The 72089-nt window shown below is 32.5% G+C and overlaps 6 protein-coding genes across 8 annotated transcripts; 2 read left to right on the top strand and 4 right to left on the bottom strand.

Annotated features, from left to right (window-relative positions):
• Positions 1 to 20490: 20490 nt before the first annotated feature.
• Positions 20491 to 31663, bottom strand: LOC123918956 (pentatricopeptide repeat-containing protein At2g16880-like). 3 transcript variants are annotated; one of them, XM_045971176.1, is made up of 4 exons: positions 28572 to 31663; positions 27800 to 27887; positions 24140 to 24232; positions 20491 to 20808 (listed from the first exon to the last, which is right to left on the bottom strand). In XM_045971176.1, the coding sequence occupies exon 1, from the start codon at positions 30880 to 30882 to the stop codon at positions 28594 to 28596; it is 2289 nt and encodes a 762-aa protein (XP_045827132.1). In that variant the 5' UTR covers positions 30883 to 31663; the 3' UTR covers positions 20491 to 20808; positions 24140 to 24232; positions 27800 to 27887; positions 28572 to 28593. The 3 variants fall into 3 exon arrangements, with proteins under 3 accessions (XP_045827132.1, XP_045827124.1, XP_045827117.1); XM_045971168.1 differs by lacking the exon at positions 20491 to 20808 and adding an exon at positions 23037 to 23866; XM_045971161.1 differs by lacking the exons at positions 20491 to 20808; positions 24140 to 24232 and adding an exon at positions 24824 to 24956 and having other exon boundaries at positions 28572 to 31436.
• Positions 31664 to 33869: 2206 nt separating this feature from the next.
• Positions 33870 to 36315, bottom strand: LOC123918949. The gene is made up of 3 exons (XM_045971152.1): positions 35998 to 36315; positions 34460 to 34793; positions 33870 to 34299 (listed from the first exon to the last, which is right to left on the bottom strand). Exons 1-3 carry the CDS (start codon positions 36240 to 36242, stop codon positions 34234 to 34236), a joined length of 645 nt encoding a protein of 214 aa, XP_045827108.1. The 5' UTR covers positions 36243 to 36315; the 3' UTR covers positions 33870 to 34233.
• Positions 36316 to 40948: 4633 nt separating this feature from the next.
• On the top strand, positions 40949 to 44327 carry LOC123918938. The gene is made up of 3 exons (XM_045971126.1): positions 40949 to 41150; positions 43620 to 43962; positions 44058 to 44327. The coding sequence occupies exons 1-3, from the start codon at positions 41002 to 41004 to the stop codon at positions 44121 to 44123; spliced, it is 558 nt and encodes a 185-aa protein (XP_045827082.1). The 5' UTR covers positions 40949 to 41001; the 3' UTR covers positions 44124 to 44327.
• A 72-nt stretch (positions 44328 to 44399) lies between these two features.
• On the bottom strand, positions 44400 to 49202 carry LOC123918931 (protein GET4). The gene is made up of 12 exons (XM_045971112.1): positions 48991 to 49202; positions 48685 to 48764; positions 47803 to 47881; positions 47507 to 47588; positions 47130 to 47280; positions 46781 to 46871; positions 46559 to 46642; positions 46245 to 46291; positions 45424 to 45552; positions 44971 to 45055; positions 44812 to 44889; positions 44400 to 44683 (listed from the first exon to the last, which is right to left on the bottom strand). Exons 1-12 carry the CDS (start codon positions 49036 to 49038, stop codon positions 44666 to 44668), a joined length of 972 nt encoding a protein of 323 aa, XP_045827068.1. The 5' UTR covers positions 49039 to 49202; the 3' UTR covers positions 44400 to 44665.
• Positions 49203 to 49258: 56 nt separating this feature from the next.
• LOC123918942 (glutamyl-tRNA(Gln) amidotransferase subunit C, chloroplastic/mitochondrial-like) lies at positions 49259 to 51474 on the top strand. Its single transcript, XM_045971139.1, has 5 exons — positions 49259 to 49441; positions 49529 to 49569; positions 49932 to 49987; positions 51155 to 51203; positions 51288 to 51474. The coding sequence occupies exons 1-5, from the start codon at positions 49259 to 49261 to the stop codon at positions 51361 to 51363; spliced, it is 405 nt and encodes a 134-aa protein (XP_045827095.1). The 3' UTR covers positions 51364 to 51474.
• Positions 51475 to 63462: 11988 nt separating this feature from the next.
• On the bottom strand, positions 63463 to 64383 carry LOC123918922 (putative glycine-rich cell wall structural protein 1). Its single transcript, XM_045971100.1, has one exon. It carries the CDS (start codon positions 64198 to 64200, stop codon positions 63667 to 63669), a length of 534 nt encoding a protein of 177 aa, XP_045827056.1. The 5' UTR covers positions 64201 to 64383; the 3' UTR covers positions 63463 to 63666.
• Between the last annotated feature and the right edge of the window lie 7706 nt (positions 64384 to 72089).

The raw sequence follows: 72089 nt of genomic DNA, 5'->3' as shown, positions 1-72089 counted from the left end.
CATTTCACCTATAAAAATTTTCTTGTGAAAAATAAGAGAGGTTATATCGTTTCTTTCTTTTTCTATGATAGTTGCCCCCATAGTATCATCAAAGTTGATTTTGTTCAAACTGCTTTTCCTAGTATTGTTCTATCATATTCGCACATGCATGTTTGTGTATAATTTGAGTTAGTTTGCTTCCACATAGGCATGACAATGGGGCGGGGCGGAGACGATTTTTGCCCTCCTCAAACTCAAACCCATAAAGTTCGGGTTTTCCCAAATTCGAGCGGGGATAAAAAATGATAACCCCAAACCCATACCCAACGGGGATCGGGTATTCCCATCGGGTTTCGGGTATCCCCATTACGCCTCTTTCCAAATGAATTTAGATTATATTTTAGTATTTTTTTATTAAAAAAAAAGTTAAATGTCCAAAATTATTTTTTCTCAACAATATTTTTTTAAATAAAGAAAAAAAAATAGAGAAAATGGTTTGTTTAATACTCAAATTAAAATAAAAAAAAAATATATGAACCTAATTTAAGAGATTGTTTAAGCGTTTCTAATTTAAAAGAGGTTAAATCTAATTTTTAGTATAAACGGGGCGGGTTCGGTATCAATGTACCCATTACCCGCCCCAAACCCATCTTTTGAAATCGGGAAAAACCCGAACCCAAACCCAGTCAACTCGGGTATTCCCCGTCAAAGCGGGTATGGTTTAGGTGGGTACCCGCGTGTATGAGTTTTATTGCCATGCCTACTTCCAGATGGGCAATAGTATAAAGTTTTGTATGAATTTTGGATATGAATTTATTTATTTTTATGAAAGGATATGAATTATAGATAGATGAACATGAGCACATTTTAAAACAAGATATTATATAGATAGATGTACAAAATTAGAATGCTAAGAAAAAATGAATAGGTATGTATAAGATCTTATTTCATTGTTTGAACACCTAAATTAGATATAAGATCTTCTTAATTTCTGTTTCTCCAACTATAGATATTAAGTCTACTTTATAAAATATTTCAAGACATGTGTATTTGAAAAGTAATTTGGAGGATCTCCTCATTCTCCAATTCATTGTGATAATTAATTAATGGTAAATATATTATAGATAGTTAAATTTTCGATCGCAGACCTTACTTATTTTCAAAAGCCATTTTTTTTTTTTGGTAAAGATTTTCAAAAGCCATTTAAAAACATGATATGTGAACTTTTGAAAAGAGACAGGGATTAAAATTAAAAAACTAAAAAGTTAGAGAAACCAAAGTTCGAAGGAAAATTATAAAGAGATTAAAAATAAAATTTGATATATTTAGAAAAACAAAAAAATTCTTGACAAAAAAAAAACGACAAAAAAACATATTTAACTCTAGATGTGTTGTTTAAGTACATTTCCAATATTGTTAACAAAAAGTGAATTCTCTTTTTTTATTTGAATATTCTTCGTATATAAAATATCCAATTCTTTAATCATTTGGTTAATATATCCAAATCTTCACTGGCACAGATTTATTATTAGTCAACTATACACATTCAACTATATAGTGTTCTGCCTTCTTTAATTTAACTCACTTTGCCTATAAATTTTTTTTATCTAATATGTATTATTAATAAAAAAAAATCATTTACTCAATTTGGATGCTTTTTTATTAAGTTAATTTAATTTGGCTTACTACTTTTGACCAAAATGTTCAAGAAATAATGCCTCAGTTTATTGTCATTTTGTGCAGTTGTTTCTAATAATCAAACTTGCTTAGCTAACATGATTTGATCACAGAATTCAATATATTTCTTAAACCCCAAAAGTCTATCCAAATTTATGAAACTTATTTTGTTAAATGGCACCTTCATATAGTTGAAAACATTCTTAGATTTTATGGGATTATATATACTTTGTTATCTTTACCTACTTAATTAAGTCTCTAAAAATGTGTTTGTGCATTTTTCTATCCACCGACAGGGATAACTTGTATATGATCAATAAACATATAAAACTTGGATTAATTAATTTCATCTTATTGTAAATTAGAAGCAAAAGAAACAAAGGACAAGGAAAGAAAAGAACCATTAAAGTACAGAGACCCTGCTACATCAGAAAAATAAAGGGACCAAGGACTTACTACGTACCCCGGTTTGGTATAAAATTTGATATTTTAAATTTATTGAAAAAAAAATGTATCTAAATTATATTGTATTATTGACTAAATACATTATTTTTCAATGAATTTAAAAATTAAATTTTAATTATATATAAAATTGGAGGGAGTATAATTGTGGATAACTTACTTTAAAACGTAAAATAAATAATATTAACAATTAATTAATAAATTAAAGATATATTTTGTTCCGTAAAAACAAAAAAGATATATTTTGTACGAGCATTATAATAAATTATTTGTTATAACAATAATAAATAAATATTTTTTTTATTTTATATCTTACTCACTTTAATGTAGGGGTGCTCGCGGTTCGGTTTGGATCGGTTTTGAGGCAAAAACTCATCCGATCCAAAAATAAATTTATTTGCGGTTTGGTTCGGTTTTGGATGACAAATAAAAAAAATCCGATCCAATCCGATCCAATATTATGCGGTTTAATTTGGATCGGTTTTTGGATATCCAAATTATAAATTGTAATTTTTTTTAATAAATATAAATATTATAAAAAACGTTACAAAATAATAGTTTGACATTTTTGACAAAATAAATATTAAGTTTGATTTTTTTTTTGACATAAAATATTAAGTTTGATGTAAAATATAACATATAATATATTGAAAATTAATATTTTGGAATGACAATTACCAATTATATTCGAAACATATAAAAAGTAAAAAAAAATAGATTAAATTAAACTAACATATAGTATTAACAAAATTTAAAATGAAAAAATAGTTAATGCAATATATATATTTATACTAATAAAAAGATAAATAAATATTAAAATATATGTATGCGGTTTGGTTCGGTTTGAATCGGTTTTAAGAAATCAATCCAAAATCCGATCCGATCCAGCGGTTGTCACAAAAGAACATCCAAACACATCCAAAAAACTTCGGTTTTTTCCGGTTTTCGATTTTTTTGGATCGGTTTTCGATTTTTATTTGGATTGGTTTGGATTTGAGCACCCCTACTTTAATGTTCCAAATTCCTTAATTCAAATGCATACATACCATATTACCATGTGCAAATTAAGAGCTAATGCATGCAATATAATTGCGTGTGATCCATAAACATTCCCTAGTTTCCAACAGCTTACGCAATGAATCAACATAAGACACCTTTTAGTCTCAACAGTAAAATTTCCCTTGTCCACAAAAATTATGTCCAAACAGTTTTTCCCAAATTGAAAAAACTCGCTTATTCTTCTAATAAACCGTAGAACATCAATTTCAAAGTCAAGAAAACATATATACTATGAGCTACGGACATAGACATGGTATACACTGACACATCAATTCAATGTAATTATAAGTGTTAGTGTCATATCGGTGTTCGACACACTGATGCGATGCATGTCCGCAACCATGATACGTCTAATCTGAGAAATGTCGTATTTGATAGCATTAGTAGCATATATAGTACATCCAACGGTTTTAATTTATGTGACATATGCTACATTTTTAGCATAATAACTTGTTCTATGGTTGCTATGATCGAGAATAGGGCACTGTTCATTAATTAGTTCAAAGTCATAAAAAACGTGCATAATGTTTTCGATATGAATATGATTCAAACGTTTATATGTATGCTAGTTCATCTCCCCAACCCATTAAATTATATTGTAATATTGGATAATCTTTAGGTAGCTTTCAATCATGGACTCATGGTTATAATGTAATTCATAATTCAAATGATTAACAAGATTTTGGTCTTGGTCTTTGTCAAAAAAAAAAAAAACACTAGATTTTGGTCTTTACTCCACAACAGTAATGTTCAATTCAAAAACATATGCATGAAGCAGTAATAGTTTTTTTTTTTTATAAGTAAAATTTGAATTATAAGGAGTACATGGGGTACTCAACCCTTACAATTTAAGATTAATTACATTAAATATAATCAAAGCAAGCTAATGGATTATTGCATCATTCTGAGAAAACAACATTAACATCACTACCTCGGCCTATGAACCAAAACCAAGAAATATAAATAATTTGGTCCACTAAAATAGCTATATTAGCATGTTCACCTTTAAACAATATATTATTGCGCATACGCCATATGCTCCATGTCGTCGCTAACCAAATAATAGTGAATTTTGTTTCTTTTATATGGTATGTAATTTCTTAATGTGTAAAGAATCCGTTTCCAACTTAATTTGATAGATACGGTAGCTACTATATATATATTAGAGCTAGATAGGATAATGTTTTAATTAATTTTACAAATAGCCACGTTTGAATTGAACCTTTCATGCATATTAATTGTCATGTATGTTGATTTATAATTTGTGTTTTTTTACTTTGAAATTGATGTTGCAAAACGAACTTTGGGACACGTAACTATATCTTATAGTGGCATGTATGAAGTTAAGCAAGTATAGTCAAGCCTAATATCCTTTAAAAAGTCAAATGTGACTCTTGCCAAAAAGATACCTAAGCTAGTGCACTAAGTCATGTATCGAAAGTAAAGCTGTTAAAATGTGACTCTTGCAGAATAGATTTTGAGTTTTATCGGGTTGGGCTAAAAAGCTCTATTTAAATACGGGATCCAAAAATACTATCCAAGCTCGGCCCTATACGAGCTGCAAACTTGACGAGCCACCCATATTATATTTTGATTTTGTTTAGAAAAATAATGTAAAATAGTTTACCAAAATAAAATTTAAAATTGGTTTATAACACTATGAAGGAAGAAACACATGAGGAATGGTGATTAAAAGAAAATGTGAAAATGTGAAACACGGAAGAGGAGTGGCAGCAGCCACATTTTGGACATGTAAAGTGCAACGTTGACACTAGTTTCTATATGACGCAGCGGGAGTAACAGGTTGGGGATGGTGTGTATGTGATCATATAGGACGTTTTATAGTAGCAAGAAGCCAAGAAACCAACATCATGCAAGCAAGACTCAATACTTTGGAGGGAGAAGTCATGACTATCAAAAAAGTAATCGGTGAAATGTTACAAATAGGCTTTTCTCATGTCATATTTGAGAGTTGTTGATGCTATTTCATTTCATCTATCCAAATAGGAATATCCGAGTTTAGTTTGTTGATTTCTAGCATTGAGTCATTATTATTATTATTATCAAATTCCAACTTTGAGGTCAAGTTTATAAAGCGATAAGCGAATATGGCTGTTCACGCATTAGCACGAGTGACATATTCCACGCCTTAGCGAATATTATTATTATTAACACACTTGGTTCTTTAGCACAAAAAATCTTATCATTCTGAAAGTGCCAAACTTCCCAAACCAATGCATGTCAAACTAGAAGCACACCCTTAAGGCTTTCCCCTTCCGTCACACCATTAGGAAGCTATCAAACAAAGAGGAAATAATAGCCGGACCATCGAAATAATACCAAACCAACGATAAACTAAAGAGTGAGAAGAAATTGTTTGTATCAACTTGTGTAAAAAAAAAAAACAATTTTGTAAAATAAAATGCTTAAACATAGGATGCCTATTTGCCAATCCACAACATGCTACCCCATAAAAGACACTAATATTCTTTAACAACCACCATCCTCAACTACTAGCTTACGTGGAATTGCAATAAAAATTACTCCTGCCTAAAGATCCAGGTTCATGGGGAATATAAACTTAAAATTTTGACGGCAAACCCGGTTCTTTGAGACTCTTTTTAAGAAATTTGATTTTGTCTAATGTGGTTTTTTTTTTTTTTTTTTACTTAAAGGTGCTGATAGCATTTCATTCATAATAATAGATTGAATACATGTAAGAATATCAATAAAAATATGGAAACTAGTTAAAGATGTGACTATCTTTGTAAGAGCATAATAAGCGATCTCATTAGCTTGTTTTCTAGTTTTGTACAAAAATGAATTATTTAATTATATATTTAAATTAGACTGTTTGACTTAATATTAGTAGTTGATGAGATCAATAACTGTGGAAAATTGTGTGATTCTCTTATAATAAAGAATCCTGGTCCGTTTTATACAATGTACAAGTTTGATTTTCGCTATTAGATTAATAAGTTTCATCATATTTTATTTGATTAAATGATACCTTAAGATTTAAAATATTCATTCAAACTATATTGGCACTTCAAAGAAATCACCTAAAAAACACTCTAATGAAATATAAATACAGATGAACCTTGGAGTATTTTACTTTATATTCCTTCCTCCTAAGTTTTTCTCCCCTAAAGTTGGAAAATACACAAATTTGTAACATGGGTTTGTAGGGAGAGTATTTGGAAATTAGCGAGTATTTATATTATTATTCAACTCAACACTCATTATTGTTTTTCCACACTTTGGTCCATCCTCAAACGTAGTTTCTGTTAGATATTAATTATTTATGTTTTTATTATATCTTGTATTGGTAAGGGTAGTTTAGTCTTTTTCTAGTATCTAATATTTATACTCTATTGTAACCTTTACTCTTCAAGTTTTGTTCATTGTATTGAAACCCTAAATCAAATTGTCTTTCTCTTATGTATGGTTATCATTCTTAACATGGTATCATAGAGCATGGTTCTTTCCACTCATCAATTTGAAGAAACACAACAAAGAAAGGGAGAATGATATGGTTAGTTGGTTTTATGAAAAAAGAAAAAAAAAAATCGGTTTTGATTTAGTAAAATTTGGGGTTTCTTGAATCAATTTGGCATTTGAGTTTATTCTTTGGTGTTGCAATCTCATCTATTCAATTCTTTCCATTTGTTCAATTTTAAATTCTTTGAATCCTTGAATTGGCATTGATTTTCTACCCACTTTGAATTTGGGAAATCATATACTTATATACTTTGAAGGAATTAATAGGATTGATATTCCTATTTGTGTGCTGCCGCTGCCACGTGAATGGTGTTTATAGGATCTTATATCATTGGGTTTATTTCTTGCTTGTTGCAAGCATAAAGTTTGTATTTTGGCACATTGTGGTTGTGATTTTTCGGCACATTTTGGCTTGTTATTTTTAACGGCAGTTTGGGGATTATTTGGTACACTTTTGTTTTATTACGAGCTTTGTTGTTGGTGTTCTGTCTATTGATTTGGTGATTGGTGCTTCTGAAATTTGTCTTCCGCTGATAGGCTACCACTTACTTTGTTACTCCGATTGTTTGTTATGGCTAATGTTGTTGCTGCCGCTCCTTCTCCCATTGGCTCTAGTATTGGTCATGTATACCCACATGAGACTACTTCACGAGTGTTTGATCTTGCTGAGCAATTCCAAAAGTTTCTCGCCACTCAGCCTCATGCCACGTCTGTCTCCTCTATTAAAGGTTTGACCCCGTCTAATTTGTCAGGTACATCTTCCATATGGGTTCTTGATTCTGGAGCATCACATCATATGTCATATGATTATAAGTCTTTTTTGTCTTTAAATCCTACATCACCTATGTCAGTCATGACTGCCGATGGCACTCCTATGCCATTAGGAGGAATTGGGTCAGTGTCTACATCTAATTTGTTTCTTTCTGATGTTTATTATATTCCTAATCTCACTTTGAGTCTTGCTTCTGTTAGTCAATTGTGTGATTCTGGTTACTCTGTTATGTTTTCTTCCACTCATTGTCATGTGCAGGATCGGCAATCTGGGAAGTTGATTGGGACAGGACGTAGACATGGGGGACTTTATGTTCTGGATGAGCTGAGAGTTCCTGATACTGCAGCCTCAGTTTCTACTTCTGATATTGATTTATCATCTTTTCGTTTAAATTTATCATCTTCTAACTTTTATTTGTGGCATTCTCGTCTTGGTCATGTTTCTGCATCTAGATTAAAATACTTAGCCTCTACTGGAGCTTTAGGAAAGATGCAAATTAGTGATATTTCTGATTGTTGTGGTTGCAAACTTGCCAAATTTTCTGCTTTGCCCTTTAATAAAAGTGTTTCTATATCCAAAGCACCTTTTGACTTAGTTCACTCTGATGTATGGGGTCCATCGCCGGTTCTTACCAAAGGTGGATCTAGATATTATGTTTCTTTTATTGATGATTGTACTCGTTATTGTTGGGTTTATCTTATGAAAAATCGTTCTGAGTTTTTTGAAATTTATCATATGTTTCGTGCTATGGTTAAGACTCAACACAATGCTGTTATAAAGTGCTTTCGTTGTGATTTAGGTGGTGAATATACTTCTAATAAATTCTCCGAGTTACTTGCTTTTGATGGTACTATTCACCAGACTTCATGTACTGATACTCCTCAACAAAACGGTGTTGCTGAAAGAAAACATCGTCATATTGTGGAGACTGCTCGTTCCCTTTTGTTGTCTGCTTCTGTTCCAAAAGAGTTTTGGGGCGAAGCAATTTTAACTGCCGTTCATGCCATTAATAGAATTCCATCATCTGTCACCTCAGGTTTGTCTCCCTTTGAAAAATTGTATGGTTCTTGTCTTGATTATTCTTCTTTGAAGGTCTTTGGTTCTACTTGCTTTGTTCTTCGTCCACACGTGGAACGTGATAAATTGTCTCCTCGTTCTACAATATGTGTTTTTCTTGGTTATGGGGCTGGTCAGAAGGGTTATCGTTGTTATGACCCCTCAAGTAAAAAATTGTATGTATCTCGTCATGTTGTGTTTCTTGAGCACATACCATTTTTTTCTCTTTCCTCTGATTCACATGATTCTAGTAGGTCTGAACTGACTAAGATTGATCCTTTTGGTCTTGATAATAATGTTTCTAGTGATTGTAATTTTGAGAGTTGCAGGGATGGTACTACTGCTACTCCAGATATTGATATCCCCCTTGTCCCCACGGCTACCCAACAACCTCCTACGACTGATGCTCCGCCGCCTCCTCCTCGTTATCCCTCTCGTGACCGTAAGTCTACTCAGTTACCTGATTTTGTCTATTCCACTTACTCTGCTTCTTTTGCTTCTTTTCTAACCTCTATCCACAGTTTGTCTGAGCCATCTTCTTATGAAGAGGCTATACTTGATCCACTCTGGCAGCAGGCAATGACAGAAGAACTTTCTGCTTTGCACAAGACAGATACTTGGGAATTAGTACCTCTTCCTCTTGGAAAACATGCTATTGGGTCTCGTTGGGTATATAAAATCAAAACTAAGTCTGATGGGTCAGTTGAGCGCTACAAAGCACGCCTTGTTGCTAAGGGATTTTCTCAACAATATGGTATGGATTATGAAGAAACATTTGCTCCAGTAGCCAAGATGACAACTATTCGTACTCTTATTGCAGTTGCATCTGTTCGTCAGTGGCATATTTCTCAAATGGATGTTAAAAATGCATTTCTTAATGGTGATCTTCACGAGGAAGTTTATATGGTACCTCCACCAGGTGTTTCTCATAATCAGGGGGAAGTGTGTAAGTTGAAGAAGGCCCTATATGGTTTGAAACAAGCTCCACGAGCTTGGTTTGAGAAGTTTAGCACTGTGATTACATCTCTTGGCTTCCGCTCTAGTGATTATGATTCGGCTTTGTTTGTTAGAACCACTTCTCATGGTCGTATTTTACTCTCATTATATGTTGATGATATGGTTATTACAGGTGATGATGTTGATGGGATTGTTGATTTGAAATTACAGTTAGCCAAACAGTTTGAGATGAAAGACTTAGGTTCTCTTCGTTACTTCTTGGGTCTTGAAGTTGCCTACTCTCCTAGAGGCTACCTTCTCTCTCAATCCAAGTACATTGCAAACATTCTTGAACAAGCTCATCTTTCGGATACAAGAACAGTAGATAGTCCTCTTGAGTTGAATGTGAAATATGCTCCCTCTGATGGTGTTCCTTTACCAAATCCCACTTTGTATCGTACTTTGGTTGGCAGTCTGGTGTACCTTACAATTACCAGACCTGATATTGCTTATGCTGTTCATGTTGTTAGTCAGTTTGTTGTCTCTCCCACTACAGTTCATTGGGCCGCCGTTCTTCGCATTCTTCGCTATCTTCGAGGGACACAGTTTCAGAGCATTCTATTTCCCTCATCCTCTGCATTGGAGTTACGTGCTTATTCTGACGCTGATTGGGCTGGTGACCCAACTGATCGTAAGTCTACCACCGGTTTTTGTATTTTTCTTGGAGACTCTCTTATTTCTTGGAAGAGTAAGAAACAAGATATTGTCTCTCGCTCCTCTACAGAAGCCGAGTATCGTGCTATGGCATCCACTACTACTGAAATAGTTTGGTTGCGTTGGTTACTTTCTGATATGGGTATTCCTCTTTCTGAACCAACTCCCATGTATTGTGATAATAAGAGTGCCATTCAAATTGCCCACAACTCGGTATTTCATGAACGCACAAAGCATATTGAGATTGATTGCCATTTCACTCGTCATCATCTTCAGCAGAGAACGATTACTCTACCGTTTGTCTCCTCCTCCTTGCAGATTGCTGACTTGTTTACGAAAACGCTTTCCACTAAACGTTTTCGTTTATTGATTGACAAACTCTCGATGCTACCTGTTAATGCATCGTGAGTTTGAGGGGAGATGTTAGATATTAATTATTTATGTTTTTATTATATCTTGTATTGGTAAGGGTAGTTTAGTCTTTTTCTAGTATCTAATATTTATACTCTATTGTAACCTTTACTCTTCAAGTTTTGTTCATTGTATTGAAACCCTAAATCAAATTGTCTTTCACTTATGTATGGTTATCATTCTTAACAGTTTCTACTCTCCATATATAAACTACAGCCACTGGGCCATCAAACCTATATAACTCGTGTTTCAATAAGGATATGTTAACATACATATCGATGTTGATTTTTTTTTTTTTTTTTGAGGGGTCGATGTTGATTTTTTAAAAGTGGTGATATGGATGTTTAATTTGATAAATTGTGTAATCATTTGTTTTTAATTATTATAATTATAATTATTCTTTTTCTAGCCATTATTTTATCTTTTACTACTTTGATAAAGATCTTTTCAAAATTGTTAAGGAGTTTAATTAATACTCCATCCGTCCCAAATTATAAGGAAAAAAAACTCTTTTTTTTTACCAAATTATAAGGGAGAAAATCATTTTCAAAAATATTTTTATCTTATTCTCATAAAATTAAATACAAATTGCATTTTATTTTCTCACTTTTTTCAATAAATAACAACCAATAAAAATTGTTTTTACATCTTCCTATGCAACTTATTTTAAGAAAAACCCACAAAACATATTTCAAATTCTCATATTTTACTTTTTCTTAATAAGTGTGATTTTTTTTATTTTTTTTATAATTCGGGACGGAGGGAGTACTGTATAATATTACAATCTTTTATAATTCGGGACGGAGGGAGTACCGTATAATATTACAATATATAGTTTTGTTTTTTTTTTTTTTACACAAACTTCAATCTTGTCTTATTATTTAGATGTGTCATTAATATTGGTGTAAAACTTATACTCACAATTTACTAATTGAATTTAGAGATTTACAATCAAACACATTGAACTCAATTGGTTAATGAGCTCCCGCTAAAGCTCAAGTGGTTGATGAGCTCCCCATAGGATGAATCGTTAAGAAGAATCCGAGTTCGATTCCTGGTGGGAACAATTCTTAGCCGGACTTTACTTATCTCGCGGTCAAACTCGATTATCGGGGTTCCTTCCTGTGAGAACGGGTCAAACAATTGTGAAACAAGTGTGAGATTAGATGTCTCACATTGTTTGTACAAGTGGAGGTTAATCACTTTATAAATGAGATTGATGATTCATAAATTTAATGCCTTAAAATTTTGGATATATATATATATATATATATATATATATATATATATATATATATATATTGTTCAATTCATTTGTATGATTGCTCTTAAGCTTAATGTGAATGGTCCCCAAAATCCACTCATGAGACCCAACACAAACCAACTTAATCAACAAACTAGTTAGTTCCCGATTCAATTAGTTAAATTGGTCGTTCAATATGATGTTTTAAGACATTTGTTTTAATATACATTCATAGATATGTTAATTTGAAAATGTAATTAGTTGGATCTTTGCGGGTGCGTTTGATCTGCTAAAAAATAAGGGACTGAACAGTATAACTTCTGTTGTACGTACTGTGTTTGATTTTAAAATTGTTCTTGGTATTGGACAAATTGGGGGCCAAGAGACAGGACAAAAACTGAAATTTTTGTCCCCCACAAAACTACGGGACAACTTTTTGTCCTCAGCACAAGTTGTCTAAAATACAAAAATAACATTTTGTCCACAAAACATCGTACAACACAAAGTATGTTCAATACCTTAAACGTTTGTCCTGTGTTGTTCTGTCTTGTACTGTTCTGTCAAGTATTTATATTTTGCAAATCAAACGAACCCTGCGGGAATTGCCTCATTTGGCATTCCGTCGGTGGAGTTTTTTTTTTTTTTAATTCCATGAGGATTGGAGAGAAAGTTCTCCCAAGGGTAAAAAGTAAGAAAAGACTGCACAATAATATGATATAGTGTTTATACTTGTTTTATAATTCAATTTTTTTTTTACTCTCCATTTGATTGAAAGTAATAAATATTTGTTTATTTTTTTAGGATGATGATGGATCTCCGCGGAAACGTTGGGAGATCCACATGAACGAGGAAAAAAAACTCTTTGAGGCAGGAAAACAAGAGTGAAGATGGGGATATTTTGAATTGCGGAGACTATGAGATAGTGAGCACTTATGACCCTCTTCTCTACTCTATTGACATCCTAAATAAATTAAACAAGAAGTAATCAAAAGAATGTTCATAATGATACTAATCCATGTGCGATCTTATTTAGGGTAAGTATTTTGATGAGTTTTCAATATTGAACTAGTAATTTTATTGCTATTAGTGACAGGGTTTTAAGTTGTAGCTTTCGAAAGCATATCTATGGCATTATGAAGGACAAAAGAATGAACTAAACAAGTGAATGTGGTGGTCATTCTCATATGGACCTCAACCCCTTTCTAAAGTTCAAATAATTTGAAAAAAGTGAGAAAGTTGTGAGCACATTTTAAATGGGGCCAATTCACCAATCTAACTAACTAGATTACTATATTGATTAATTTTAATCAATTTCTAAATAACTGGACAAGAAACTGTCTCCTGTTAGACAAACACTACCTAAGTTTCATTAAAAAATTGTTTTAAAGAAGAAAAAAAAACAAGTGGAACTATTTTAGTCATCATCATTAGTTTATTTTCCAATATAATCATCAATTTTGCTTTCTTATATATATATATATATTCTTTCTAAAACGTTAATTTGGTTCATCTAAAAGAGTTAGGTTTCTGCTCTATAAACGCTTTCCTACAATGAAGACGTGAAAAAACTCGATCTCATTTAACTCAGTTGATAGATATATTATATTATATTATATTATACATACAAAGATTATAGTTTGAACTCAAGAATTTTTACTTATTCATTTTAAAAGTAAATTTTTAGTCATTAGACTACTTAAATAAAAAAAGTAGCACTCGTGTTGGCGGACTAGTGTATAAGAGTTAAGCTTAAAACTTTATTTTACGGAAAAGTCTATTATTTATTTATGCACTCGTGTTCACATGACATTATTGATTCGTATATGCTTAATAATCACTATGGCAATATAAATATGGACTATAAATATTGCTATGGAAAATCGTCAACGATTCTTAATCTACCATGGAAGCTTAATTTGTTTTATGAGGAATTTTATCACTACATAAAACTTTTAAATACGTTATCTAGATTATATATTTTTTTTATCCCTACAACTCGATTAGACACCCCAAAACTAAAACCAAGACTGGAAAATAAAATAGAGACAAGCCAGGTGGTGTGCAGTGCACGTTTTTAGAGGGGTATAGTGTGAATTAAAGACATTAGCAAAATGCACTCTCGTCCCTGAGATTTTATAGGTCCTGGATAAAACGTGAAAAAATAATTCATTTTATTTAATATAATACATTTTAATAACACATAATTCAAACAAATAAATCAAGCAAAAATAATAATATTAAACTTTGGTGAATAGAAAAGAAATAATAAACTATAAAAGTACAATAACACCTAAATCTGATAGTTTTACCGAACAAAAGTTGACCGTTTTGCAAAATATAAATGGAAGAAAGAGAATGTTCTACGATAGAAGTTGCAAAACTTCTAATAATTAATTTGTTATTTGCTAGTCAATCGGACTGACCGAAGTTAGTATAATTTATTTTATAATCCAATAGATATATATAAAAAATAAAAATAAAATGAGCTCCTGCATGGTTTGGGCTATTGGCCCCAATATTTATGCTGAGGTTTGACCTCGGCAAAATTTCTTACTGAATCAATCTCGACCTCATTGTTAAGTATTCATTTAACGTCTCAACTCATATTGATGGATTACACATTCTAGAACATTTATGGTGCGAATGGATCCTCTCAATTTTCACATCTCAACATTTAATTAATTTTTCTCTACTTCTTTTAAATTTAAGTATTATTCTATATTTATAATTCAATGGTCTCGTTATCCACATTATTTTCTCATGTTTTTTTCCGGTTGAGAGGATCATTTCTCATATGTAGATATTATCGATCTATAAGATGGAAGATTTATCATTTAAAAAAATGGAAAAGTTGTCTGAAAGTTGGAAGAATTTATATACTTCCCTAGCTTCCCAACGAGTCAATTAAAGCCTAGCTAGTTAGGAAAATAAATTGAACAAATCTTGTTAGAAAATTATATGCCCCAAATGTCAAATACTACATGCTAAATCTTCTACAACAACACCTCAATAGGATTAAGAAAATAGAAAACATGACAAAAAAATTCTAGAAAAAGAGTGTTGTTTAGCAAAAAAAAAACTGATTATTATAATAAAGAAATTAAATCAATACCACTTAATGTAGCATTTCAACATCATGTGTACCATGCAGAATGACTTAACATTAAATTAAGACAAACTAACACAAATATTCCTATCATTGATCATTGCTGAAAATGATACAAATTCAACAAATTAAATAATTATTAAATCAGCAAGATCATACGCGTATTTAATTAACAACAATAATAAGCAGCTCATGATCCTTAAGTGTTATTCAACTATTGGTGGAACCATAACTGATTTAGTCGCCTTCATAAGAAACAATGTGAGATTATTCCATTTTTCCATTGAAATTTTGGATTGAAGAAACATTTTCATTGGACTAACAATAATATTGCAAGAAAACTGGATTCCAATATTTGTGGGTTTAGGAGAAAAAAGGTCCACACGTTGTTGCTTAGTTGGACTTATTTCTTGACTTATTCACAAAATAATCACACTGTTTTTTTCCTTCATCTTTTCATAGATAGTTACACTTTAATTAGTAAATGATCATGTTTCTAAATATGAAGAATAGTACAAAATTTCTACAAATAAAAGGCAAAGTTACTAGGGAACAAATCAAAGATTTTTTAAATTAATAAAGGATATATATGGTTGTAAAGTTTGGAGTAAATTTGAATCAAATTAGCCTAGAGACATGGCCCAAATCAGATGAGAAATTATTGATTAGAGATCTTTATATGCCTGATCAGGATATAATTAATCAAATTATTTTCACAAACCATTATCCATTAATGGATGCAGCTCCTTTTTTCTTTTTCGTAGACAATGTGATAATAACCGCACCGAAACTCACACACAATTGCGAGATCCCATATTTAAATTCGGGTAAAAGTGTTTGACCTAACAATTTTGGTATTTTTCAGTTAAATTGTGACTAATGAACAATAGGTATATCTCTTTATATTTCGGAAAATTTCGGTATTTTCCAGTTAAACTATCAATAATGAACAATAGGTATAACTCTTTATATTTCGTATAAATTTAAAACAGATTGAGCAATTCCAAGAAAAAACATTGCTACTTATTTAGGGCAAGACGGTAAGAGTCCGAGCATAAGGCAATCTAACCTCTTAATTTAGAATCACATGCAAAAACTTATTTTTTATTAGTAACATATATACAGCTTTTAATATTAGTTGGCTCAACTGGTTTCCATCAAAGTTAAAAAAAGTTAGATATGATCAAGGTTCGATTTATTTGTTGTTGATATAACTCTGGTTTAAAATCTAGTAAAGAAGAAAATATTATCGTAAAGATTGGACGGACGTGGATTAGAAGAATGCAAGACCAAGCCACGGGACTGAGGCTACACCGGCACGGTTTTAGAGTGAAGAACTGAGTTGGGGAGACCTATCAAGCTTTAGGATAGCTCTTTTCAAAATATTTTATTGTAGTAGAAGCGAAGCTTTTATACCGGATTGGGTTTGTTGATGGAATCATAGTCGGGCTTGTCTATTTATTTTTTGTCATTGATTTGATCGAGATCGAACAATAATTAACCATGTTACATATAGGTACTTTTTAAAAAATGAATTCATATTTTTGGGATAAAAGATGTCCAAAATGGAATTTAATTAGTTCGCTTAAATCTATAAATGCGTTGGGCGTCATTTTTCATTGACAGTCCAACACACATGAAGATTTAAGCAAACTATGTCACTCTCTCATTTATCATAACATGATAGCATACAAACATAAACAAAACAAAAATTGTATGCAACTGTAGATTTCTCAAGCAAATTGCACACAATTTCCACTGAAATTACTATAAATGATAATTACAAAGTCATGCAACTATAATGGTATTCATTCCATATACCTTGTTACTTCATAATAAACTCTCCTAAACTAAACTAAACTAAATCATTTATGTTCTATTTCACAAATTTCCTAGATTGTGAAAAAACTTAATTATAGTTGTGATATTATATGTGGAAAATGCTTGGAACTATATATATGTACTATGTAGCATGTGTCAGCCAGAATATGGTTGGATAGCACTTATGTAAACATCATAGTACCATGTCCTGCCCCATTTCAACCGATCAACTACCATAGTTGTTCATATGAGGATGACATCTCATGTTGCCATTATCTCTTTCTCTTTTCATACCAGATGTTTCTTTTAGTGGCATATTGCATGTTTCTTCTAAAATGTAAGAAGAAAGTTCCATCTTTATCACTCTTTTATAGAACAAGGACAAACTACAATAAAGTATTAAGCACATAAAAAGGACAATACATAATAAGGATAATTAAATTGCAGCTTGTGACCACTTCATGGCAGCTTTTAAATAACTTGCAGTAATTAAAATCACTTCTTTCTTCTTTTTTTCCATTATTTCCACCCACATTTTCTTTTTAATCACTGGTATCCGGCCTACTGAACCACTTAATCTGGTTCGGGGATCAGTTTTGGGTTCAAGTGGTTTCAGTCCCCTCCCGATCGTAATTACGGAGGATCCAACCGTGGTCATTCCTACCGAGTCAGCGTCAATCACCACTAGACCAACTAACGATCGGTTTTTATTTCTACCCACATGATTAATCATTATCATTATTTGTTTTTTTCTTACTATAATGATTAATGTAGAACTCTTGATAAAAAGATTCATCTTGTTTAAAGTAGAAAAATGATTGCAATTTTCATGTTTTTCAGCACTAGGTCAAATAATAAGACATTGTACCTTAAAATGAATGTTAAAATAAAAAATAAAAAATAGATGGCTGAAGGAAGAATATTAACTAGTGATGTTTTACAAGCAAAGGAATTGGAATTGGATATATGGACTGAAAGGTAGGGCTTAAATGTTAGAGCATATTGGAGACACTAATGAACACTTTAAAATAATTTAAAAGCTTTGTGAGAAAGGGCTTGAAAGTGGGAGTAATTTGGCAACTAAAACAAATAAAGGTTGGTGTTGGTGTCCCTAGTTTGACAAACTCTTAGATTCTCTTGGTTGAGTTAGTGCATGTTGTTCTGATTGACAATCTCTCCCTGACCACATGAAAAATGATAAGATCAAAATATCATGGTAATAAAGCTTGCTGTGGGGTAGAAGGCAGAATCTAACATAATGTCATTGTGCAAGTAATAATCAAAGACATGATTCATATTATTATATTTATTAGGATTTTATATTTTAAAATTAAATTATTAATTAAAGTAGCAGTAAAGATTATTTTTAGATTATAATGTTAAACTCTTATCATTAGTCTGGCACTATTTTTAGGGTTCGTCTGGGATGGTATAACGAGTTTTTGATTTTTGAATTCTGTTCGGATAAAATAGGGTTGAGTTGATTTTTAACTTAATTTCGAAATAGTTTTCAACTAAAACTCAAAAAGAAAAAAAGAATTAAATTTTTAATTTCTATTTTTGTTTTAACACTAACATATCACTCATAGTGTTCGTCCACTAATTCAATCACCACTCTAACGATCAGTCAGACTATTGTCAATCATCACTCCGACCACCGCTAACCCTAATATATGATCACATTCAATGTCCACTTTATCCACATTTGATTTCCAATATGACCACCTTTGATCACTGTCATCCACCACTTTCAACCATCATCAACCATCACTCTGACCACTGTTGATCACCACTCCATCCACCTTTGATCACCAATCTGACCACCATCGACTACCACTTCGACCAACACCGGTCACCATTTCAACCACCGACAACACCAATCCACCACCAATCACGACTGCAACTCTGACCACTCTCCAACCACCACTAGTCACCAGTCACCACCACTGACTACAACTTTGACAACCGCCAGCCACTATCAACTACCACTCTGACCATTGCTCCTGCCACCATCAACCACCGCTTTGAGCATCACTGATCACCACACCGACAAACATGTTCCGAGAATTACCACTTTCAACCACTATTATTAAAATTACAACTGAATAAATACATTATGTAATTGTAATATTTTAATTATTTTTGCAAATCTAATGCTATAAATTGTTTAGATTAACATATCTTTACGATGAATAGAGATTAGTCACTAGGCACATTTTTTACCTATGATATGATTATAAAAAAGTTATATCAAAAGAATAAAAAACAGATAATATTCTTAAGATAATTGAAATAAAGCAAGGCACATACATTATATTGTTAGTCATGATCATTTCCCAATTAGGCAAATTTCATATATAAGATAACGTGAAGCATGAGATTCCCAAATTATATTTTGTCCTCAAACTTTAGTGTCCCTTCCCTATATAGTACAAAAGATAGTATGGTACGTATAAACAAAGTGTGTCTCAAGGTTTATTTGATCATAATAAACCATAGACATATAGATAAGAAAGAGAGACAGATGTTTAATTTCAACCACATTTTTACAAAATGATTGCCGACATTTCATTAAGCACTTTTTTTTTCTTCCAAAGGAAGTGAACCTAAATCATTGATGGTTATAAAAAGAGGGTTAAAGTTTATATAAATTTACTATAGCTAGAAAGCCCAATATTCTGGGTTTGTGATTGCTTCGAGAATCAAAATGATTCAAGATTTGTGTTAGATTTCTGGGTCCAAAAATAATATTCTAAAGGAATCAAAAAATAGTAATTTGAACCTACAAAAGAGGCATCGTACATAAATATTAACCACTTTTTGAATTAAAGCTTACCAAACATCATCAAGAACCAAATTAATTCACCTTTTCTCTGTAATAAAAATCATTAAGATAAATAATTTTTTTTTAAAAAAAATAAACAAAGTCTAGCTTTTTAGATGCCAATGGACTTTAACAATTAAGTTGTATTATGGAGATGCTAGCTCTTAATAACTAATTATTGTCACATCAAATTATAAAAAAAAAAAACACTTAGGTATACTATCATAAAGGGCAAGAAAGTTAAGATTCCAAATGCAGCGTCCTTGCATAAATAAGGGAAATTTTAGAGTTATAAAGAATCAAAAAAGCATAAAAGGTTCTATGGTCGTGTAGCAAAGTATGGCATAACTTGGCTGTGAAATCAAATCATATGCCCAATCTGTTATTTGAAAATCAGTACATCTTAATATTCCGCATATCGTATGAGAGTCGAAGTTAAGAGTAGTTTATATATAATATTCACACTTTTTAATTCAACGAGACAGTTTTTACATAAGATAAAGCTATGAGGACGAACAACGTCCAAAGTAGTGGACAATATCTTGGAAACACAGTGTTGATCCGAGAGTTTAATTAGTTTTTCTTTTTGAAAATAATAAACCTAACTCTTTTTTTTAAAAGAATAATCAAATAATAAAGATAGGAACTAGTCTTAGAATAGGCCGTAACTAGAGTGTAAGCAATCATATTTGTTTGACGCTTAATAAACTTCACCTCGAATTTGAGAGTTTAACAATATCAAAGACTTAATATTAGAAAATTCACCTGCACATATACTACTATATTAGTAGTAGCACTTTATACATACATGCAACAATATAACGTCTTATACCAGCCACGTAATTAATACTATATGTTTTGGAAGAACAAAACCCCGAATTGACCAATTTTTTTACAAAATATGCTTATATCATTTCACTCATAATAACTGATCAAATACATGTTTGAATATTAATAAAAATATGGAAATTAGTAAGACATGTGGTTGCTCGTACAATTTACAATAAGAGCATCAATAATCTTGTTAGTTTGTCTCGTAACAAATTCAATATGAGAGTTTCTAAAGTATGTATAAAAAAACGTCTACGATCATTAATAATGTCACCAAATTCATAGACATTTATCTTTTTTCTCTTCAAACTATCAACAATCTACTTTTGAGTCCATCTCAACGCAAGGAGAATAATTGAGTTTTGGCGAGAACAAAGTGCTCCGAAGCATCTCTAATACACTTTCCAATACACACCCTGTTAAGATTCGAGGAAAATGTTGTGTGAATATTGCACCCAGGTGACCATTGATCGACAATTGAATTCCAAAATTGAAAAACATAGTAATAGTTGAAGAAATAACACAATATTTTAAATTAGTATTGTTAATTACTATTAATGGCAGACGGACACATTAGTGTCTTTGTCCCTTTTCTTTGATAAAAATAATTCAAGTTGCAAAGTTATTACAAGGACAAAAATTATTAATGGCATGTTGTTTCGCTGAATAAATAAGGATAAACTTACAAATTAAATAGTTTAAATAAATGCTTTTACTAGAAGAAAAAATGTTAGACCAAATTTGATATAAACTTTTTTTTTATATCAATTTATATATGTGCATAGATATTTTATTGGATAAAGAATGATAAAATTATAAATATAATAGTTTAAATAAAGAGTAAAAGCTTATCTAAAAAACATAGAGTAAAATTGAAAGATAAAACTACACAAAAAAAATAGAGTAAATTGATATAAATTTATGGGCTTCTATAGATCTTTTTGTAAATTTTTAAATTTAGGGGGTAAACCGTAAATGACCCATTCATCATGAGCATTGAGCACTTTTCCTATTTTTTAAAGGATTTTCTTTTGTCAATCTACTCATTTTCTCGCGTGCCCTACAAATTTAGAAAACAGGTGCCCTACGAATTTACAAAAATACTCATATCCGCTACTCGGGTAGTGGAACACCCTACGAGCTTTGTTTTTTTTATAATGTCCTTTATTGAAGTAACGGACGACATTTTTAAAAAATAGAAACACGTAGGACGCACGAGAAATAGGTAGGGTGACAGAAGAATGTCTCATTTTTTTATTCACCAAAAGAGAAGGGGAAAATTAATTAAAAGAAAAACAACTTGGGCTATTCTACTAGGGGCCATGGATCCCATCTCTATCTTTTGACAACAGCACCCCCTTTTCCCTTAAAATAGTAAGTTATTATTATATAAAGCACCCAATATGCACATATACCCTCCATCCCTTTCCCCCTTAAAATAGTAGGTATTATATAAAGTATCTTTAACCCCCACCCAATATGCACACACACCCTCCATTCAAAATATCCCTATCACCTCCCCTATCATTTGGAGACTACTCATTGTCACAACTGTTTCCTCGACGAAGAATTCTTCTTTAAGGGTATGTTTGAGAGTTTAGGAGATGAGAGCTTTAAAAAATGGATAAAGTAGAAGGAATTAAGGCTTTTGGGAGGGAAGGGCTTTCAGGATTCATTTTTCTTGGTAATACAAAATTCTCCTAATTTAGGGAGCTAAAAATTGTATTAGAGTAGGATTTTTATTTTATAATACTCTCAATATTAAAAATATATTAATTATAAACATTTATGCATTACTCCCTACAAAAAATACTCTAAAAAAAGTTGAAAAATTTCTCTAAAGAAAAGAAAAGAACACTTGCCTCTATATTCTTTTCAAACTACTCTCTAGAATGAAGTATAATCAAAATAAAACTCATACTTTTGGAATAAGATATTAACAAATATGAATCACTTCTCTCATTTTTAAAAATAATATCTCTAAATTACCATTTATTTAATTTAACTCTTTGTATTTCCAATGAATCAATCTATTAGTTATAGATGTAACTTATTATATTTAAATTCATAACATCCAAAAGAGGCGCTAGATTAGGGTTAAAATCTAGTGGGATTGTTTTTGTAAAAGATCAGAGGCTAGGGAACTATGGTCAAAATCTGGAGGTGGAGAAAACAACTGCTTTACCTGTAAATATTTATGAAGTGTGGCAAACATATTTTGGCCTAACCTAAAATCACTTAGGCTTCTTCAAATCATAATCCAATACAAAATGATCTATTACGTCATTTGTACGGTTCTAAAACTAACCACATAACTCCACCAAGTCACCCCTTCCCGCCTTCTGTGCCTATGAGTCATACTCAACATCTATATTTTTACTGAAGTGTTATATCTAAATATTTACTATTCTTTTGTCAAAAAAAAAAACTTGTAACAATAGCGACAAAGCTATTCAACCTTAATGTAACAATCATTTATACCACTTGTACCAAAACAATTTTAATGTAACAAAGAAATGGAAACCAACTTAAACCAAACATTCCACAAAGAGACTATGAAAGATGTGATTATAGCCAATGTAAAATTCTTATAGGGTATCCATTTGAGAGTTGTTGAGTTTGAGGAGTTTGAGGGTGACCTTAACGATCATAAAATCTTTATTTAAGTATTAAAATTAAAAACATATGAAATATTCGTAAACTCACATCACAAACATTCCTACTCAAGCTATAATCACACAGCAAATCAAGAACCAGTATATAGATCTCCAACCCTATCAACTAAAACAGCAGAACAATCAAACATTTAACAAAGACATATATATATATATATATGAGTGTTTGCATGGGTGGAATGTAAAAAATAATTTATTCATTCTAATTCTTTCAAGTTTCAAAAAAGTACACATTACACACACTATTCAACTATTCTTATTCTATGTAAGAGATTCAACAAAATTAGTGATAAGAGGACCATGTTCAATAAAAGTTCAAACTCCTATAGGCAGACAATCAAGTTCTACAACTACAACAAAGTTATCAATAGAGGTACAGTGCTATAGCGGTACTGCAACTACTATTTGACAACACTTTGAACTAAATAGCGTATACATGAACATTAGCGATTTGTTCAAATTCCGCCATGTTGTAGGTTATACTGCCACTAGTATAGCCGCTATTTGACAAAACTAGTACTAACTACAAATTAGTATTGTAAGAAAATTTAAGAGAACCACAATCTTTTGTCATTGACAGGTGACTTTTACCCCGGTGTTGTCATCCTTTAACACTCTGATTCTATTAAGGCATAGAATAATATTAACCTTACTTCTTATTTATCTTTTTGACATTTATTTTTCAGAAGACCAAGTCCCAGTTAAGTTGCAGTACTTTCCTGATTAAAATATACAAGCAATGCAAAATTATCCTCGGCATCAAAACGACTTAGTCTTAGTTTAGGCTCCAATTAAATTTCTGCAAGACAGTATTAAAGAATTTTTTAATAGAGTTCATGTAGTGAATCTAATCACACTGCATTCTTACAAAACTTAAGGCATCACAACCATAAAAAAGAAAAAAATATCAACATCTGTTGCACACACTAAAATTAAGACAGAAAGCTAACTTTGTTATCTTCAACTAGTATTAGAATAGAAAATTAAACATTTAATAATTTAAATTAAATTTTCTAACCATCAATCCAATATACAATCTACAAATAAGATTGGAAAAAAATACAGCACTAACCTCGTATTTTGCAACTACTTATGGATGAAGAGAAAGTGTACTAAAGAAAAAACAAGATGATTGACTACATTGGAAAAATGGAGAGCACCGAACCTGTCAAACAAAATAAGGAGATGAGCACCGAATCTTCAGAATTTATTTTAAGCAAACTATTTCAAGATGGAGCTCATGTAGGGTGTACACGTCATCAAAATATGACATGGCAATGACATACTGGCATAAAAAATATTAAAATCATTAAAAAGGCGTTACAAAATAACTATGACCCAGAATTCATTGGTTTATTTGTTATGCCAGTATGTCATGAATAAGGAACCTTTCCAAAATGACAAATTTCAACTGTCAAGGAGGGGACTACACAAAGTGCAAGCGAACTATGACCCTGATCAAACAAATAAATAAGATTAAGGCCTTATCTATGAAATATTATAAAATAGTCCTTTGTGTGACTAAAAGAAAATGTTACCGTAGCACATTATATGCAATATCAAAGACAAACTGATATCCATGCAAAACACAGAAAAGAAATGAAGCAAACTCTATCCATGTACACGAGAACATAATCTAACTCTCTTTCCAAAATTTCATGCTCAAACTCTATCCATCAATTAATTGCGTACCTATCTTCCAAACAAGTGATTTGAAAGGGTAAATTTATTTTAGGAAAAGGAAATCAACTTCAATCAGTAAATGAAGCAAGCTCTCCAACATAAAAGGAAACTAACTATGTAATTTGCTGTGATATTTTTATACAGTTTCCGTTACTTAATAGTTTGTTCTTGAAGTTGTATCTTGTTCTATAGGCATCGACTGCAAACTGAATAGTGCACTGCTTCTCAGTCTCATTGATTGATATGTTTAGTTCTTAGTCGTAGAAAAGTGTTTTATAAGGCTTTGAGGAGTAACAATAACAGTATAATCCTCTTTTCTAAAGCATTTCTGCGTTGAGATGCAATACTACTTGGCTTGGTAACTTCTTTTAAATTTTCCCGATTACAGAAAACTTCAAAATAGAGCACTTTAGCGATGTTAATAACTACAACTAACCCCCACCACTAGCATTGTGTCCCTTATATTTCTTCGCCAGTTTTCACTCTTACTCATCAATCAAAAACTAGGTATGATCAAACACCTGATTCTTTTACTTTATTTCCATTATTCCTTTTATTCTTGGTTACATATTTCCCATCCCCTCAAAAACACAAGAAAAATGAATCTAGCATTTGACACACATGACACATCAGTTCGAACATTATAAAATCAATCAGCTAAGCGAAAAAATTCACATCAGAAGGTTAAAAGTTAAAAACCAGTTTTCCTACCTTCTCAGAGGAGCAAACCTCAAAAAACAAAAAAATTGAGTGTTGAGAAGCACAACTATACAAAGCAAAACACAACATTTACGGAAACACAAAAACCAAAAGCCAAGTTCTATAAGACACTGCATATGTATGTCAAAGTATACTAGTATAAATCAGAGAAAACCAAAACCAGGAAGCAGCCTTAGCTCTACATGTACAACAAGCCTTGGAAGCTTCGTCGCCATTTAAGTGGCTTTGCAATTCAATTTTGAGGTATTAAATGGTGAATTGACCTGCTTTTGGTTAGATACTTGGTCGGGGCTGTCACCGTTTTGTGAGAGATTTCCTACTTTTTTCTTTCTCAAATAAAAAAGATGGAACGGTGAGGGAGATGGGGGAGTGGATTGAAAATGAGTGGAGGTGGTCATTTGATTGGCGTAGAAGATTATTTGTGTGGGAGGAAGGATTGTTTGAAGAGTTGTTGGCGGAACTGATGCTGGTCATTCCTAGGGTGGGAGAAGATTGTTGGGTCAGGACACCAGATGACAAGGAGACTTTTTCAGTCTGTTCTGCTTATACTTTGACCGTAAAGGTGCTGCTCGGTGAGGTAACCATACACCCTCGGTCATTTCTGTATATCAAAACCTGTGGAGGAGCTTGGCGTCGTCTAAGGTGGCAGCATTTCTTGGAAGCTGCTGCTAAATCACATTCCGATGAGGACAGCTTTAGCGAGTAGAGGAGTGACAGCAGCTGATGGTCGAGTGGATTGTGCTCTGTGTTGTGGGGAGGAGGAAACAACACTTCACTTATTCTTACGTAGTGATTTTGCAACTAAGGTTTGGTATGGTGTTTTCCGGTGGCTTGATTTGGTGATCGTTACACCACCAAACCTTTTTGTTCTTTTTGAGTGCCTTAGTGATACAGCAATTGGAAATAAATTGAGAAAGATTTATTGGTTTATTTGGCATGCTATGGTCTCTTTGGAAAGCAAGGAATGAAGCCATCTTCTCAAATAATCATAAGGTTGTGGCACAGGTAGTTGACGAAATAAAAACAGTGTCTTGGAAGTGGCCGATGAATAGAATGAAGTTGGCAACAGTGTCTTGGAAGTGGGCGATGAGTAAAATGAAGTTGGCCCCTTGCATTTTGTAGGAATGGATTTGGGACCCCGGTGATTGTTTGAGAAGATAAAAACTGCTGTCTTAAAGTTGTTGCTGCTGGTGCTATAAAGGAAGACCGCAGATTGCTTGTGTTTTGTACCTGGGAATGCCTAATAATCTGACAAAGAGTGTGTAATGCTTTAGTTGTGAAAATAAGGTTATTTAGGTGTTCTTTACAGTGTGTTAGGTTTGTGTGTGTGCTGGACAGGTGTTTGCTTCTATTACCTTGTCCTTAGTTTTTTCTGGTTATTAGCTCTTGGGTTATGTACTGGTGTAGCAGGCTTAGGCGCAGCACCTAGCCTGGGATTTTGGAATTTCCTTGTTGATTGGAAGGATTTTAATTGTATGGGTGTTGCCTTTTGTCTTTAGTTTCTATACCCACTAGCTAGTGCAGGAGGTGTAATGTTCTCTTCCTCACCGAGTCACCGGGGTATGTCTTGTGCTCGGATAGAATTATATATATTGATTTGCCGATTAAAAAAAAAATACAGTTGAAACTTTAACCATAGAACCCATATATTCTCTTAAACTATAAGTTTAACAAACATATAAACATAATAAGAAGCAGCTGGCCTACAATCCATAGCTCACTTTAAGTTTATCAAACATGTAAAAAACTGATAAGAAGCAATCGGGCATCAATAGAGTTTGATTCAACATTCTAGTAGTGAGACAAGCCCTTGCAAATGCATTCTTTCTCATATATACACAGTATGAGGAAGCTACTGGAACCTTAGGATCATAAAATATGAGGAAAAATCAAATGGTAAAGAAACATGGTAAATGTTTGACTAAAGAATTCTATAACAATTGGAGCCATGACTTAATAATAAGCAGAAACATCAAGCATAATAAGAACAATAGGATAGGGAAAAGCAATAACACCGACAATAGTGACAAAAAACATATTTCAAACCATTCTCAACAATATTGACTACTAGGAATTCCAACATGAAGAATGGGAAAAAAAAAAAACTCAATTCAAACAAAAGAAGAATGAAAGAACTTCAACAATTAATTAAGCTCAATCGATACCACAATAACAATACATGCATACATCGATTAATCAGGTAAGTTCACCTATAGCCAAGAAAAATGTGTATAAAGCTCAATCGTTACCACAGTAAATAACAACCTATGCAGAAAAGACGCTTCACTAAATTAGAAAGAACTTGCTCATAAAGAAGGATGAAGAATACCTGAGCTGAAGATCCACACAGGAGAGGACGAGGCAAGAGTTGTGAGCGTTCAGATCGAGTGCTTTGGAATGAGAGTTGTGAGTGAGAGCTGAAATAACAAGCCAAAAGATTCTGAACACCAAATTTCTACAAAATCCCTAATCTATCATCAATAACAAGCAAAAATCACACATGGAGAAGCAAATGGAAGAATGAGAACGAATGATGAGAAGCCCGAAATCAAATAAAGAATGATAATGAAAATAACAGATAAATAGTAATATTTTATTGATAACTCATATTGGGTCCTACTCCTAACAACGAAGAACACAAACACGTTGCAGTATGATTTACTTCAGTGTTTTGAACAACCCTAAAATGTCCAGCTATGTTTGATCAGCCAGTCAAGCTTATGTACACTCCATTAAAGTTCAGTACTTAGTCTTATTAGTACAAATAAAACTAGGAACTAAATCAACAAATTTCAATTTCAAGTGAATGCTGGTGAGATAACCATTAGAATCTCTATTTATACAAAGTTTTAAACTCCGAACATGCACAAGAAGTCCTAATAAATAATAATGATAGTTAATTTTAGAAACCAACAAAATATCACAAATGCATATGGAGGCAAAAGACTATATAGTCAACATAGCTGAGAAAAAAAAGCTAACTATATATTATATTGGAAAAGGAAAACTTGCATGACATCATTAGTCCTGTCACAACATTGTCTTTACATCACGACGATACAACATTATGGACAGCATAAATCCAAATGCCCAATACATACCGAGAAAATTATTGCGTCAATCTTATCTGGCAGCCTTTGATATGCTTTTTCGCCTCTTTAAAAGTCCATCCATTAGCTTTATATATGTATATTTACTTAAACTGACTCCTTTCTGCTCTGCCTGTTGAAACAGTTTCATTGCTTCTTTGTACTTCCTCTGAGTACACAAACTACTTATTTGCTCTGAGTACATCATATCACTTGTACCAACCTCTGGAGAAATGTCTGGAGTTTTCACATCTTTACCTTTCTCTGCAAGTTCCGACACCCATTTCTCTGCTTCCTCGGTTCTACCAGCATTAATAAGCCCACTCACAATAGCATTGTAGGTATACCGGTCAGGCTCTAAATTTTTCCCCTCCATTTCAGTCGCAAGGTCAAAAGCATCGTCAAGTCTGCCTTCTTTGCAATACGAGGATATTATAATGTTATAGGTAACAGTGTCAAGGGGCTTCCCTTTAGAGACCCATGCGTTAAATAGGGTAAGACCTTTCTCCAACATACCCTCTCTGCAAAGTCCTCGGAGAAGAATATTACATGTGAAAATATCTGGTTTCAAAGAGTGTTCTACCATTTTGTTATGGAACTGAAATGCTTTCTCTACCACTCCCTCCCAGCAGTAACCATGAATAATTATGTTACTAGTAGCTTCATCGGGGACCAAACCCTTCTCTAAAAGCTCGTTCAATTTATCTACAGCTTGATCAGTTTTCCCAGACAGACACAGCCCTCTGATTACAGTGTTATAAGTGACAATAGTGGGAAGAATCCCTTTTTCCTTCATCTCACCCCAAAGCTTCATTGCCCTATCTGCTTGTTCATCCTTGAAATACCCCATGATTAGAGTTCCGTAAGTTACCTCATCAAGAATATAACCTCGCCTCCTTGCATTTAGGATCAGATCGTATGCATCATCTAGCTTCTTCTCCAAGCACAAAGTGTGCAATATGGTGTTAAGAGTAAAAGTATCTGTTTTCAAACCCTTCCTTCCCATCTCATCCATCATCTTAAAAGCATCTCCCATTTTTCCAGCTTTACAATAACCATTAATCATCGTGTTATAAGTAAAACAATCCGGAGGAAACCCACTTTCCGCCATCTTCACCATTGCATTGCTTGCCTCATTAATCTTACCTTCCTTACAATACCACTTAACCATTATATTATGAGTCACAGCATTCTCCTTGACTCCCCTCAACTTCATTTCATCTACCAACTTAAACGCCGCATCACAACCCCGATGCTCAAAACACCCATCAATCAAAGTATTATAAGTAACAACATCAGGAACCAATCCCAAATTCTCCATCTCAATTCTAAGCTTAACAGCCTCATCAATCTTACCCTCATCACACAAACCTCTAACCATAGTATTATAAGTCCAAACATCAGGTAACATATCACTCGCAGTCATCAATTCAATAACCTCAGCAGCTTCTTTCAACCATTTCATCTTACAATACCCATGAACCAAAATATTAAAAGTATTCCTATTAGGAACAAGACCACTACTCTTCATTTGATGCAACAAATCCCTAACTTTACTCAACTGACTTCTCTTACACAAAACATTCAAAACAGTATTATAAGTAACATTATCAGGACAACAACCATATTCCCCCATTTGATCAATCAACCGAAAGGCTTCATCAAATTTATTATCACAACAATAACCATAAATCAAAATATTAAAAGTATTAATGTTAGGTTGAACACCAAGCTTAACAGAATCCTTAAAAACCTGTCTTGACAAATTAACAGAGTGAGAAGAATTAGACCTAACAAGAGCATTGAGCAGAGTATTACAAGTAAGCAAATTCGGTCGAAAACGAAGGCGTTTCATTTTGTTGAAAATCTGATAAGCAAGTTCAGGCTGTTGAGAGTGAACATAAGCAGATACTGAAGTATCAAGAAGTGGTTTCGGGACAGAATGATCGGCGCGAATGAGATGGTGATGGAGAGTATGACGAGGGTGATCGGAAGTGATGAAATCAAGGAGGAGGGATTTAGCGGCTGCAAATTGACGGCGAGAGAGAAGTGGAGGGAGGATAGTGAGAAGTGGTTTAGGGGAATGAGAGAGAGATGAAGGTGCGTTTGATTGGAACCATTTGAAGAATGGAATTAGGGTTTTGGGATGAGAATGAAGTGGTTTGAATGAAAGGATTGAGATTATGATTGGGAGAGTGAAGTGAGGGATGAAAGGTTGAAGATTAGGTTGTTGTGGATTATTGTGATTGGTTAATAGCATTGTTGTTATGATTTGGATTAGTTTCTGTTCTTTACCATCGGTGCCGATGTTTGGGTTCATCATCTTCTTCCACTTTCAACTGTCTTATTCGCCGTCAACAGTCGTTTGAGGGAAACAGAGAAATATAGTGAGGAACGTTAATGATGAATAACTATGGTAAACCAGAGGAGCAACACTGAATCAGGGAAAAGAGAAAGTGAATTGAAAGAGGTGGAGCGATTTAGAAGACGACGGTGAGACAGCAAGGCGGCGTGTAAAAGGAAGAAGAACGCCGCTGTGTAGCAGAAGAGAGTAAGAACACCGCTTTTAGGACGGGCGACGTGGGCGGTGGTGGAGACGGCAGCAACGGCGGAAAGAGGAAGACGGAGAAGATGAACTGTATTGTTTCAGTCTTTCAGAGAAAGAAGACGAAGACAAGCCCTTTTTTTCATTATTATTAATTAAAAACAATGTAACGATTTAATCTCAGCCGTTTGATTTACTTTTTCCACGTGTCACTCAAATGTGCAATCGACAGGAATAAAAGGAAGTGAAAAGCCTAACAAAACAGGGTCATAATCAGAAGCAAAAAACCTAAAAGAAGGGAATTTCAAAAGCTGTTTTCAATTGCGGCGCTTTAGCGCGCAATCACGGTGCAGAGTGGAAGGAAGCTCGAGAAGAAGAAGAAATAAAACCTGGATTTTCTCACCGTTTTTGGCGGCCGGTGACCAACTTCGGCTGTGTTTTCCGGCTTCTGCTTTTTTACGGCCAAACTTGAGTCGTTGCACCTTCAACTTGTTTTCTCGATTTTATTATGGAACTGCTGTGCTGATATTATTTTTTTAGGGTTTTTTAAATTTTAATATTTCTATGTACCAAAAAAAATTAATGTTTCTTTAGAGTTGTTTTTTTTTTTTTTATTGCTTTCTTTGGTAAATGCAGGGAACCTGCCCTCGTGTTTACCCTGGACTAGTTTTACATGTCTAACTAGAACATCGACCCGTGCGGTGCACGGGTCTGATTAGCCGTAAGATATATAATGATTAAATAATATATGATAATTCTAATAATGTAATGTATATGAAAAAATTTGAGTAACATTAAACGATAGTTCAACAATAATTTTGGATAAATATTCATACAAAGAAAATTATGTTATATTACGAAAGACTTCCTTATAGACCACATTCGAAGTCTTAGACGTATCTTCACCGTCGTCATCGATGATCAATATTTTTAATCCTTTTCTAGAAGTAACTCTTAAAATTGCAACATACAACTGACCATGTGAAAACACCAGCGACGGAAGATATATCTCAACATGCTTTAAAGATTGTCCCTGACTCTTATTAATAGTTATCGCAAAATAAATCATTATAGGAAATTGTCTCCGTTGAAATTTAAAAGGAATTCTCACGTCAGATGGTGTCAGAGAAAATCTTGGTATGAAAACCTGATCACCAATATTACTTCTTGAAATAAATTTTCCTTCAAGAGCACATTTTCTCAATCTCGTAATAATAAGTCTTGTTCCATTGCATAATCCTAATTTTTTATTCAAATTCCTTAATAGCATAACTGGAACTCAAACTTTAAGTCTCAACTTGTGATTTGGAAGTCCCGACGTAGAAATCGTGTTCAAAAATTCGGGAGTATGAACATCATCAACTGTTTGACCGTCTACATTTTGTGTGAGTGGAGTATCATAACTCAAATATGTTTTTTCTTCACCAGGAATTCAATCCAACATATAATCATTTATTGTGTCGACTATTGAATTTTTAGGAGCTAGTATAGCTCTATTTTGGAAATACATTATATCGTTCATGTTTTGTAGAAGTTGGGGATAGATGCTTTCAACGATAGAAGCAAGAGGATCACCTGAATTTGGAATCAATAAATTTGATGGAATGTCAAGTTCTAAATCATCGTTGTTGTCATCTCCAATTTCTCCGTCGCCAACACCCAAAACCCATTCAAAAAACAATCTTCTTTGTTCAACGTCTGCACTTGAAGCACCACCGAGAAGCCTCATGTTTTTACTCAATGTTAAAACTTGACAAAAATTCCAAAGAACCAAAGAATTAATAGTAGCATGAACAACTTATGGCCTTGAACCTTTGGGTATTATTGGTAGAATTTGTCTAAAATCTATGCAAAAACCAACAATTTTTCCACCGCAGGGAATATGTTTATTTTTTTCATCAACAGACTTGAGAATATCTTTTAAAGTTCGATCAATAGCTTCGAAATAGTGTTTGTGCATCATTGGTGTTTCATTCCATATAATGAGCTTTGCTTTTTTGTATTAATATCGCCAAAGGGTTTTTAGAAACTATGGTACATGTTGAAAAGTCATCAACATTTAGAGGAATACAAAACCTTGAATGTGTTGTTCTACCGCCAGATATAAGCAATGCAGCGAACCCACTTGAGGCAACTGTTAAAACTATCTCACCTTTTGAGCGTAATGCGACTGACATGGCCCTTCAGATAAATTAACTCCCGAGATTATGAAAACAAAAACATAAATTCAATTCAAATTTGTACAATTTCATTGGCGAATTAGTGGCCGACACAATTACTATAAATAAACAAAACTAAAAGCACCATAAGAAAATTCCTGTAAGAGGCCTAATATCACGAATATAGTGTATACAGTGGCAATTTTATGTCTTGGAGAAGTTCCAACACATTCGTGAAAGAAAAGATGTGTTGTATTTTTGTCCAACTTTTTTGTGTTTATATAACACACCTGTTCGTAAAAAAGAACGGCAATCTCATGCAACATGAGAAGTGGGTGCAACAGTACCACGTGAGCTACTTTAATTTATTTTTAAATCTCATTCTCACTAGCATTCACTCACTTCAGTACTCTACTAATGAAGGAGGAAATCGTCTTTTACATAGAAGGTAATTCTTTGAACTCACTTTTCCCTCTGAGACTGACATTAAGTTATGAAAAGTTGTGTTTTATCGGTATTTTTGGCAGCAACGGTCTTTCTGCTCGTCCCTTTTTCAATTTCAACTAACTCCACCATAACCGATTGATAACTAGCAACAAAAATATATTAAAGTTAGAATAACATTGATTGATTTGTTAATATGAGATTACATTGAAATTATTACAATTTTGTTCAAGGTCATATGGAAATTGCTCGTGCAGTAGGCTAGGAAGGTAAAGTTTAATGTAGGAACTCATGTAGTCCTCATGCTTGGTACATAATGCAGTAAATGGCATTGCCTGAAAACTCTTGATGATTTGGATCCGATTATCTTTCATCTTTCACAAGTTGTAAGTATGATTAACTAATCTTTGATCAACCTAGGAGCTGTGTCCAATTGCTTCAACTTTTGTATATACAATAATCTGTCATTTGATGACACATAATAAGCAGAATCATTCGAAACGCTGGAAACTACATAAAGCTCAAATTACTCATTGATCGAAAAAACCACTCCGTTTTCTTTGTCAAAGTTGTGTGTGGTATGATCAACCTCCTGTACGAATAACAAACCGTATATAAATACATACAACATGCACTAAGCTATAAAAAAAAGATGAGTATAATTCCCATGTCCTATTATAAAGAGCATTGCAAATGAATTCAGGTGCATGTAAGTTGTAAAACTTCATTGAAAGGGAAAAGGAAAAACTTACATTTGTATTGCTCAGCTCAAGATTGTAAAAGTCCATTGTATCAGACTTAAATAGAGGACCAGCATGCCATGTCCCTCGATTAAGCTTGAGATATTTAGAACCTGCAATCTTGAAAACTTGGACATCCTCAATGGCAGGAGGTGCATAAAAATGACCGCTGCGTGACTGCACCACTGTCTCGTCCTTGATTCCGTTTGAATCAACAATGGATGGCTTAGCCACTCCAAGATACCAAACATTACCACCAATGGACCCAAGGCACTGAGTCACACTTGCATGATGTGTGATATTAGAAAACTTAAGTGGGCGATTTTCAAGATGCATAATATAGAACCTACCAAACACACATTAATACCAATAAGTTGGAGGACTTAGAGCTCAATGTCAAACTGAATTAAAGAATCTAATACCAGCTAAATTAAAGAATATGCAGAGAAAACACATTTTGAAGTGTCTTTTGCAAATTTCTTTCTTCGACGGATTCCAATATTTCGCTTCTCAAATTTGATATATAGTTGTTTGCTGGGTTAATGCCAGGATAATATCATAGGATACAAATACTATATAACTCAAATGTATCCATAACAACAATAGGAAACCAAAAAAGATGCAACTTTGCGCACTTAATCTCAAGATAATACAACCCAGACAACAACGATTCATCTCTGTGAATTAAACCAATGATTGCAACTAAAAGTGGAACTGAAAATTTGACCCCAAATTCAAGCTTTACATTTTACTTACAATAATTAATGGTGATTTTGCATTTGGAATTTTGAATTCATATTTTACTAGTGTGTTTGGATTAGCTTCAAGACCCATTCTTGCATACCAATATAACGTTTGCTGTGATATTTCAAAGCCACAAACTGCAGCTTCATACAATGTGAAGTATTTCCAATGGAAATGAGAAATTTCCAAACATACACCTACTGCATAATATTGTGATCATTAGATTCTACTAATTGGAATTATGTGCAGATTCATCATTTTTGTGATATGAATTCTTAAGGATTAACACAGAAATTCAGAGATATGCACATGATAAGCATTAAACTTTATTATCTTCATAATCAATTACATAATCAGTTGCATATAGAAAATATAAGTAGTAGACACAACAATACATGACAAAACAACACAACACAAAATTTAAGGTATTAAACAAATTTTGTATGTTTGGTTATTTTGGTATTTTACACAAATTGTACAAGGACAAAAAATTATTTCGTGATTCAGTGGAGTCCAAGAATTTTAGTTTCTGTCCAGTCCCTTGACCCCAGTTTGTCCAATCCTAAGAACACAATACAACGTTGTCTTTTCTAGTTCCTTAACTTTTATCATATCAAACGAACACAACTGAAGTGAACACAAATGACCAATCCAAAAAACAGAAAGTGAAAAATCTCTGAAAATTAGCATATAGAATTTAGAAAGATACATGTGGAGTTGACAAGAAGCAAAAGGGTGTTTGATAAAAAAGCTGAAAACATTGATAAGATGATAAAAATTGAAGCTTGAAAATAAAAGCACCTCACCTGGGAATTCCTTGAGTGAGGTCAAGTTGATCATCATGGGGACCAAACCTCTGATCGTCTGGTGAAGGCTCGATGACCTGACCGTAGTCTTTGAAGGTAGACGGAGTTGCTTCGATTGGCTTCACCGTCACCACCTTCACGCTCTCCATTTGCGATCGGATTATTGTTCTATCACAGTTGTGTCGGAGCTTGAATGAAAATTTAGGGACGCTACAAAATTGCAATGTAGAAACAAGTTTAATCATAACAATTCAATGATCAAGAGAATTATCCTCTTCCTTTATCTCAACCACACCACAGGGAAGAAAATATAGCGATCGGGCACCCTGCCTGTCAATTTACCTCAACACCGTATCAATCCTATGTTTCATAAGACACCACGTGTTATGATTAACCTAAACTATAAAATCGTTTTTATGATTTTAATCTTTCTTCAAAGTGGAGGTCTTTTATTAGGGCTCGTTTGGTGCGCAGGATAGCATAGTGACATGATAGGATATAAAATAAGATAATGATAGGATATGATAACAGCAGGATAACAGTTATACTCAGTTATCATATCTATGTTTGGTGCACACAGGATAACAAACATGATAACTATTATATTTTGTTTTTAATACATACTTGCTCATAATAATATGATAAAATATATATATAACATATTTAATTGACAAAATTACTCTTGTAAAACAATTATTATTTTTTTTAAAATTATTTTGTAATACTTTGAATTTTATATATAAAAAATATAAATAAGTAATCAAATAATTTTATATAATTTAAAATAAAAATCATGAGAAAATAATCAAGTTAAATTTTTTATATGAATCATGATCAAATAAATAACTCAATAATATATACATGTTAGATAAGCCTAATAAATATATGATATATCTCATATGTAAATAATAAAACTACTATTGCAAAAGAATTATATTTAACTTTTTATAAAATTTAAATTAATATCCCTATTTGTCAATTTTTTAATAACCATTTTACTTTAAAATATTGTAATTTTAGTAAAATTTTGATTTTTTAGAATATATAAATTACAAAATTACCCCTGTGAGAAAATCACATATATATTTAAAAATGAATTATTTTATTATTTATATCTTATTAATTTTATTTTATGTATTTTAAAATATATTTTATAAAATAAATCAGTAATTTTTTTTTCTTATTCTATCCTGCTGGTAACCCAGCTCAAATTCAGGATAAGAATTATAACTAGAGAGACAGGATAGGATAAGATTCAGGATTAACTTATCGTATCCTGCTGTATCACCAAACACTGGATTGCAGCAGGATATGATACAGTTATCATATCCTGTCTCTTATCTTGTGCACCAAACGGGCCCTTAAAGATTGATAGGTTAAGTCGATTTTATCTTTACTTTATTAAGAAAGAGAAAAATCATTTAATAAATATTTTAGTTTTTGTATGGGTATAAATGGTAAGATATTATTAATTATGTCTTGGTTTCTTAAACTGATCAAAGTTTTGGGACAAAATTAAAAAGCTAAAATGACCAAATATCTGGGACGGAGGGAGTAAAAAAAAAACTCGTTTCTCTAAAAAACTCTATCACAATTTCGACCACCGTCAACAACAGTAAAAGAGTGTCGTAAAAATGTAGACAAATCAATCATGCTAATGTTTACTAGGTCGTCCTAGTTTGAGTTTGAACATTACAAAATACACCCTCCGTGATAATATATAAGCAAAAGTTACATTTTTAGGTTCATTCCATAATTAATGTATCTGGTCTATAATATAGACCAAATACATTAAATACGTAATGAACCTAAAAAGATTTTTTTTTCCATATATTGTCACGGAAAGGGTATTGGCTAAGACATTGGCAAGTAAATTGAAAAAAATTCTGGATAAACGCAATTCTGGCAAATAGAGTTCAGAGAGGTGAAGCAGACAGCACGTAAAATTGATATTAGCAAAGGTCATGATAGTATCATTGGAATTATTTGTTAAAAATTATGGAGAAAATGGATATTGATGTAGAATGGATAAAGTGGATTCGCATACGTGTTACTACTATCAGATACTATATTTTCATTAATGATGAACGTGTGAGCGCAGTCACCTCTAAAAGAGGATTAAGACAACTAGACAAGGAGATTATTTATCCCCTTATCTTTTTATCCTTTGTGTTGAAGGAATGTTTGCGCTTATCAAGCAAGCGAAAAGAATTGGTATTATTCATGACATTAAAAAATGATTGACTTCAAGATGGAAATGCTAGGATATCACCAAGTAATTTTTTAGATGGATTGCAAGATGATGATAGATGACTTGCAAAATAAAAAAAACAAATGTTTCTCGGTATGACTTATTTATTGATGACCGTAGAACCTTGCTCTCAAATCATAGCGATTTTATAGTTGCTTTCATTAGGCGTCAAACAAACTATAATGATCATACTCTTGCATGTGCAGCTTTATCCTATGCTTCTCGTATTACTTTTGATGATATTCCAAGTTATATTATCACTATTATTATGAATGAAATGCGTTAAGTTTACTTGTGTAAAAAAACAAAAAAAACTATTCTTCAAACCCAAAAGTGAAAAAATCAAATTTGAAACTCATAAACGCATAATTCACAACCCAAAGAGAGGTTCAACAAAAACTTAGTTGGAGAAATCAAAAACAGCAGTGGAAGAAGATAATAAACCCAAAAATTTATTAATTCAATAATGAAAAGTAAAAACAATGGTTATTTTTTTTTTGAAACAATAAAAACAATAGTTATAAATATTTGGTCATAGAAAATTTTGATTTTAGTTCCGAGATGATGTTTTTGTCCTCCAAAAATTATTCATTTTATTTTTAGTCTCTAATGAACAATTTATATTCATGATAATGTCAAAATTATAATACTTTTATGTTCAAAATATGTTCATCTTCTATATTCATAATATTCCTTTTTTTTTTTGAGTTAATAGGTGTTTATCCCCTATAATGTGAGCGAGTTTTTGTTTATCCTATATGATTTTTTTTTTTTCGATTGCCACTGTGAAGATTCTTTCGTATACCCCTCATGAAATATGTTGACTTAAAATTTTGTTATTTTGCTCGATAATGTTAGCAAATTTTGGTTTACCCCTCATCAACCATTTTTATCAAATCTTAAGTTAACATATTTGATTCTTGAATGGGATTTGAACCCACAACCCTTCAATGTAAGACAATATTTTCAACCACTATGGCAAGTATACCAATTGTGATTAAAATTATGTGCAATAATTGAAAAGCACCATCAATTTTAAAAGTATATCATATCAAAATTATTGTTGACTATATTATTCATGACAAAATATTTTTATGTCTTTCCTGATCAATGATTTTTTTTCTACCAGATCATAAATTTAGAGAATAATTATCATGTTAGATTTGGAAAGTTATTATCACGTGTGATTTGGAAAGTTATATATATATATATTCTCATACTATAACACCTTCAACAATATTGAAATCTATTTAAAAAAAAATCTTTCATATTTCAATGTCTCACGTAACTTGCTTATATCTCTTTTTAAATTATCTATTATGCAGTTTTTTAAAATTGGAAAAAGAATTTTGTAAAAAAAATAATGGAAAAAGAATTGATATTTTTTATAAATACCCTTTATTTTTACGTTAATGTATCCAAACATAAATCAATTCTGTTTAACTCACTTTTAACCAAAATCAAATCTATCAAACTCAATTCTGTTAAATCATTTTTTTTTGCAATATAACCAAACACAACTATAGTCATGTCACTAATCACATTCATTATTTTGATTTTAACATTGCAGATTTAATATTAACCGATGATCAATTGATACAATATGCACTAGCAGATATTGAGATGATGTTACGTAGTTGTGGGAAGAGTTTAAAAGATTATCCTTCAATGCCTAGAGCAGACACATCATTAGTTCATAATATACAAAATAATTTAATACACGACGAATTGAATTATAACAAACAATCATTAGCTGAGGAACATGTTAGATTGATGTCAACTATGACTTCAGAGCAACGTAAAGTATATGACACAATTATGACAAGAGTTAACGAAAACAAATCTGGTGCGTTTTTCTCTCTACCAATTATATTATGTGTTGTTTTTTTTTTTTAAGACAAACTGAAGTTAATATAAAATCAAATAATTATTAATTATTATTCTCTGTTTGAGGAATATGGATGACAATTGATAGGGTATGAGTAGGGTATTATAGTACCCATCCCCATACCCGCGGATTGGAAAAATACTCGTACCCATCTCCATACACGCGTGGGTAACAACTTTTCCTCCCGTCCCCATACTCTATGGATACCTAGGTAACCATACCCGTACCCGTTACCCACATTTTTACTAAAAATAAATTGATTAATTATAAAATATCATATAATTTTAATAGAATTAAAAAAATTTCAAAGATTTTATTATTGACTCATGAAAATTATAAACAAAATTATTACTAACCTTATGTTAAAGTTCATATTTATGTTAAATATTCATATTATTTTTGTATTATGTTATAAATAAATTTTTTTATTAGAAATATATAATAGTTGCCAATTTGGATGGGCTAATTTAACTTTTTCAAAAAAAAAAAAGAAATATATAATAGTTTAATAGAGTTGTATTGTTTAAAATTGATTTACAAATATTATTATATAATAATATAAATAAAATAAATAAATATATATATATATATATTATGTGGGTATGTGGCGGGGTGGGTACTAAGGTACCCGTACCCGCACCCATACCCGTTCATTTTTGCGGATAATTACTCATACTCGTGCCCGTACCCAAAATACGAACTTTTACTCTACCCATTGTGGGTAATTTTTGCGGGTATCCTCTGGGTATTGGTGAAATTACCATCCCAATTGAAGAATAACATATTTTAATGGCAATAATGTAAAGGAAAAAATAAAATAAGAAAGAAAGCAACAAAGTATGATATAGCATTATCTGAATCGGAAATGGAGAGCCTGAAAGTGGTGACTTTGAAGCCAATCGAAGCAACTCCGTCATCTTTCAAAGACTATGGTCAGGTCATCGAGCCTTCACCAGACGATCAGAGGTTTGGTCCCCATGATGCTCAACTTGACCTCACTCAAGGAATTCCCAGGTGCCTTCATTTTCTGTTTTTGGAATTGGCCATTTGTATCTTACTTTATGCAGCTCACTTAACTGTTAATCGTACAGTACACTATCTGGGTTGTATTATCTTGATATTAAGTGCACAAAGTTAGGCTCTTTTTGGTAAAAAAAATAGCGGATAGTTGATAAGCTAGCTTGTAGCGGATAGATAATAGCTTATAAGCTAGGTTTTTTTAGCTTATAGCGAATAAACTAACTGATTGAATTTGTAGTGTTTTGTAAAATTAGCGGTTGAACTAGCTTATAGGTATGAAATGACATAAAAAAAATATGTTTAATTAATATTTAATTTATTTCAAGTAAGATGATAGTGGTAAAATTGGAAGAAAAAATAATAAGCTATAAGCTACTTGAAATAGCGTTTGAAAAATAAGCTATAATCTAGTAAAATAAGCTATAAGCTCTTTCTGAAAAACGTTTACCTTTGACAAAATACATAATTCCATCAACACAATTTAGAAGGAAGAGAGATAAGCTTGTTAGTTGTTAGAATGTCAGGATATAGAGAAACTAAAGAAGAAGGATTTTGATTATGTGATTGATCAAGTTAATGCTAAGCTTATGCATTGGAAAGCCAATCAATTATCCTTTGCTGGGAGGGTGACATTAGCTAAGAGCGTTTTGGAAGCTATTCTGGTTTATCCTATGATGACAAACCTTATTCCTAAGGCTTGTATTGATGAAATCCATCGAATTCAACGCATGTTTATATGGGGAGACACAGCCCAAAATAAAAGATAACATGCTGTCGGATGGGATATGGTAACAAGGCCAAAAAGCATTGGAGGGTTAGGACTGAGAAGATTGAATGTGATGAACAAAGCTTGTTTACTGAAGCTGGGTCAAATGATTTTTGGTGTGAAGTTTTGCGGAGAAAATATAAGCGTGACGTTGCTAATGGTGAGGTTGTTGCTAAATCATCTGATTCACATTTATGGAAGAATATTGTCAATCTTTGGCCTTATCTTCAAGCGCATAGCTGGTGGATCGTTGTTGGAAATGGTCGAAGCATTGAGTTTTGCAACGATGCGTGGATAGAGGAAGGGCTGCGTCTAGTGGACTGTAATCTCCAAATCCCGACTCAGTTGAGAGATGAGAAATTAATTGATATTGTGGATGATGATGGGCTGTGGAATTGGCAGTTACTTGATACATGGTTGCCAAATGATATCATGGAAAAAATTGCAGCATTACTACTACCTCCTCATGATAGTAATGGTGCTGATACACAAATTTGCAAAGAGAATGCTATGGGGATATTTTCTATCTCGGACATGTATCATGCAATATGTGGTTTTGGCGATGAGACTGATGGTGTTTGGGCAACGATTTGGAGATTGAAGGTGCCGGAGCGTGTGCGAGCATTTGTATGGCTTGTTAAACATGGTAGATTGTTGACAAATGAACGGAAGCATCGCATGGGGCTGGGATCTGATCGCTGCGACTATTGCAGCGACTGTCTGGACTCTGGAGACAATTCTACATGTTTTGCGTGACTGCACTCTTATTCGACCTTTGTGGATAAGCGCTGTAGATACTGCTATGCGACATCAATTTTTCACTAGCAACTTAGAAGATTGGATTACTATTAATATTTCTTGCAAAGGAGGAACAAGTTCACATGGAGGGTGGAGTAATTTTTGGGCAATGGCTTGTCATCTTGCTTGGAGTTAGAGGAATAAGGAAAAACATGATGAAGATTTTATGCGCCCTATGAAGCAAACTGAATTTGTTAGGCAGAAGCTTCCTTGTTATACTCTAGCTGGTAAGGCTATGCAGCCTGGGAAACAAACACAGGAACAATTCATGTAAGTTGGAAACCACCTAGTGTAGGATGGGTATGCTTGAACATTGATGGAGCTTGTAGAGATGGAGTTATTGGATGTGGTGGAGTCATTAGGGGGAGTGAAGGAGAATGGTTAATAGGTTTCTCAAAACTTACTGGTAGAGGGGATGCATATATTGCAGAGTTACGGGGCTTGCCTGAAGGTCTCGAGTTGGCTAAACGGATGAATTTTAATAAAGTTGAGGTGCATGTGGATTCTATCGGAGTTGTTAATGATATTACCCACAAAAAGAATAAAATACTATGTGGGAAGGCTCTTGTTGATAAAATTTGTAGAATGATGGAGCTTGATTGGGAAGTGATTGTGAAACACACTTACCGGGAATCTAATCAATTGGCGGATGCGTTAGCTAGACATAGTTATTCTTTAAGTGATGCTTGCTGTTATTTTGAAGAATTTTAACCACCTTTTTGTTGATGATGAGAAGGGGATTGTCACCCTTAGAAATGTATTTTTGTAGTTTTCTTTCTTCCGGGCTTTAGCCTTCTTTGTAATAAAAAAAAAAATTCTTCATTCAATTCAGTTTGGCATTGAGCTCCAAATCCTCCAACATATGCCATAACTTATTGAAATTAATTTGTGTTTTGTAGTTTATATATTATGCATCTTCAAAATTGTCCACTTAAGTTTTCTAGTATCGCACATCATGCAAATGTGACTCAGTGCCTCGGCGCCGTTGGTGGTAATGTTTGGTATCTTGGAGTGGCTAAGCCATCTGTTGTTGATTCAAATGAAATCAAGGATGACTCAGGCAAGACGATTGTGAAGTCGCGAAGTGGTCATTTATATGTGCCTCCTGCCATTGAGGATGTCCAAGTTTTTAAGGTTTCAGGTCCCAAGTTTCTGAAGCTTAACCGTGGGACATGGCATGCCGGTCCTCTATTTACAACCGACGCGATGGACTTTTACAATCTAGAACTCACCAATACACATGTAAGTTTTGCACCTGAATCATTTGCATTGCTATTTATATTGAGACCTGAATTTTTGTTGTGGTTTATATATGGTTTTTTTTATTCTGTGTACAGGCAATTGATTTTACCGCACACAACTTTAAGAAGAACAATGGAGTGGCTTTTTCAATTGAGGAGTAATTTGAGCTTTATGTAGTTTCCAGCATTTCAACTGAATCTGCACATTGTGTACAATAAATGACAGAATATATAATTACTGGAAATTTACTCATGTGCTTCGTTTGATGCCGTTAGTCAAAGATTTGATGTAATGTCTTCATGTGACAGTGTTATGTTAACATTTCTTGGTAAAAAGAGAGCTAAATATATCACTTTTTATTTACATTTTTCTAGATGTTCAAAACGAAATCTTGAATGAGATACATAACACATACATGAATGTCAACACTTGGAAAATAAGTTAAATGATTTGTTGGCATTATGAACCTCATTTGTCAGTAACATTCATAATCTAGTAATTTTGAGACAGTAGACATTTTCAAAATTGTGAAACTAGCATTTACAAATCATTACATATTCATCAAAATAAACATTATCAATAAATTACAGAGATTTTGTTCGCGACATGAATACGCTCTATATATGAAAAAAGGTGCTATAATTATTGGAATCTTCTGTAGAAGTTGATGATCAAGCAGTAGAGTCTCTGATCATGAATGTCACTACTCAGCCCCCATCATCTGCATAATAACAGTAACAAAGAATCTTAATTATGAGTTTTTGTGCATTCAAAAGCATATGTTTTTGCAAGAGCCAAGATGTGGCTAAAATTAAACAATTGAGAAGTATCAATACTGAATAGCCTTACCTTGAATATATCTCCAAACATCCCCATAGGATTCCTTCGCTGTACGCCATAAAACTTCTCCGCAATATCGTCTAGCAACTAAATCACAGTTTACATGTCAAATATCGTCTAACAACGAGGAAAATAAAGCATACAACTTGGAATGGTAAGGTAGCTGACCTCATTGAAGGCAGGTTCCCTCTCGATACATGGCTTGAAATTTGATCTCAACATATTAAAAAGGGGAAAAGCGTCTCTCTCCATCCTGCATCAAAGAAAAAATATAATTAAAAAGGTGTTGAGTGCACGATGGGGCGTTATATATTGAGCTGCTCTCACTCTTGCTCATTCTCGGTAACAAACTATGATGAGCACTTAGCTTTTTAATTTGTATTGAGTGGTTTATTAATGGTTTATGTCTCCGTTCCTTATGACAGATTTTGATTATTTTCTTGCACTCTAAGGAACAGAGTCATATATTTCTAACACAATTGAAGCACTTCCCTATATCAGTGAAGGAAAGTTCTTGTATTGTATCCGGTAATAGATGAAATACAGGAGAAAAATGTCCGTTTCCTATTCATTAGAACACGGGTTAATCAATTTAACGATTGAGAAATATAGTCAACTCACGTTTGCAAAAGATAATTGATGAACTGCATCAAGTCTGTCTTTGGAAAGTCAACATCACCAGTTTGAGTTTGCGCCTTTATCTCGTCCACTAGTATGTTTGCATCCCTCAAATTACCTAAAGATAAATACCTATCATGCAAGAAATGAGCAATTGCTTAGTTTGAAACCTTGTAACATGCACAGAATTACAGGTCAAAGACATCAAATTAATAAAAAACAAGGATTTCAATATCCAGTGAAAATAGAGGATGAATGCCCTTTATTCACCAACTGTCACCTAGGATGCCCGCTAAAGGGAACTAGGAGACAGCTCTTCCTGGTAATACTAATGCACGCATCCAAGATAAATAGTAAGACATCTAAAGTGAACATTCTCCTTGTTTATCGCATATTTGCGAGAAACAATACCAATCTAGCTTTCGGTGATCCAAATAGGAAGCATTTATTTTGTCAAAGAACACTTGGATGCCAACACATAGTACAATATAGAAAATGAAATTAAGCCGAGTAAAAAAGCATCAAGAAACGTAAAAAGTTTATTCTGAGAATATCTATGAACTAGTTGTAATCCAATAAGCAAAAAATAAATAAATTAAATTTCAACTTTGTATAAATGGTTATTTAGGTATCATAAGCACAAAGCACCATTGGTATCCAATAGCGAGATAATATGTATAATAAAGCCAGTGGACGGTGGGATTGGTCCCCTCGAATTAGTCGGTCATAAGGCTGGATACCGAGTTTTCACAAAAAAAAAAAAAAAAAAAAGCCAGGGAATTCAAAAGTGAAAATTATGCTCTCAAATGCTTTTACACTTTTACCTTAAAACAGCCCGAGCAATGGCCAAATCATCTTCACCGGGATAACACTACAACATTTGAAAAGCATATCAGTGAACCATCTTTAAACCAAGTCAAAAATACAAAATGAATGCAACAGTTAATTCCAGAATTTAGTTTAAGAAACACCCAGTAACATAACATACGAATCATAGTATAATAAACGTTAAAAACATAATGTATATGTTGAACAAAGTTTTAGCATAAAAAGTAAGATCAACATTTTTTTGGTATGCCTCCACAGAATTTTGTAAAGTTGAACCAAATAACAAGGATAAGAAAGTTAGCAGGCTGACCTTTCCCAAAAAGTTCACTAGTGTAGTAGCGAACTTCTTCGGATTATCTCCTCTCACAAAATGATATGTCACTCTATTCATGTCCTGCATGTAAAAAGCACATTGTCAGTCGTTTACAGAAACAAAGGTTATAATAGGTTTAAGGTTTTTCAATCTATACATATTATGAATTCAAGAGAAGCAACAATGAAGATTCCGTAGAAGCAATATTATGAAACGTACCACCTCAGGACTTTCAGAAAATATGTATTCAGCCAGCAAAATGTGCAGTTCTGGAGATCCAGTTTTACATGTTCCAAATTCAGCAGACCACCTGAATAAATAGAAGCAAAGCCAAAAATATTGAGTTATGCATATTACATGTCCCTGCATATTACATGCAATGTCCCTACCAAGTACCAACTGAGTTATGCTCACAGGGAGAATCCACTCTATAGCCAAAATAACATTAAACGTTTTTTATACTCTTATTTGAACTGAACACTGTATTTAACATTCACTTGCATGAAAAAGAGGAGATCAGTAAAAGAAAAGTATAATCTATAATATATGAAATTTCGCAAAGTCTTACTTGATAGCAGCCTTTAAGAATGACGAGCATCCCTCAACATGCGTCTTTGCACTTCCAATGTTTTCTGAAAGTTTTTGCATGTCATCGACATCCCACAGGTGTTGTGGGAGAGGAACCCGAGGAAATCCTTCATATATTTTTTTGAGACGATCTGCCATTGAAATTTATTAGTAATTAGTAACAGGAATTGACGTTTTGTGGTTAAATACTATACATGTTTAAAAATTCCATGGAATTGAGTTACGGAGTAAGAACGAGATCGAATAAAAACAAGTGTTTCAAACTGATTATAGGACAAACCAAAAGATTCGGTGAGAATAAGTTTTTTTCCTCCGGCTCAAAAAAAATTGAAGGGTAAAGGAAGGATAAGAACGCACCAAAAGTTTCATCGTCATATGGAATTTTCCCTTTGCCTAATGTCTCCACAAACAATAACGCAAGCTCTGATCCACATGTAACCTTAGATAAAGAGAAGATACAACTTAAACTTTGATGTTTGTCAACTGCTAAAACTATTTGCATATATTCTTATCATAAAGATCTAGTATATGTGAGTAGCATTGTTCAGCTAAGTCAAATGGCAACAATGAAAAATCTAGTAATTTCTCAACCACAGGAAATAAAGATGATTAAAGTATATCTCGAAAGACAACAAAATAGAAAAATGTAGAACCTGCCCATTAGCCAATTGAAGGCATGCTCCTGAATGTAAGAGATCTAATGCTTCAGAGTACCTCTCAGCAGCTACATATCTGCATGTCAACATAGTGTCCGAGGTTAATAGAACTTCAACAAGCACGCTCTAATTAAATAGTACTCTCCAATTAACACCAAATAACAACATATGTTGTATTCCCGCGAAGAACCCTGCATTCTTCACTCCTCCTAAAACACTAAACTGGTTCATAAGAAAAATACTCCAAAGTCCTAACCCCGTTCATAGGAAAATACCTCATAAAACTCGGCATTCACCAACCTTTACAATACCTAAAATTTCACTGTCCAGCACCAAAAACAATATAAATATTATGAAAAATCTTAGGGTATATCTATTCTCTACATTTAATCCTTTGCATTGATCTTGAACTTGTCTTTCCGAGTGACTGCCAATATAAACTACTATTGTGTCACATTATACTAATCTGCCACACACGTCACACCCCCAATTGGTAACTTTTCCGATTTAGGGCCTGTTTGGATTAGCTTATTTTTGAGTTTATGCGAAACAACTTATGCAAATAAATAAGCTTTTATGTATTATTATAAGCTATTTAAGATATTTTACAGAAAAACAGCTTATAAAAACACAATTTTTGTTAATGAAGTAACATAAAAGTTTATTTATTTGCATAAACTATTTTCATAAGCTTAAAAATAAGCCGAATCCAAACGGCCCTTAATCTAATAAACTATGGAAAACATAATTATTTACAATTTTAAAATTCTCACAATGAAGATAATATGAAGAGTACATAACATAATATACATTTTTGTTGAATTATAAAAGCACATAACATAAGCTTGATAATAAGTAACATCAAGAAATTGTTTGAACCTTGCACTAAGAGATTTATACATCTGTTGAGCTCCATAATAATTTCCATCTTTCACAACTTGCTCCAATTTTTCAATATTCTGCAATTCAAACCATATTTCATAAAAAACCTCACCCAAAAAAACCCAGAAACAAAAACATGCAATGCCTCAAAAAAAGTCAATACAACATTAAATGTCACAAAGAAAAAACCATTACAACCAAAACAAAAATTAAAAATCAAATTTTTAATTAAAAAAGAGTAATTTTTATTTATGATTATGAATTAAGAAGAAACAAAATTGATGAATCGTAGATTTTAGGTACCACTAGAGCGGGAGGAAGGTCGAATCTTTTGGATCTCTGCCGCGACATGATGATGAAGTTTCTCTGCGTGCTTTTGCAAAAACAGGAAGTAAAAAAGATTTTTTAAAAAAAAAAAGAAAAGAAAATTATTCTATTTATAGAAGGATATGTACGAGAATTATGAAATTGTTGAGGGACTAAATTGAAAATTTAAATTTTTTGCCAATAAAGGATTAATTTTTTGCCAATAAAGGACTAAATTGTTGAGTGAGATAAGGGTTTTGTAAAGATGAGTAGCAAAGTATTGTACTTTAGAGGAACACCATTAACAACATTGTGGAATCCAAAAATCCAACACAAGTTGTTACAGTTTCGAAGGTTGTCTTCAAAAACGATAAATTGTTGTTCTCTTCAACCTCCAAATGTTTCTCATTTGGCAAAAACTGCTCATATCTCTCTTACCCCAACTGAGGTTATTCTTTCTTTTTCTTTTTCTTTTCATTATAAATATCCTTTTGTTTTAAAATTCAAATAATGATTGTGATTTATCTTATTTCAGGTTGAAGAATTTGGTCCTAAAATTCAGCAGGTGATAGGATGGTAAGTTTGAATAAAACCCCCTTTTATTTTATTTGGCTATTTTAATAATTTATTCTTATGAGGTTTCATAAACTTGGGGACAGTTTGGATTGATTTATTTTTGAGTTTATGCAGTTTTTATGTATTATTATAAGGTTTTCAAGATATTTATGATAAAACAGCTTATAAAAATACAATTTTTGTAAATAAAAACTTGTGAATTAACACAAAAATTTATTTATTTTCATAAGCTATTTTCATAAGCTCAAAAATAAGTCAAATCCAAACGGGCCCTTGGTTATTTGATTGATTGATATTATGAAGATTAATATTTTGTTTCTAAAGGAATGGAAACTTGAAATTTAGATTGACTTGTGCGACAGGTTTGGACAGTTGCAGGGTGTTGATCTGCAAAGCATTGAGCCCTCCATAAGAGCAGGTGCTCTCAAAACCAATATCATAATAATTTTCATTTATTAATTATTTCATATCCTTGCTTTGGATTTTCTCTAATGTTTGTTTGCATAAACTTCGACGCGAGCCATACTTTTGAAATACAAAAAAAAAGGGGCTTACCTTGCCACTGATCATACTGTGTTATCATTAAGCTTGTGGTAGTAATGAACTATTCTGCATACTAGGATAGTGTCTTTGTTTGACATGTTATGTATGAAATTCAGATGCTGTAGTTGTTTTGTTTGTAGTAGCAGCTGAACTCTACAGTGTTGCTATGATTTAGGATTGGAGTTTATTGAACTCTACAGTTTATTAAAAAAAAAACACTACGACTATTGAAATATGAAGGGGTGACAGAAGTTAGTCAGGGTTATTGTAGGTATAATATGCATATCCTGAGTATTAAGGTACATGTGTAAAGCATAAGCGTTCAATTGACATCCTTAATAAGGTATATCACCTACATGTGAGAGCAACCAAGACTCTTGGCCAAGTGATTTTAAGGCCAACCTTAGGATACTCTGAAGTCGACCTCGTGCTCCTAAATTCAGTTCATGGCAATGTTAAAAAAATGTCTGGCCAGCGGCAGCCACACACTGCCACAGACCTACAGTGATTAGTCATTCACTGAAAGCTTTGAGATGCACTAGATTTTGAAATACCCGAATATGAGTGTGTTGGATTGGGTAGAAGTCCAAATAATTAGGTTTCAACCCAAACCCAAACTAGAAATAACTGAACGGATCTGCAAGTTACCGAAAAAGTTCTGTCATGTTTTCATGATGATGGTCTTCATATGTTGTCCAATTCTATTGTAAGTTGTGATTGTGTAACCTTCATTCATGAATTGAAAATGTATGGTTAGTATCTTAGTCAGTATTCACAGAGAAACGTTGATGTTATTGTTGTTCTTATTGTTTTGTTGACCTCTCGGTTTGGGCCCGGCTTTTGTATCTGCTTCATTGGTGTAGTTATGCCTTAATCGAGTGTGCTAGGAATCTTATGTATTGGTGTGGCGGCTAGTTTAGCTAGTTTCCTGCATAATTCTACGGGGTTTCTTTTTAATTGTGATATGAACTCTAGCATGTCTTATGCTTGGGGGCGCTTGTTTAATTCATGAAAAATCATTGTTGCTTCATGTTATCTGCAGATACTGAAAACAATTTGCGTGACAATACTCCTGAAGCATTTGATCAACGGTGAGTTGTTTATTCATTATTTGTAACTTGGGCATATTTGATAACCAACTAACAGTGCCTCACTGAGTGGTATATTCGTGACAGGGATGCCATCATCGCTTCTGTTCCAAGCTATGAGGAGCCTTACATTAAAGTTCCAAAGGTCCTAAATGTGGACTAAAGTTGCTTAGATGAGTTATTTTGCTAAAAAGAAATTATGAAGACTACTATACTACCGTCTTGTACTCTGAACTTCTTGATTCTTTTTATATGAACCAGCTCTTATTCTGAATTCTAATGATGGACAAATTTTGAAATCTGCATCATCATAATTTGGCTATTATGTGTTTGATAATGTATTTGTATATATAGATACAAGATTTATCACAAAAATTCAATTTTTTGCTGATTCTTTCTTCATAGGTAATATTATGTTTGTTTGTCATGATTGGAGATGGCCAGTATTTAAGTTGTTTCTGTGGATTAGAACATGAAAATCTCATAAGCAGGTAGAGGATAGGATTTGTCTCTTAATATGCCTTTCATTATCTTCATGGACGGTCTCATTGCTCAAATTCAACCTTACCAATGCTCATGAGTTCTGGGATGGGCGATTTCTAATCTGTTGTAGCTAAATTACACAATGAAAGTGCAGATTAAAATTCCTTTTGCTCCTTTTGGTTCTTTTTTGGTACATTGGCTAAAAAGAAAAAGACAAAAAGAAAACTAAGCTCTAGGGTGGAGTACCCTTAAAGCATCAGACAGAAGAATGCTCTTTAAAGCTTCAGGAGGGGACTCCCAAATTTTTATCTTGGTATCATTTGCCGAACCCAACTTAGCAAGCCAATCAGCACTGAAGTTTCCTTCCCTGAGAGAATGAGATAAAGTAATGTCCCAATTCAACTTCAACATATCCTGGATGTTAGTAATAACAACAGCGTAGCAATGATAGATGCTATGTCCCTTCAAAATAAGATCCAAGACTGTTTGGGAATCCGAATAACACAAGATGCTCGAAAAACCCAAGTCTCTCGCAATCTTCAAGCCATGGTAAATTGCCATAAGTTCCGCAAAAGTATTGTCTTTTAAGCCCAAGTAGCCACTGAAACCAATGATCCAGCTACCATCGCTTCTACGGATTAAACCTCCAAAACCGGTTCTGCCTGAGGTGCCCAAACAACTACCATCCACATTTAAAACATATCCCTCCTGTCGAGAAGGATGCCATGAAATCCATCTCATGGAATCATTAGTCTGAATTGAACCAGGAAAGCAAGAATGAATAATATCAGCAAGTTTGTGCACTTCCAACACAATTTTGTACAAACTGATGTTTTCTTTACCAACACAGACAATATTCCTCGCTCTCCAATTCCACCACAACGCTGCTACAAATAACTGAGCACCTGAACCTTTCACATTGTTATTCAGCCAAAGATCAAGATTCATTTGACTATAGAATTCACCATTTCGAAAGCCAATAGCATCCCAAATACGAGCAGCATCTGGACAATCTCTAAGGCAATGCAGAGTAGTTTCTACATTTGCTAAACATCTGGAACAAATATTACTTTGGGCAAGATGTCGATGATGCAACATATCAAGAGTTGGAATGGAATTATGACAAATACACCATATAAAAAATTTAATTTTTTCCGGTGCTCGAAGATTCCAAATCCATTTCCAAGACTTATTGTTAGGATTTTCTTGCTTCTTTTTCAACAACTAGCTATAACCAGAAGATGCAGTATAAACACCATCCAGACTACCATTCCAAGTAAAACAATCGGGTACACCAACGTTCAACATAGGATGAAAATTTGAGATGAGATTCTTTATGTCAATCGTCAAAGGAGTGTAAAGCTGATTTAAGTGCCAAGAATCATTAAAAAATACATCCTTAAGGCGTAACTGACTATCCTGAATTGCCACATAATCTAATGATTTGCAGAGAGGATCCTTAGAAATCCAAGGAGTGTACCAAAAAGATGAGTTTCCATCACCAATCCTGTAATAAAACCCGTCAAGGAGGGCTAATTTAGCCTTAGAAATTGAATTCCAAATAGGGGAGCCAAATTTCCTTTTGCTATTGAGAAGAGGCCTATTGTGTAGATACTTGTCTTGAAGCATGTGAACCCAAGGCTTATCAGATTGTTGTTGCAACCCCCAAACCAATTTACCCAACATTGCTGTGTTTGCTTCTCTTGCAAGACGTACACCAAGGCCGCCATCTTCCTTAGATTTAGTGACCACATTCCACCCAACTAAATGAATCCCTTTGTTGGAGTTGCCCTTCCATATGAATTTTCTAGTCATCATGTCAATTTGAGAGCAAATAGATGAAGGGAGCCAACTAATTTGCATATAGTAAGTAGGAATCGAATTCATCACCGACTTCGCTAATGTGACCCGACCAGGCTTAGAGAGCAGCTTATTTTTCCAAGAAGCCAACCTACTATTTAATTTATCGATGATAAAGGCAAAGTCAGCTTTCTTGACTCTTCCGGTAACCATAGGGAAACCAAGATAATTACCTAAAGAATTTGTACTGCGGATGGAGGAGAGAATAGTTATCTTGTCCCTTTTGCTGCAGGGCACACCTTTGGAAAAAAGAACTCTAGACTTTACACAATTAATCTTCAGCCCAGAAGCAATGTTGAAGCTATTAAATAAATTGGCGATGGTTCTCCCTTGAGCACAAGTGGCTTTTGAAAAAAGAAGGACATCATCTGCAAAAAATAAATGAGAAAATCTAGGTCCATTCTTAGAAATCTGAACGGGGCTCCAAGAATTCTTCTGCACAGCTTCAGAGATAGCAAGAGAAAGCTTCTCCATACAAATCACAAAAAGATAAGGGGAGAGAGGATCCCCTTGTCTCAAGCCTCTAGTCGGAGTGAAATTCGGTAGTCTTTTCCCATTCCAAATCAAGGATAAAGATGAAGAGCTCACACAATGCATAATAAGTTTGATAATTATCGGAGGAAACGTATATGGCTTGCATATATTTAAATTCCATTTTAAGTGCATAGCAAGTTTCACTCCTTCAGCTCCATTCCAATGGGTAAAGGTAAAAAGGGTGTGTATTTTTTTTTGCTGTTGTGTTTTTTGTCATCCTTTTGACATTCTATTTTGTAGTGTTTGTGTTGTCTTAGTGTGTGTTTGGTTTGGCGGTGATTAAAATTGAGTTTGGTAGAATTGAGTTTGACAGAATTGATTTTGGTTAAAAGTGAGTTGATTGTAAATTGGTTTATGTTTGGATGTAAAAGTAATTCTTGTCAATTCATATTGTTTGGATATCTTGAATTAGAATTACTTTTAATTGTATAATTACCAAAATGGGTATTAATATTTTATGTGTATAGTATATCTAAAACTAGTTTTCATTTATAATTTGATTTATGGGTTTTATTCAAGACAATTTTTAAGATAAAATATTCCTTCTATTTAGTAATTTTAACGTGACCCATCTCATGAATTAAAATAATTATAAAAAAAAAAGGAATTCTCTAGAACTGGTAATTACATTTAGTAATTAACAAAAAAAATAAATATATAAGTCTCTTTGATTGACATTCATTTTCAATGAAACGATGAAGAACACTCTAGTACCATATTCCCTTAACAAAATTTCATCTCTCCCATTCTTGTTTAATTCTTCTTCAATGTTCCCATCTCCCATTCTTCTTCAACATTATGGATGACATCATCCTTTATTCCCTTATTTTAGTTTTTCTTTTTTGACAGGACCCTTTTTTTCTATTTTTAGATTGCCAAAATTTCTAAAATTTTCATTTGTGTTCTCATTGCTATTTGGTTGGAGCTTCTGTGAAGATTGGGTGTTTTCCTTGCTCTTCCTCTTCCACTTTAATTTTTTTTTTCACCCAGATCTGGAACAGCTTGCAGTGATGAAGAAGAAGAAAGTTGTTTATGTGTAGAAAATTTGTAGAAGCTATGGGTATTTGGGTAAGTATACATGTCACTGAAAATTGATAGTCTAGAATCGATTTTGCTTTAACTCATAAGCTCCAATTTGTAGCTTTTAGTTAACTCGCGTTTGGGGCTGCAGAAGCAGGTTTAGGGATTCACTTTTACAGTTATCCAAACATCACAGGAAAAGGTTGAAAGCACGTTTGAGCATCAGACTCACGTTTGGGATAAAAAAACGCATAACCAAACATACACTTAGTATGCCCCAAGGCATCCTCATTTTCACCATTGACAGATAGAGTTTAGTTTAGGCTCAATTATTTTAGATTTCATTAGGCACGATCAAGTGATTTATTATTATAACACAACCAACAGGGCCGATTCCGACATTCTAGAGGTCCAGGGCAAATAATTAAAAGCACCCCTAATATTAAATTAAAATTAACTATATTTATTATGAATTGATCTCTTAAAATAAAAGTGGGAATCGAACTCACCACGCTCAACAGTGGCAGTTAACACTCATGCGCACCACTAGACCACTGAAAACTTAATGAAAATTATTCACCAAAACAGATACTAACCAATATTTACGATGATGGACTTGAAAAAAAAAATGAGGCCCCAATATTTTGGAGGCCCTGGGCTGGGGGCCTGGTTGCCCTGGCCAAAAACTGGCCCTGACGACCAAATATTATAACTTATATAAGTAGCAAAGAAATATTTGTTGAGCAAACTTGAATTAAAATTATACTTTTGTATTAATGTTTTAAAGAATTGACATCTACTTGGTTGATTGGAGTTAAAGTTAGATAAACTACCACCTGGTAAGGATGGATACCCATAGCATAGTGGAAAAGTCACCGGTCATCTCCTTAAAAATGGAATAGATTAATAGAAGCCTTAGAAAACTTGAAGTTTCTGTTTTGGAGGTTAAGAAAGAAAGTTTTATATTTTTGTTCAATAGAGGGAGCAAAAAACGGGCTTTGCTCTCCTTTACAATATGAAGAAAGAAATAAGGGTCGAAGTTTAGACCGCTTTCAGTAGTTCTACCTATAGAAAAGACTCGGATTGTCGGGGGAGGGGAATTGCACATTTGGTTTGAAACTCTCATTCTAAGAGTCTTAGGTTCTAGAAAACCTTCTAGTAAGATGCAAGCTTAGTTGAGTTCAATTTTCTAGGATGCTAAAGAAATGAGATGGCTAAGGGGCGGGAAATCAAGCAGGAAAGTCATCGGTGACGGCGTATTCTCTACCTAACAAGAGCTATGTTGATGCCCCTACCACATGTAGGGGTAACTTTTATGGCATATATATACATGTTTTCCTGAAGTAGTAGTTTTGTATTTAGCAATTCTATGACCAATATAATAATACTTGTGAAGTTTTTTGCAAATGTCAATGGAGATGAACTGTTGGCCATCAGGGTCTTTGTAGTTTTGGCAAATTGATTATGTGATAACCATTTCAAAGATCCCTAGTCAGTCCTTTAAAACAAGTTGAGATCCCTTTCTGTTAAGGTTAATTATTCACATTAAAGAAAATATCAAGACATTAAAGAAGATCAAAGCTTCAGCAAAGGCCAGGCGTGGAAATATGTTCTATGTTGAATTCTGTCTTCAGGGCAAAAAATATATTTTGGAGCATGTGTTCTTTTTTAGGAGTACATTGTTGTAATTTGTAAACTGATGGTATAAATTTTTTTAATGTATACATACATAAAGTAGGCCAAGAGTATAAAAAGGTACATGAAAATAGTTTTTCATTTAAAATTATATTTGACCCAATTGAAAAATATAATTTAATTCCTTTTAGATTATAGTTTGAGATAAAATTTAGGGAAAAATACACTAACCTCCCATGAGGTCTCTTTAAATGACACAAACACCCCCTCCTCTATTTTTATATTAGACACACCTCCCATGAGATCTCTTAAATAGATAAAAATCTCCTTTATCAACTTAACACCGTTAATTAATCTGTTAACCACTCATTATAGACACTAACCTCCCTTAAGATGTCTTAAAATGGATAAAAATCTTCGTTGCTTATCAACTTAACACTACTTGTCTAGTACATCAACACTACTAACTAGTACATCAACAAACTTGCTCAGCAGCTAGGTACTCTATTTTCTTTTGTGTATTTAAAGTTTCTTTGGTTTCTTTGATTCCTACTACTAATACATCAACAAGCAACTAACATCAGCAGACAATGGGGTTGGATCCTCTCCAATTTTCCCTTATGTTTTCTCTCCTTTTTCTTAATCCAAAGGTTGATTTTCTCTCCTTTTTATTCTTTGTAATTTCTCAACCCTTAGATTAAAAAAAAAAAAAGAGAAAACATGAAAAAAATTAGAGAGGATCCAAATCTGCAGAGAATATAGCAACCATGCATGCAACACAATAATTACTTAGAAACTCTCCTACTATAGCTTCTCTTTTGGTTGGCTTAGTTAACATATGATGACAATATTGTTTTAATAAGAATAGGCAAAAGTAATTAACAATTAATAGTATTCAAGTCAAATCTGTCTTTCCATGTCAATCTATATATATAACTGATAACCAACTATTAAAGATCATTGAAAAAATAAGCGTGCTTGTTTCTATTTTGTAGTTTGACAGCGTTTAACATTAAGTAACGGTAAGGGAGGTTTGTGTTATCTAAGAAAACAGAGGGGATGTTAGTTACATAGAGAGTTCAGGGGAGGTTAGTGTATTTTTTCCTAAAATTTAATATACTATCTATAAATCATAATTTACACTTGTAAAAAAATTACGCTATCTCATAAGTGTAGCTCAAATGATAGCTACCAGAGACATTATTGGAGTGGTCGGGGTTCGAACCCCGAATTTCACATTTCTCCACATTTAAATGTGTGAGTCTAGCCACCAGACTATACTTAAAAAAAAAATAATTACACTAATAACAAAGAATTAAATATATTTTTGGTTCTACAAAATTACTAACTTTCCAACACACAATTTTAATCTTATAAAATTCAAATTAAGTGCGTAGATTAATTCTTGCAATATTTGAATGAGAAAATTAGATAGTTATCTTTCAGACATGAGTTATAGTCTTTAGCTTCAAAGAAACATAAATAGGTGTTCATGATAACATGGATAAGAGATAATTTAGTAAACACTAATGTTATTTAAACACATATTTCTAACAAAAATACAACAAAAGCATACTTTTAACTTTTTTTTTAATATTTTTTGTATGTTTTGATAATCGTGCTATGAGTAAAGATAATACGATGTCGTATTTTTGTCTAGCTTTTTGATGTTGATAACATTGCTCTTTTAGTAAATTAGATATTTCAAGTTAGCACATTGTGTGAGCTATAGAATTTTGGACCATCACTAGTTAATGGTGCTATTCACTGTCACTCCACAATCATGTAGAGACTGTACTACAAATAAAATAAAATCTCTCATACATGGTGAAAGTCCTCTTAATCAAATAAAATAAATATTTTTTATAAAGTCATTAAAATAAATACGGTAATTTAACCCTCTATATATGATTATATTTAAATGGGACAAATTAAAGAGAAGAAAAAGACAATGGCGATGTGCAAATGCACGTGTATCAAAAATTTATATCCCACATCATGTTTATTCCCTCTTTTCGTTTTTAACTAACATTTGAGAATCATGCGCATTATTTATATAATTTACTTTGATCATATATTTTTATTGATATAAAAATAAATATTAGTACATGAGATATTGTTCAATTTGTCTCGATGAGTATTTTCAAAATATAAATTTTTTATAATTTTTATAATATATAATAAAAAATATTAGTGATTAAAGTTGTGCATTTACATGTGTGTCGTGATCTAAAACGACATTTAAAAAGAAACTGAAAGAGTAATATTTTAATTTTACTACTTTTGTCGTTTACTTTTATTCACCACACATTAAATATTTCGATATGAAATCAGATTAAGTGAAATCGTAACTACATACAGTCAACGACTTTAAACTGTCTGATTAAGATCAAACGATTTAAATCTATTCCAATGTGTATAAGTGTTTCGATTTTATAAAAGTTGCGAAACACTTTTACAATAACGGAAGGGAACATTATGTGAAGTGAACAAAATTAAATGATAAAAGGGTAAAATTGAAATATTGTATCATTTATAAGGGTGATAGTATAAATATATATAGGGGTGGAAGGAAAAAAATTCCACGTGTATATAAATCTAGTGCATGTCATAGATTTGTTTTGGCTCAATAACTTAGTGGGGGGTGAAAGTGGAATTATAAGGCTAAAATTTATCGATAGCATTAGTAATTAACGATTATTTAAAACTGCTTTCTTGACTTAACCATCTTTTGAAAAGATCGTCACTAACATATGTAGAAGATTTTTTGCAAAAATAATGATGGTTTGATTTTGAACCAAATCAATTTGTCTTTTACATTATTGGGAAAATGTCAAATGCCAAGGTGCTTTATTTTCTCATGATCATGTAAGATAGCGTGGCTTCATAAAAGCACTTAGGTAAACCAAAAAAAGACAACATCTATGCATAATTTTTTCATGAGGGAATACAACAAATATAGAAAATTTATGGAAAATATTTGACAACATATATAGAGATTTATCTTCATATAGTAAAATTAAACATAGTGGGAGAATGTCAAATTCAAACTCACAATTTTATCCCAATGCCTAAAAGCAATATATTACCTTTGAGGTGACTTTCCTTCATGCCAAAGTTTATCACTATATATACTAGCTACATATGGAGAAGCATTCACCACGTTTCTTGGTAGCAACTTCAAAGTTTTACCTATATAGTTTGCTACCTTATCTATTGACTATTGTTAGCTAGCATGCATGCACACTAAATATTTATTTATATATAGAGTACAATCATATTGCTATTTCTTTTCAATTTCAATGTCGTACTATATAGAGTATACAGGAGCCGACCCAACATTGGAAGGTTTAGAGTGAATTTTGTGATGAGGCTTTTTAATGTCCATAAAGGTATTTTAGTAAAAATTACTAAATTTTGGTTTGAATTTTATATAAATACATATTAGGATATAAAACTGTTTATTAAAATATTAATTAATTTTGTCAAAAATAAATAAAATTAATTGGTAATAAAATCAATCAATTAAATAACTGTTGAGACGATATCATTTTATAAAATAATTTATTTTATATTTTTGGAGGTGTAAGGTTGTTATATATATATATATGGGGGCTGCTAATTTAGACCCAGTTGGGTCTAAATTAGCAAGGTGCACCTTTTGAGTTGGACAAAAATACCCATTTTTTAATTTTTTGGAAGAATAGAGCAACAGGGGCATTTCTGTAATTTTATGCAACAGTACGCGCGCCCCCACTTCTTTTTCCCCCCCCCAGGACACGTGTCACGCTGTTATTTGCCAAAACCAAAGCGCGTGTACCACACGCGCCGACAGGCGCGAGTGGCTGAAGCCCAATCGCGGAGAGAGAAGCCTTTTTAAAAAGGCAGGCCACGTGTCACTCTTTCATTGGCTGCGTTAATTTTTTTTCATTTAATACTTTAAACTCGATTATTTCGTCGTAAATTAATTTTTTATTTTTTAATTTTTATACCAAAATTCATAATTTTTTTTTCTCTACAAATAGAGACTTGGTTCGTTTGATTTGGACACCGAAAAAAAAACGCGATTTTTCACTACTTTAAACTCGATTATTTCGTCGTAAATTAATTTTTTATTTTTTATTTTTTATACCAAAATTCATAATTTTTTTTTCTCTACAAATAGAGACTTGGTTCGTTTGATTTGGACACAGAAAAAAAAAACCCAATTTTTCACTACCTTAATCTCATCAAATAACTAATAATCAACTTACTGAAACCATCCTACCAGGAAAATGGTTTCAGATTACAACTCTCTGAAACCATTGTACCAGATAAATGGTTTCAGAAGCAAACACAATTAATAAATTACTCACTGAAACCATTCTACCAGTAAAATGGTTTCAGAGTACAACTATGTGCAACCATTCTACAAGCTAAATGGTTTCAGAAGCAAATAACTAATAATCAACTTACTGAAACCATTCTACCAGCAAAATGGTTTCAGATTACAACTCTCTGAAACCATTGTACCACATAAATGGTTTCAGAAGCAAACACAATTAATAAATTACTCACTGAAACCATTCTACCAGTAAAATGGTTTCAGAATACAACTATGTGCAACCATTCTACAAGCTAAATGGTTTCAGAAGCAAATAACTAATAATCAACTTACTGAAACCATTCTACCAGCAAAATGGTTTCAGCTTACAACTCTCTGAAACCATTGTACCAGATAAATGGTTTCAGAAGCAAACACAATTAATAAATTACTCACTGAAACCATTCTACCAGTAAAATGGTTTCAGAATACAACTATGTGCAACCATTCTACAAGCTAAATGGTTTCAGAAGCAAATAACTAATAATCAACTTACTGAAACCATTCTACCAGCAAAATGGTTTCAGATTACAACTCTCTGAAACCATTGTACCAGATAAATGGTTTCAGAAGCAAACATTAGTTTTTAATTATCGTTTTATCTCATTTAAGGTAGTGAAAAATTGCGTTTTTTTTTTTCGGTGTCCAAATCGAACGAACCAAATCTCTATTTGTAGAGAAAAAAAAATTATGAATTTTGGTATAAAAAATAAAAAATAAAAAATTAATTTACGACGAAATAATCGAGTTTAAAGTAGTGAAAAATTGCGTTTTTTTTTCGGTGTCCAAATCAAACAAACCAAGTCTCTATTTGTAGAGAAAAAAAAATTATGAATTTTGGTATAAAAATTAAAAAATAAAAAATTAATTTACGACGAAATAATCGAGTTTAAAGCATAAAATGGAAAAAATCACGCAGACCCATTCATATGCTGACACGTGGCTGCCTTTTTCAAAAGTAAAATTTTCTCTCTCCAGCTTATAATCTAGTGTGGCGCAGACAAGATGGTAGGATGATCTGGGCTGTCTGATCAATCAGACAGCCTTAATGAGATCACATCTTGGCTGTCTGATGGAAATCAACGGTCTGTAACCATGGTCCTTCCGTACGCGCGCGACACTGGATCCACGTCTATTAATTTTTAAGAAGGTGGGGGCGCGTGTCATTATTTTTTTTTTTATGTAAAATTACAGAAATGCCCCTGTTGCTCTATTCTTTCAAAAATTAAAAGAATGGGTATTTTGGTCCAACTCAAAAGGTGCACCTTGCTAACTTAGACCTAACTAGGGTATAAGTTAGAAAACCCCTATATATATATATATATATATATATATATATATATATATATAATAACAAAGCACGAGTTTGTAATGTACCAAAACAACAAATCACGAGTTTGTATAATAAGTATTATTTTTTTCTTTACATTTTACTTGTCAAATTCATTATAAAGGGGACATATATTTTCAAAAATTTGTTGAGGTTTTCTTTTATCTCGTAAAATTGAGATAAAATATGAGCAACACACATCAACTTATATTGTAAAATTCATTTTTGTAAGCAAGGTTAGACATATTATAAACTTTTAACATACATAGTATCAGCTTATTGATTTGGGTTATTTGATGCAACATCTAATTAAACCTACAAATATATACATATTTGATGTAACTCGGTTTTTTTTTTTATTAACTTATGTCTTGCTGTCAAATTAATTCGTAAATTATATCGCTTACCAACAAATTAATTCATAAACTATATGACTTAGCTTACTGTTAAACTATATACACATCATTACAGTATGTAACAAAACTTGCAAAATTTATCAAAGAGTGTTTAAATGAGATGGTAATTAAGGATCTCTTCCTTTTTAACCAAAGATCCTAGGCCAATTTATAAAAAAGAACATGCAAAATTTACAGAGAGAAGATGAGGGAGAGAATACTACATGACATTGTTTTGTTTTTAGAGGCCAAGAATACATGCTACCCGGATCCTCATCTGCAGCAATGTCTGCAGCCATCCTGCTGCAATGCAGTAACCGTTGAATGAAAATTCTGGCCAATTTTAATTTTACGCCTTATTACTCCAAAATTCTTTTGGTGGAACACCTTATTACTCCATCTCATGTATTCTGTCAATGGTTACTGCATTGCAGTATGGCTGCAGCTGAGGATCCGGGTCGATATACACACATTATTATTATTAGGTTTACGATTTTCAATATAAATAGCAATTTTTTTTAGGTAATAAATAGCAACTTCAAATTTATATATATATAGCTAACTACTACCTTAACTTTTGTTAGCTATCATATACATACACACCAACAAACAAACAAAAAAAAATACATACACACCAAACCATATTTTTATAGAGTACTAGTAGTCTAGTACAGTCATATATTCTTTTTTTCTTATAGTAATAAGAGTACAATATTCTTAATTTACCAAAAAAGAAAAAGAAAAGAGTACAATCATATATTTATTTTTAATATCATACTTGTTTTTTTATATATATCAAGAGGAAGCACACACATCACTAACTATATATAGCTCTAATTTAATTAATTATCCATGGATAGTCTTATCCTTAGACTCCGAAGGTGACTTATTATTGGCTCTACCAACACCATTTCCTCCACCACCTGAATTGCCATAACCACCGCCATGAGCACCACCATTCCATCCACCACCTGAATTACCTGAGCCACTTCCATAACCACCACCATGAGCACCACCACCTGAATTACCTGAGCCACTTCCATAACCACCACCATGAGCACCACCACTACCAGATCCATAACCATATCCGGATCCGGACCCAGACCCGGTTCCGAAACCAAATCCATAACCTCTACCAAAACCAGAAGGAGAATGTCCTGACCCTGAACCGTAACCCCAACCACTTCCTGGTGCTGATCCCCATCCCCAGTTATAGTCCCAGTTCGGGCCGTGGCCCGAACCACTTGCACCAGATGGTGCACCACCGCTTGCCAGGTCAACTTTTCTTCCACCGATGCCGGCTGCTGCCATGGAAATGATGATCATAAAGATAAGAAAAATATATGGGAATTTGAGATCATTAGTGTTGAATGATAGCATTTTGTGTTGTGTGAGATATGTAGTTGTTGTTATTATTATTATTGTGAGGTAGGTTTTTTCTTTATAGAGAGAAAAGTGAGGTTTTGTGATTCTCGTGAGGTTTGTTTGACGCGGTTTGGATAGTTAGCTAGTGCATGAAAGGGCTAACATAATGGTATGGGATGAATGAATGATCATGATGTATAAAACTAGTAAGATATATATAAAGTCATAAAGCTACACGTAAATTCTAAATGTTTTTCTTTATTCAATTCTATCGTGAAAAGGTGAAATAAGTCATCATACACAAGTTAATTAATTCTACTATTTCATCAATAAATTCATCATTAGTGTAATACTATTTTACTTCATATTAAATAAAATTTTATTTTAGAGTTATATATATATATATATATATATATATATATATATATATATATATATATATATATATATATATATATATATATATAGGGGCTGCTAACTTAGACCCAGTTGGGTCTAAATTAGCAAAGTGCACCTTTTCAGTTGGACCAAAATACCCATTCTTTTTAATTAATTAACCAAATTACCATCAATGGACGCGGATCCAGTGTCGCGCGCGTACCGCAGGACCATGGTTACAGGCCGTTGATTTCCATCAGACAGCCAAGATCTTATCTCATCAAGACTGTCTGATCAATCAGACATCCCAGATCATCCGAATCCATCAGATTCCAGCGCGTGCACCACACTGGATTACACCCTGGAGAGAGAAGAATCTACTTTTTAAAAGCAGGACACGTGTCGCTGTCTGATTGGCTGGGCGTGATTTTTTTCCATTTAATACTTTGAACTCAATTATTTCGTTGTAAATTAATTTTTTATTTTTTTTTTATACCAAAATTCATAATTTTTTTTTCTCTACAAATAGAGACTTGGTTCGTTTGATTTGGACACAGAAAAAAAAACCCAATTTTTCACTACCTTAATCTCATTTTTCACTACCTTACATCAACTCACTGAAACCATTCTACCAGGAAAATGGTTTCAGATTACAACTCTCTGAAACCATTGTACCAGATAAATGGTTTCAGAAGCAAACACAATTAATAAATTACTCACTGAAACCATTCTACTAGTAAAATAGTTTCAGAGTACAACTATGTGCAACCATTCTACAAGCTAAATGGTTTCAGAAGCAAATAACTAATAATCAACTTACTGAAACCATTCTACCAGCAAAATGGTTTCAGATTACAACTCTCTGAAACCATTGTACCAGATAAATGGTTTCAGAAGCAAACACAATTAATAAATTACTCATTGAAACCATTCTACCAGTAAAATGGTTTCAGAATACAACTATGTGCAACCATTCTACCAGTAAAATGGTTTCAGAAGCAAACATTAGTTTTTAATTACCGTTTTATCTCATTTAATTAACTAAAAATAGTTTCAGGTCTCCAAAAATTTCATAAAATATACCAAAAGTTCCAGAATATTATCTACTATTTTCCTGGTATAATGGTTTCAGTGAGTTGGTTGAGTGGTGCGTGTTAAATTACAACACACAAATAACGTATTTAGTAGACAAAAAATGAGATTAAGGTAGTGAAAAATTGCATTTTTTTTTTCGGTGTCCAAATCAAACGAACCAAGTCTCTATTTGTAGAAAAAAAAAATTATGAATTTTGGTATAAAAAAAAAATAAAAAATTAATTTACAACGAAATAATTGAGTTCAAAGTATTAAATGAACAAAAATCACGTCCAGCCAACCATTGTGTGACACGTGTCCTACTTTTAAAAAGCAAATATTTCTCTCTCCAGGGTGTAATCCAGTGTGGCGCACCCGCTGGAATCTGATGGATCAGGATGATCTGGGCTGTCGGATTGATCAGACAGTCTTGATGAGATCAGATATTGGCTGTCTGATGGAAATCAACGGTCTGTAACCATGGTCCTTCGGTACGCGCGCAACACTGGATCCGCGTCTATTAATGGGTATTTTGGTTAATTAATTAAAAAGAATGGGTATTTTGGTCCAATTGAAAAGGTGCACCTTGCTAACTTAGACCTAACTAGGGTCTAAGTTAGAAAACCCCTATATATATATATATATATATATATATATATATATATATATATATATATATATATATATATATATATATATATATATATATATATCCCACAAGTCATAGTTCAACAGACAAAAATGTCGAAATTGTTACGTTAGACGTCGTGACCCGGGTTCGAACCCGGGATCTCAAAATTATATGTGAGTTTAATTTTAGTGGATTACCACTACATCTAAGACAAAAAAAAAAACAAAGTTAAATATATATTACTTTTTTGGTTTACAATGGAGCCGAAGATCGAATCCAAAATTTCTAGCATATTATCTAAATCCTTAACCACTAGACCAAAACTAATGATTGAGTTAAATATATTTGTTTCATTTACTTTGAAATATTTATAAAAAAAATGGTCATTGTTAACCTTTTCCTTCTAAAAAGGCCGACGTGTTTTTGTCTCTTTATCTAAGACTTAAAATTATCATTTTTATAGAAAATTGAGACTAAAAATAAATAAAGTTTTATAAGGATAAACTTAAAAGATCCTGACTTTATAGAGAAAGAAATTGGCCATCAATTTTTCTTTTCTATTAATGTCTTATATTTTTTTATTAGAAATAGTTACAGTGATCCAAAATTGGACTCCAATTTTTGAGTGCTCAGAATTTAATGTATGAAAATAATGTGGTTGGAAAAAAATTCCACTAAAAATTGTCAATTTTCTTTTATGAATGTTAAAAAGTTGTTTATAATAGCTTTTTTTTTTTGGTACATGTTTATAATATAGCTTCTTTAAAAGCCATATTTTATAACTATTTTATTTGAAAAAATCAATTTAATTTGATAAATACTGTTTTTTTTGGCCCATGAGAGTGGATATATATAAGTGGGAATAGATTTTTGTTTCCTAGCTGACAACCCGTGAAGAGCTATAGGGCAAGTTAGTGCAAGAGATCGACCACTTTTCATCCTTTTGTTAATCAATAATTTAGAACGTAATGATGATACAAATATTAGTGTGAGGGAGGAAAGAAGAACAAGAACAACACTTGTAAATGGGAAGATAGTTGCTATCGTGTGACCAATATTCCACTACCGACTTCATTATAGTTCTATTCATAATAAGTCTAAACAAGTTGTGTCATGCAAATATTTGTCATGTTTGAGATAAAAAGCATTCAGATATTTTCAGGTTTTTTAGGGGTACATTTTGGATCGCCACTATTTCTGTTTCTCATTGGTTTTTGATTCAAAATGCTGTTTACTTCAATCAAATAAAAAACGATTAAAAGTTGCTTAATGTTAGATAAGGCGGCAATAAATAATCTCCAATACAGAAAATGATAATTGTTTTTTGGATTCTATATATTTTGGTTCAAGGTAGTATTTTGCGAAGCATCAAACAATAATGATATGCATGAATTTTTTGAATATAAATTTTGTGATTTTTTGGATATAGTTTGTTGGTTTCGTTTGTTGAATAGAAATTCTCTGGTTTGTTTATTTGTTGTTGCTCTTTTTTTGGATATAGATGTTCTATTAGTAGTAATCTCATATATTGTTTGTTGTTTAACTAAGCTATCAAAATAAAATAAAAAAATTCATGAGTGCCTAAACTTTTTAGCCCCACTAGTAATTTATGTCTGGGTCCGCCCCTGATTACATTTCACCTTTTACCTCTCAAATTGGATGGAACAAATTGAGGATAAAGTGGTGGTATGGTATGAGATGGAATCTATTCCATTTAATTTCATTCCTTTCTTGTTTTTATAATCCCAAAAATGAAACATTATTAATCTATTACATCTCTTCCCATTTCATTCCATCTCATTTCATCAATCCAAACATAGCTTAAGTATCGTGTATCCATCCATTTAACCCTTTGTTCGTATAAGTTTAAGATCGAAACAAAATTCTCTGTGTTTGGATCGGTGATATGGAATGGAACGTAATGGAATAACATTTCGTTGTTTAGATTTTTTAAAAATTTTAAATAGAATGGAATGGTAAATATGGGATCTATTATATTCTATGAAGCACGAACACTTCTATGATTAGACGTGTCATGGGTCAGACACGTGTCGGTGTCTTACACTCCTATGACACTCATCCGACATGTGTCGAATAGCTTAAATAGGTGTCTAAAAAAAATATTTTTTCCTTTTACTCCGACACTCCAAAGGTTGATGTTCAACACCAGTAAGACACTCATGCAACACGTGTCGGACAAGTGTCCTAAATTTTTTTTATTTTTCTTTGTTCTCTTCTTAGAAACATATCAGACATATCTACAAGGGTTGTAAGTGTGTCGAAACAACAATGCTGATCAATGAGAGATTAAAGAGATTACATTTTAATTGCAATATTTTAAGCTTTTTCGATAGTACATAGATAAATAGAGGTCAAACACTAACGTATCTTGTTTTAAAACTTTTTTTTATATTGAAATAACTTGCTCAACTTTGATGCATTTGTATATATTTTGATTATCAATTTGGATTTTTATAAATATGTAGCGGTATCGGTGTCCTCTATTTTTTACATTAGCAGTGTCGGAGAAAAGAAAAAAAGAAAAAAGAGAAAAAAGAAAGAAAAAAACGTAACAGATGGAGGAAGAGAGAAGATAGAGAGCGGTTGTGTAAGTAGGTTGTGTAATAGGAGTAATGAAATTTCAATTTTAGGGTTATAGCTTTTATTTGGGTTTTTGGGTCAACAAAACTAGGTAAATTAATAGCCCAAAATATTATAAAAAGGCTACTTTTCTTTTTAACCAAATAAAAATAAATCAAGTATATTTTACTTACAATTTTTTTTTGGTAAGATATACAATTATTATTTATTCTTTTAAAACCTATAAACATAATTTATTTGTATACGACATTCTTTATAAAAATTTATTTATTATTATTAGTGGTATATGTCCTTGTTTTATAGAATTTATGACATTCTTTTTATGAAATTTTCAAATTTTCATATTTTTTATACTTTTTTAAAGATCGAGTTATCCGATTCAACCGGTTTAATAACTATATAGTCTTATCATAGAGACCGGTTCATTCCATCGGTTTAATCTGGTTTGTCATGCGGTTCGACCAGTGACCCGATGGTTCGACCAATGAACAGTGACCCAATGCCCTCGTCGGTTCGATGACCGGTTCGGTTTTTAAAACACTGTTTGGGGGTATAGGATGGAATCACTTATTATAAGTAATCTATTAATAGAGTCAAAATCCTCTCCATTTTTTATCTTCTTCATTTTTACCATTATTAATGTTTTGTGAATATAAATGCAATAATGTGATATTTGGTGGGTCTAACTATTTAATAATATATATTTGAAAAGTATTCAAAACTATAGTGATGGAGAGTGAAAATAAAAAGAATCTCAATTCCTATTACAACTAAGTATAACTTGTTTTTTTTCTCTCATGCAAAATTTGAATATTTTCAAATAAATATTAACATTGGATAATAAAATTATAATTTATTCCGTTCTATCCACTTTCTAAATGTTAAAGGGGAAAATCAATTTCATCCATAATAGAATATTCAAACAGTAGAGTGTAATCTCTACTCTTTCCATTTTTTTCTGTTCCACTTCATTCCGTTCTATTCGATTATGCTCTGTTAGTTTTAAATTTCCTAAAGAGAGCTTATATACATAGGCGAAGTCTACTGTGCAAGAGTAAGTTAAGTCTTGCACCGTGCAAGACTTGTTATGTTCATTGGATCAAATTAACCTATAACATTGTTACATGTACCGTAGTATCATACTCCCTCCGGTCCTTTTTATAAGAAACACTTTGAAATTTTTATTTGGTCCTTTTTATAAGAAACACTTTGACACAATTCCATTTGTACCCTTATTAAATACAATCAAATAATTCATTATAATGCTAGTGCATTAATTAGAGAAGTCTATTTCCCATACTAGTCAAAGGTTAGTTTTGGAATATAACATAAAATGATAGAATCATTAATGAGAAAATTTACCTTCGTTGGTCTGTGTGATTTTGTCAAAGTGTTTCTTATAATAAGGACCGGATGGAGTATTATTTAGTTTTTTTATTCAATTTTTTATTAATTAGTTAAAGAATTAATTTTTCGTTCTCTCTCCTCTGTCACTTGAAAAGTTCATCTCTTCATTCTGAAACTCTTGTTATCCTTTTCTCAAAAAAAAAAAAAAAACTCCTGAATCTTGATATTCCTTGTTGATCATAGTTTGTCTGTGACCTCAGAAAATTACATTTGCACAAATAAATTCGGAAGGTATAATCAAAATTATGACCAACATTGAAACAAATTAATTTGTACGCAGCCACGAGCGGGAAAATAGAAAATTAAAACAAATAATTCTTAAAATTATGTTATCATTAGTTTTACAATTGCAAGACACTCATAAAAAACCAGTCTGTCAAGAAGATCTAGAGGGATTATTTGATGATTGTGAAAAAGCAGGTCAAAGAAATTTTTTTATTTTGGTAGGTATGAATTATAGTGTTACACATCGCCGAAAGGGTTTAAAATGTTTTTTGTCCTACCATGGAAGTTCTTGATCTAGAGGCATATGTTGGTGAGGTGTTGTGTTGCAGTCGGAGATGAGAGAGAGAGAGAGAGAGAGAGAGGTGTGGACGTTTGGTTAATTGGATGAGAGAGGGGAAAGAAAATAATTGGATGAGAGAAAAACTAAGTATTAGAAATTATGTGGTATTGAGGTCGCAAGATGGTATGATAGATCTTGATGCATCTAACGGATAAAATAATGTCTTGCATGGTGCAAGACTTAAGTCACTCTTGCACATTAGACAAAGCCATATACATATATCAATTATCAGTAGATATTCCTCATTTTTGGCAGACTGCCTTTTCATATATATGAGCTAGGATAGTTAAATACTTTTAGGGTCATGCTGACATGTGCCCTAAGAGCACATATTAAGGAGCTTAAAATGAAAATTTTGTATTGGAAAAAACAATATTTTTGACTTTGTAAAAGTTGAATGCACAACTTTTGAGATTAATTTTCTATATGAAGTATCTTAAAATGTGCATTTAGGACACACGTTAGCTTTTTCCATACTTTTATCATATACTCCCTCCGGTCCTTTTTATAAGGAACACTTTGAAAAAATCACACAGACCAAGGAAACACATTTAACATAGTTATTTTCGTTTAATACTCTTATAAATTTAAATTTATTCCATGTTTACCCTTATTTAATTACTTTTTATTCAACTAACTTATTTATTTTTAAATTCTCTTTCATAATAAATAAGGGCATAAGTGAAATTGAGCATTTAGAACATTTGAAAATTGATCAAAGTTTCTTATAAAAAGGACCAAATTTTTTTCTCAAAGTGTTCCTTATAATAAGGACCGGAGGGAGTAATTCATAAGTATGCATGCACCCACTTATAATTTCATTTAACAAAAATAATATTATTCAGTTTAGTTTTTATCGATACGCTAACAACAAAAAAAACACATCTATCTAATTATCTTTAAAACTTAGTAAAAGATCACGATTCTCACAAACATGCTTTGAGGACAAACTCTTCCAAGTACTGCATTTGATATTTTTTCTGACCCTTCAGTTCACTTTTATACTAAAAATGGAAGTTTAATTAATTCTTCTTCATCATTACTTTTTAATCCAATTCTTGATCTTCTTAGGTTGGAACATGAGGGAATATCTTATCCGTTGGGGCATGTGAGATATTATTTGGAGAATGCAAGTGCTAAATATTTGGGTGGAGTTAAGGTAGGGACTTCCAATGAGATATTGAGACATTACACTTACATATATATACGTGTTTAAGCCACTTTAGAAAATTTAAAACCAACTTGTTT

Source organism: Trifolium pratense, linkage group LG1 (assembly GCF_020283565.1).
Source record: "Trifolium pratense cultivar HEN17-A07 linkage group LG1, ARS_RC_1.1, whole genome shotgun sequence".
NCBI lineage: Eukaryota > Viridiplantae > Streptophyta > Magnoliopsida > Fabales > Fabaceae > Trifolium > Trifolium pratense.
This window is presented reverse-complemented; position numbering and strand designations above follow the sequence as displayed.

Excerpts from the sequence above, each read along its gene's own strand:
- LOC123918942 (XM_045971139.1), top strand. The coding sequence starts at position 49,259 with ATGAGTAGCAAAGTATTGTACTTTAGAGGAACACCATTAACAACATTG. Across the intron at positions 49,988-51,154 it reads TGAGCCCTCCATAAGAGCAG|ATACTGAAAACAATTTGCGT; the intron begins GTGCTCTCAAAA and ends TGTTATCTGCAG. Across the intron at positions 51,204-51,287 it reads CCTGAAGCATTTGATCAACG|GGATGCCATCATCGCTTCTG; the intron begins GTGAGTTGTTTA and ends TATTCGTGACAG.
- LOC123918956 (XM_045971176.1), bottom strand. The coding sequence starts at position 30,882 with ATGATGAACCCAAACATCGGCACCGATGGTAAAGAACAGAAACTAATC.
- LOC123918922 (XM_045971100.1), bottom strand. The coding sequence starts at position 64,200 with ATGCTATCATTCAACACTAATGATCTCAAATTCCCATATATTTTTCTT.
- LOC123918938 (XM_045971126.1), top strand. The coding sequence starts at position 41,002 with ATGGAGAGCCTGAAAGTGGTGACTTTGAAGCCAATCGAAGCAACTCCG. Across the intron at positions 41,151-43,619 it reads CTCACTCAAGGAATTCCCAG|TTTATATATTATGCATCTTC; the intron begins GTGCCTTCATTT and ends TGTGTTTTGTAG. Across the intron at positions 43,963-44,057 it reads TAGAACTCACCAATACACAT|GCAATTGATTTTACCGCACA; the intron begins GTAAGTTTTGCA and ends TTCTGTGTACAG.
- LOC123918949 (XM_045971152.1), bottom strand. The coding sequence starts at position 36,242 with ATGATTAAACTTGTTTCTACATTGCAATTTTGTAGCGTCCCTAAATTT. Across the intron at positions 34,794-35,997 it reads CTCACTCAAGGAATTCCCAG|GTTCTATATTATGCATCTTG; the intron begins GTGAGGTGCTTT and ends TGTGTTTGGTAG. Across the intron at positions 34,300-34,459 it reads TTGAGCTGAGCAATACAAAT|GAGGTTGATCATACCACACA; the intron begins GTAAGTTTTTCC and ends TTATTCGTACAG.
- LOC123918931 (XM_045971112.1), bottom strand. The coding sequence starts at position 49,038 with ATGTCGCGGCAGAGATCCAAAAGATTCGACCTTCCTCCCGCTCTAGTG. Across the intron at positions 48,765-48,990 it reads ACCTTCCTCCCGCTCTAGTG|AATATTGAAAAATTGGAGCA; the intron begins GTACCTAAAATC and ends TTTGAATTGCAG. Across the intron at positions 44,890-44,970 it reads GGGAACCTGCCTTCAATGAG|TTGCTAGACGATATTGCGGA; the intron begins GTCAGCTACCTT and ends ACTGTGATTTAG.